Raw genomic sequence first — 69,112 nt, 5'->3', positions numbered from 1 at the left:
CAGCTACTTTGGCATTTATAGCATGTAGCTGGATGGATGGATCATCATTATCATCATCATCATCATCACCATCATCATCATCATCATCATCATCATCATCATCATCATCATCATCATCATCATCATCATCCTGCCTTATCATGATGATACAGCTACAATAAAGTCACAGACTCAGAGACACACAAACCGATCAGCCATAACATTAAGACCACTGACAGGTGAAGTGAATAACATTGATTATCCCGTTACCATGGCAGTGGGGGGGATATATTAGACAGCAAGTGAACATTTTGACCTTTGAACTTTGTGTTGGAAGCAGAAAAAATGGGCCAGCGTAAAGATGTGAGCGACTTTGACGAGGGACAAATAGTGCTGGCTAGTCGACTGGGTCAGAGCATCTCCAGAACTAGGGCTCTTGTGTTCCCGGTCTGCAGGGGTCAGGATCTACCAAAAGTGGTCCAAGGAAGGAAAACTGGTGAACCGGCGACAGGGTCAAACCCGAGGCTCATTGATGCACGTGGGGAGCGAAGGCTGGCCCGTGTTGTCTGATCCAATAGAAGAGCTACTGGAGCTCAAACTGCTGAAAAAGTTCATGCTGGTTCTGATAGAAAGGTGTCAGAACACACAGTGAGGAGCAGTTTGTTGCGTATGGAGCTGCGTAGCCGCAGACCGGTCAGGGTGCCCACGCTGACCCGTGTCAACCGCCAAAAGCGCCTACAATGGGCACGTGAGCATCAGAACTGGACCACGGAGCAATGGAAGAAAGTGGCCCGGTCTGATGAATCACGTTTTCTTTTACATCATGTGGACGGCAACGAGTTGGAGGTGTTGACTCGGCCTCCAAATTCTCCAGATCTCAATCTAATGGAGCATCTGTGGGATGTGCTGGACGAACAAGTCTGATCCACGGAGGCCCCACCTCGCAACTTATACAGGACTTAAAGGATCTGCTACTGACGGCTTGGTGCCAGATACCACAGCAGACCTTCAGAGGTCTAGTGGAGGCCATGCCTCGATGGGTCAGGGCTGTTTTGGCGGCAAAAGGGGGACCTACTCAATATATGTCATAATGTTATTGCTGATCGGTGTATGACCATCTCACCCGTCCGCTCAGCCTTGAAGCTCGACTATCACTGCGCCGCTGCCCTCTGCAGGCAGAACAGCAATAACACACTCAGTGATGTTCATCCTTCTGCATTCATTTCTCATCCATCCAGTGATGAGAGCAGGAGGGAGGCGGTGACGTCTAGGAACAACAACGCTACTCTACGCCTGGCTCCGATGGGAAAGCAGGAAAGAATCATTTTTGTTTACTCATGCCTCCTTTCCTTCATCTCCCTCCTTCACCTCCTTCACCCTTCCTCTCCTTCATCCTCCTCCTGTGACCTACCTATCCTCACTCTTTCATCTCCTTCCCTTACACATCTAACTGTCCTCTCTATCTTTTACCCATCCTTCCTCTCCTACCTCCTACTCCTGTTTCCTATCTATCCTTACTCTTTCATCTCCTTTCCTTACACATCTTACTTTCCTCTCTATCCTTTAACAGTCTACTCTTTTCATCTTTTATCTCCCTGAATCATCCGTCTACCCTCACCTTGCTTCCTCTACCATCCATCCTCCTCCTGTTACCTATCTATCCTAAAACTGTGATCTCCTTCCCTTACACATCTAACTGTCCTCTCTTTCTTTTACCATCCTTCCTCTCCTACGTCCTACTCCTGTTTCCTCTCCATCCTTACTTTCATCTATCCTTACTCTTTCATCTCCTTCCCTTACACATCTCCTTCCACTTAACTTTCCTCTCTATCCTTTAACCATCTACTCTTTTCCTATTTTATCTCCCTAAATCATCCATCTACCCTCACTTCGCTTACTCGACCATCCATCCTTCCTCTCCTGCATCCTCCTCCTGTTACCTATCTATCCTAAAACTGTCATCTCCTTCCCTTATATGTCTAACTTTCTTCTCTTACCATCTACTCTTTTAGTCTTTTATCTCCCTAAACCATCCATTTTATTTTTATTCTACTAAACCCGAGTTTTTATACAGACAAATTACCAAATGCAGAGACGTTCACAGTCATTTCACTAGAACAGCAGGTGATAGCCAAATCATGTTACCTCACCCAAAATCTACTGCCTTAAAAAAGACAGTCATTTATGGTGCCATCAATCACTAGAATAGCTGCCCTCTTTACATCCGTCAATCCTCTAACAAATCCTCATTCAAACACCATCTACGAATACATTACTTAAGCAGCTGATCGATAGTCCAGTGTTGGTCATGTATGCTTTTTCTTTTGTTCCTTTTCCCTGATGATGGGCCTTGAAGCTAAATGGTTGTGGAAGATTGTGTATGAAGATGACATTTATATATGTTTCGAAAATTTTAATGTTATCAGTGTAACACAAATATGATGTTGAATATAGTAAGTATGTGATATATGTAATGTACTTGATTTCGGACCCCAGGAAGACTAGCTGGTGCCATTGGTATCAGCTAATGGCGATCCTTTTTAAATAAATAAATAAATCCATTTATGTTGTTTCCTATCTATCCTTACTCTTTCATCTCCTTTCCTTACACATCTTACTGTCCTCTCTATCCTTTAACCTTCTACTCTTTTCCTATTTTATGTCCCTTAATCACCCATCTACACTCACCTGGCTTTTCACAGCCATCTATTAGTGTTGCACGGTATACCGATACTAGAAACTGGACTTGAGATACTCTGCACATCAGACAGATACACATCAGGGAAAGAATGATGAAAGTGGACTTGTTAGGTGACCACTGACTCTTCTGAACCCTCTAAAGGTTTATTATTAGTGCTAGCAGCTGTGGTATGGTGGATGCATTGTGACAAGACAGGGCAAGAATGATGAAAAGTACATGAGCCACAGAAGCGGATGAGAATAAATCTCTTCAGTGGACGTTAGAGCTACAAAAAAAAGAAGCACGAGCCGCTATAAGTGTTTTCATGATAAGTGGATCAAAAAGGTAAGTTTCAAGCACATAGCTGGGCCACGATAAATGAAAACACAATAAAGTGGACTTGTTAGTGTCACCACTGACTCTTCTGAACCCTCTAAAGGTAAAAAGCTGAATAATAATTGTGATTACTGAGTGATGGTGTGAAGTGTTTGTTTTCTGAAGCTTGCGTATAACTTATTACTTATTATAACTTATATTTTATTTATTTTATTTATTTTATTTATTTTATTTATTTTATTTATTTTATTTATTTTATTTATTTTATTTATTTTATTTATTTTATTTATTTCATTACTATATACTATATTATAATTGTATTATAACTTATACCCATTTGCACAGTTGTACGTCTGTTGTTGTATGTTCTGTAACAGTGCGGAGTGTTTTGCTGACTGTATGTTTTAATGTTTTATTGTCCTGGTGATATGCTGTCTCATGTTTGTATTTATCTTGTATGTACTAGAGAAGCCAAAAACAAATTTTCACTAAGGTGGACAATAAAGTCAAAGTCAAAGTAAAGTAAAGTAAAGTGTGTGTGTGTGTGGGGGGGGAGGGGGTGGACAATTGCATCAAAAAACATTGTTGAACGGGAGTAAGAAAGGGGTTATTACTGAGTTGTTTTGACATATTTTACATTACTTAGTGTTATAGTACCAGATAAGAAGAAGAAGAAGAAGAAGAAGAAGAAGAAGAAGAAAGTTGAAGTAAAATGAAAATAAATAACCGTTACTCTGGAATCAACTGTTGTCAGCGCTGTTTGAAAAGGGGTGGGGGGTGGGGGGATATTTTGTCTGTTCCTTATCTTTTTGGTACTGGTCCAGGGCAGCAAGAGGGGGGGAGGGGGAGGAGGGAAAGGCAGGTTACGGAAAAAAAATATATATCTTAAAAGGGCACAAAAATATATTTTTTTCAATAAATAGATAAATAATAATAAGTTTAAATAGTAAGGGGAGCAGGGTAGTTTAAAGCAAAAAGTACAATTCCTGAGCCTCCGGCTGCGTGACGACTTCACTCAGCAGCTGTCCCCCCCCCCCCCCCCCCCCCCCCTCCATGTTAGCCGATGGGACATGGGTCAAAATAAAAAGTCAAAGTACACCTCAAATACAATTTTATCATCTTTAAAACCCAAAGATGGTTTCCGTCATTTTAGGTAGTTTTTATCACGCTGATGTATGTTCAAGTGTTCATTTCTCTGATCAGTTTGGTTTTAATTAGTTATTTGATGCTATAAAAAGGGGCTGAGACGTCATGATTGACAGCTGTGATTGACAGCTGCTCTGAGTGAAGTAGTAGTCACACAGCCGGAGGCTCTGAATTGTACGAGAAAGGAGGTGTAACTTAAAGCTGAAGTAGGCGAGATTGGAGCAAATATGATTTAAAAAATGTTATTTTTATAAAACGGTTGGCATCTGCAAGATTTCACAGACCGGAGGAAAACAACCAGTTAGAGCTGATCTGAGGTCTGCTGTCCATCTGCTGTCTCTGAGAGCCGGCTGTCAATCACTCGCGAACTCCGACCAAACAGTCAAACTAGGCAGCGCTGATCAAATATGAATCAATATTATGTTACTGTAATGCCTATTTCTCTCCTCAAATGTTTTCAGAATCATCTTGTAGTACATGGTTTAGCTTTAAAATGACAAAGTTTGCCGTCATTGTGAAATCTGGTGAAGGAACGCCAAGTTCCGGTCACATGACCGGAGCACAGCCAATAGGAACGCTCTCTCTCTCTGAAAAGACCTGGCACTGGTCAAAGATTTTTTAAAGCCTGAAAACAGAGCCATGAGGAGGTGCAGAAGTCTAGTTTTCTCTCAGAACACTTGAATTACAATATGCTGAAAGGTTATTATGGGATCTTTGCCCAATGATGCCAAAAATATACTGCCTACTCAGTGGCGGCTGGTGGATTTTTTTTTGGGTAGGGCCAATCAATTTCAACAAACATCCTAGTACGATTCAATGCAAAAAAAGGTATCAAAAACGCATTACTACTTTGCAGTTACATTTTTATCATTTATTCCAACACTGACATAAGGACATCTTATTCATACAATTCAGTATGTTAATATAACATACGACAGATCATTTATAAAGGAACTTTGCTCTTCTGTCCTTCTGAGTGGCAAACCTCTCAATGACCGTTAAAATGGGCTGTGAGAGAAGAGAAGTGGAGAGAAGCGAGAGACGAGAAGACAAGATCACGCGAGAACTGACATGAGCCCTGACGAGAACAGAGAGAGACACACGTGAACGTGCGCGCGCACACCATGGGCCAAATCAGTTTGGCCCTCCCGGAAGTCTTTTTTACGGCGCTGATTGGATGAATTGTATGTCATTCATGCTTGTAATCATATATCTTTAATCAGTGATTGGCTGTACTGCTTATTAGACCCGCCTTCCTTGGGCCAAATCCATTTGGCCCCAGAAAGTGCACGTGCAGCAGAGCAGCTGAGAGGTGCACTAGCAGAGAGTTCAAGGAGGAAAGCAGATATTTGGCGCAGTTATCCTATTTTACAAATATTACGGATATATTCCATAGGTCAAAAACACACATATTGACAATTTTTATAATTTTTATAATTTTTATAATTAATAATTTTATAATTTTTTTTTTTTTTTTTTTTTTTTTTTGGTGGCTCAAGGTGGGTGGGGCCAGGCCCCGTGGCCCTCTATTGGCCGGCCGCCACTGTGCCTACTGCAGCTTTAATGTAAGCCACTTAAACCAGCTGGAGGAATTCCTCTTGACCAGCCATTCTCCTCATCTGCTCCAGATTCTCCTTCATCTTCACTTTACAGAATAAGTGCAGGGCTTCTTCTGTGCTGTATCCATGACTTGATGCCGGTTTTGAAAAGCAAAAATAAAATAAAAAAGTTGCATAATCAACAGCTGTTCCAGCGTCTCTCCGTGCGTCCCCTGCGCAGCAGCTGCTTTCCTCGTTTTTTCCTTCTCTCTCACTCTCAAATGCGCCAATGATAATTTACACATCATCGATTAGACTCAATGTAATAACTACTCGTCATTTCGGTTCCTACCAAAACAGCACGGACCTACCAGCTACTACAATGAGGTGAATGCCCTGTTATAACATTAAACGCACGTCCTGCCTGGTTTGGCAACAGCTCCGCAGCCGTGCAGCCAAAACAGAGAGACTGAGACAGAGTATTCTTTCCCAAGGCCATCAGGACTGTGAACTCTGACCTTACCAGGGCGGACCACCAAGCGCCACACGCTGCCCCTCTTACCCACACACGTTCATACACACACACACACACACACACACACACACGCACACACACACACACACACAAACACACACACATACACATACATAGGGCTACATACAGAGAATTCACATACACTTATTATTATTCTACTCACACTTATATTTATATTCCATATTGTATATAGCCTCCTCCTACTGTAAAATAATGCCATTGTCCCTTTAATTTTTGATTACATTTCAAATATACTTGTGTAGTTGTTGTTGTTTTGCACAATCTTGTGAGCACTGCAACTTTGAATTTCACTGCACATCCTGTATGAGTACGTGACAAAGAAAACTCTTGAATCTTGAATCTTGAAATCTTGAATCCTCTGAGCTCTCCACTCTTGGCACACATCCAGCACGGCCTCTGCTTCCAATGGAGAAAACATGGTAAAGGTCCCTCTAGGGTGCCCTTCCAGTGGAGAAAACATGATAAAGTGCCCGCAAGGATGCCCTTCCAGTGGAGAAAATGTAATAAAATCCCCTCTAGGATACTCTTCCAGTGGAGAAAACATGATAAAGGTCCGTCTAGGTTGCCCTCCCAGTGGAGAAAACATGATAAAGGTCCGTCTAGGTTGCCCTCCCAGTGGAGAAAACATGATAAAGTGCCCGCAAGGATGCCCTTCCAGTGGAGAAAATGTAATAAAATCCCCTCTAGGATACTCTTCCAGTGGAGAAAACATGATAAAGTGCCCTCTAGGTTGCCCTCCCAGTGGAGAAAACATATAAAGTTCCCTGAAAAATGTGATGCAGTGCCATACAGGCTGCCCTGCACGCTGATGCCCCACTGCTTGCCGCTGGTGTTTTTTTTTAACTGTAATTCTGACAATACAAACCGTATTTCAGTCCAAACCACCAAACAAGAGTCCATGCTGTATCCAAAAACTGAGTGAGGTAATGAGAGGATTCTTTAGCTGGAGACAAAATCTTCTTTTGTTGCATGTCCCAGATAGTATTCATTCAGTTTGAGTATTAAGTATTAGACAGGCCAGCTCTTCAAGAAGAGCTCGTTTAGAAAACACCGGGCACCAAAAGACCAAGGAGAAATGTTTTAGCAAAAGGTTGTTATTCAGAAAGGTTCCATAGGATGGCAGTAGCAGTCCAGCTGACGGACTATCCACACTAACTGCTCCATCTCCTCATCTGTTGTCAGTCAGCAGGGATCACAGTATGCTTTACGTACCTCATGATGAGGAACACTTGAGCTCTGAAATAAAGCTCCGTTCTCCATTACACAGAAGCTACCTACTACAGAGCCGCATTACTAATGGTTTTAATAGTCTCTCATTATCCGTGCATGGTGCCACTCACGAGCCAATTTACCAAATAAACTCTCTTCTGCAGTACCAGGTGGAGTTCTAACACTCCTTTCTTTAACACCGGAACCATCACATATACAAGTTTATCGGCTGCTCCACTTTTGAGCAAATGTCTGTCGGCGTCCAAAACAGTTTGCCATTTTCCTCTCTGGTGTAGCAACAAACCTCCGTATGAAGCATTTGATCTGGAGGACATTGACATTTATTTTTTAAGTTCTTTTTTGAACAGGTCAATTTGTGAAATGTCTGTATTGTCCCGCGATGTGATCTCATCCCTATACATGTCATATTTTGCCGCTTGGGAAAATAGTATTGTGATGAGATTAGCATCACGTATAAACAATAAAAACTGTTCATCCATGGAGAAAGAGGAGCCGAATGGATCAATCTGTCACTTCCAGATTTCACTGAAACAACGGCAGAGTGTTTCTATACTCTTTCTTTTAGTAGTGTGATGGCGTGCAGGATGTCTAAACACAATGGCTGTCAAAAGGATGTTGTGTAACGTTTCAATCATAGAGAGCCTGTGGAGCCTGCAGTGGTGTGTGTGTGTGTCTGATGGAACAGCTCAGTAACTGACTAAGAGCATCTTTCAGTTGAGTGTTGAAGTGCTCACGATTTGCACTGTAAACTCGTGTACCATGAAACTTACCAGAGCGCAGGCCTTTCACTGCTATTAACCATTACCATGCTGTTTGATAGGTCCTTGTGTTAAACCTACAAATACACACACACACCTTTATGAGTTAAAGTGGCAGAAGGCAGTATATTTTTGGTATCATTGGGCAAAAATGCCATAATAATCTTTTAGCATATTGTAATTCAAGTGTTGAAAGTGTGAAAACTAGACTTCTGCACCTCCTCATGGCTGTTTTCAGGCTCTAGAAAATCTAGTCTGTGACGGAGAGACTTTGACCCACTGCAGCTTTAATAAGAATGGGCCATTTGTTTTGATCGTTTGTGAGAAAAGGGGGCAGGAAGCTGCGAGGCAAATGTGGTGAACCTCTGCTAGAGCTTCATAGGCCATGTCCTTTTAAGGAAGAAACTCACAACATGAAGACGTGTAGTGCAGATTCACCTTCTAATCTCAACACTGTCCTAAAGGATAACTTTGGTATTTTTCAACCTGGACCCTATGTTCCCATGTTAATGTGTCTAAGTGACTAATGGGGACAACAGTTACTGAAGTTGGTTCAGTATTGAGGGAGAACGCTGTAACCGGCAGCCGCTAAACAAGCTGCGAGGGCAAGTGAGCAGCGTCAAAGTAACGTTACGTCCACTAAAAGTTCTTGTTTTTGCCACTGACAGTCTCAGATTGTTATTATAATCTGTTTGTTATTGTGTCCTAGTCCCGCTCAAGGAGAAGTCTTGTCGTGAAATGTGAATATCCGTATAATAAAGCTCATGAACCTAAAGATGGTAATACACATTTTTGCTTTGTTCAAAAATCACATTCACACTAACTCTGTTTTGACGCATGCTACTTATTCAGTCACTTCATGCTCATCTCCTGAGATTAAAACAAGCCTGTAAACTGCTGTTATGTGTTGCATGGCAGGGTTTGCCTAACCACTTAACGGTTTGTTCTGCAGAACAAACTGACTTTAACAGCCTTAAATATAGTCAGAACCTGATCTTAATTCTTTATCCAGAAACATCCAGGCTAACTGTCTCATTCTATCAGTATATGCTGTAATGTATCGTATACGATATGATTCAGTTCAGTCATTTTGAGTTAATTTAGCGGAAGATAGAACCAACCTAGTTTCACATCAAAATGTGTATATGGTCCACAGCACGATAGTGGGTTGGATAGAACCCAGGGTCTGTGTAATGCTATATAGTCTTAATAGTCGTATAATAATAGTCTTAACTTTAGTGAAAAAGCTTAGAAAAAGGTCCTATTTATGGGTCATTATTAGTATTAGCCTACTTGACTATAAAGGAAACTGACCATCAACAGTTATGTGTATGCATGTAGCCTATTTATTTATGTTTTAGCCTATTATTAGGAGAATATTAATGCATTAAAAAATGACCATCCCTTTGCCACCCAAGTTAAAAGTTCCTAGAACTGCCACTGTTCAAGCCCGCGGCTGGGGTTTGTGCCTTTTGTTGTGATCTCGCAGTATGGACTAGTGATGATCAAAGGACAACTGAAATTGAATGAGAATCATTTATCATTGAAAACATTCATTAAATGCACCACTAGGACTTCAAACTCATTTTTATAGAATTACTGTGTAAACGACATCATCAATGTTGACTGTGAAGAGGCAGACTGGAAACAGAGGAGAGAGAGAGAGAGAGGAGGGATGACGTACTGTGTAACCATTCAGCTACCAAGGCGCTCCGTAAACTCTTATAATTCATATCAGTTAATCAGTTAATTACATTTTGACCATACAAGACTTAGTAAGTATAATTAAGGTAATTCATTTCAGCCGAACACAGAAATAAAACATTTGAAATGTGAATTTATTGATCAGAGTTGAAACGGTTTCAGGTAGTTTCCACACTCAAACTGTGAGACAGCTCTGAAAACACAGTCCTGACATTCTTTTCTTTCTTTGGGACTCATTGAACTGTTTGCGTACAACAATTAAGGCAACAGGTGCATACTCTTTAATTACAATCCATTCGATATAGATATATCGGTAGTCAAGATGACTTTTACAGAAGTTGTGTTCAATATAAAAAACATCAACTACAAATGACATACATTCATATGATGGCAATCAGCTGCATATTACATATTAACAATAACACACTGTTCAATTAAAACAAAGTTAGATCTATGACAGATATGTACCCAGATATATGTATTATAATATTTATAATATCACCGTTACAGACTGAAGGTTGCGTGGTAGTAAATGTGCTTAATAAGTGTGACGATGGTTAATATGGAAATGAAGATATTTTGAGTGCAAAATAAAAGCGTATTACTTCAATGACTTCAAGTTAGGAATTTGCAAGCACAAGCACACGTGTCTGCCTGCTGAACATACCAGCAGCCGTGTTTCCATTCACATATTTCTATGCACATTTTGAAACATTGCGTTAGAAAAGCTGTATGGAAACGGCAAAATTCGATAAAACGTCAATTGTGAACTCGCGTGAGGAGCTTTTTTCCTAAACGGATTATGGAAACTCCTTTGCCGAATAAATTCTGACGTAGAGAAAATTTAACTCACATGACTGATCAGCTGTTTCTGCTGTCGCTGTATCTTCTCGGATATTCCCATAACGCGCAAATACTTGTCTTGACCAATACTAGCTGACATGAAAGAACAATTCAAACTAATTCCTGAAGCTCTCTCTCCATTTTTCTCTCGTAAATGGTTAGATGGTAAAGCCGACTTGTTTTGTTTCCGGTTCGCAACCAATACTTCTTCTTCTACTTTGTTTACTGGTAGATTACAGCCATGCGTAGCCTATAGCGCCAACTTCTGACCGACTATAGCTGAGCTCCAAAACAGTTGATGGAAACACAAAATTACTTCAAATTCGCTTGACAATTGGATGGAAACACGACTAGTGAGACCTATACTGTAATATACGAGCTCCCTATGGCTTCTCTAACTACACTGAGACCATACTGTAACATTAAAGCACAGCTGGGGGTGTTGCGAGTAAACCATAGAGTAAACTACTTTGAAGCTTTTCAAATTAGCATTAGCTAGATGACCTGAAGTAACAAGAGGAATAAAAGAGTTAGCGGATGGAGCTGAAGTTCGCCTTACTGTAGATGAAAGGTGTGTTCATGTATTTGTGCTTATCTGGAGGCTTTCTTACTCCACTTCATGAATGTATGTATGGACACAAGGAGAAAAGTAGAGGGGTCTCCACTAGCTGTAGCACGCTAGCTACGCGGCTAGCTAACGTCTTAACAGTCAGTACATTTGTCGTTTGCGAATAAAGACAGACTTCAAAAACATTTCAATCTCAACACGAGGTGAAAAAAAGAGCTTTAAGTGGTCCAACCTTTACAAGGCGAGGTATGGGATATCTAAACCCTTTGAGCAGGGTTCACTGTTCCTGAGTAGAAAGGCTTGGTTGTTAATGTGAAATGATTTAGACCGATAACACGCAGCAACAACAAAACTAAAAACCCCATCGAGATGATTATTATGGCTACATTCACAGAAGGGGAACGGTCATGTGCTCATTCAGTTCAATTCCTTTAAATCACCAGTTAAAATGTACAATGTACAGAAAGGACATTGACTTAGGGAGATTCGGAAAACATTACATTTGACTTTTGACCCACGCTTCCCAGTTTTTATGCAAGTTAATGTTTGACTTGGCTGTTTGTGGATGCTTAGGACTGATGATACATCATGACATCATCTGGATTGGTCCTCAACAAGTAGCAGTAGGCAAAAACACTGGCTAGCTTATTATTATTATATTCAATTACAAAATATAAGATTACATTTTAAACTTATTTCCATTTAAAAAACGAGTACATTAAGGATAATAATGCTTAAAACATGGATTATACAGTGTGAGATATAGAGAGACTAACGGGCGTTCAATGTTTGTATTCAAGCACGAACCATTGAAATGAGTTAAAAGTTCTGCCCTAATCTGTATTATTAAGATTAAATTACGTGTTGATGGGTTAAATATCACCATGTCTTCTCACGTGTCAGTCATCCTTCACTTCTTATTCTCATCGCTCTTCACTCACTCCTGTTTTTTGGAGCGTCCCTTGAATGTGTCCATGAGGTTGAAGGCTCCCAGGTACTGGCCAAACATAATTCCCTGCTTCATGGGGAGGATGCTGTGGAGAGAAACACAACAAGGAAATCAGATGGCCATTGAGACACTTTTGCCTGGTACTTATGTCTGCAAAATATCACATTAGTTTAGGTGAGGAGTTGGGTTTAGATTCAAAAACAGCTTTAGATGTATGTGAGAGAAGAAAAGAGAAGAAGCCTAGTCTGGTGTTGGGTTCAATTTATCTATAATATATTAATGCAGTACGGTCAGATCTGGCCTGTACTGTATCTCTCTTTTATCTTAAGGAGTCATTTTTAAAAATATATATTTAAAGTGGTTCCATTGTGCCTAATTATTCAAAACAATAAAATCACTTATAACTATTATGCAGATGACACCCACGTCTACATGTTCATTGAAAAGATCGGATGTGCCCAAACTTTCTGTGTGAAAGTGTGTTGAGACTGGATGCTAAAGAGCCGGTGGGATTGTAAAGTGTTAGCATGTTAGCGCTTACTTTTATACTTACTGTTATTAATTTCAAACTACCTCTTGAAGATGGGAGAAACTAAATATTTCACCTGTAAAAATCGGTTTTGAATTAAAAATTCCCAGTTCGGTAAGGCAGTTTGCTGACTTTGGAAAATGAAAGTGTCCTAACTGCCAGTTACGTTAGCTGGTCACTCAAGTGAGGCAGTGTACAGTACGTAAAAACGTAAACGCAACACTTTTGTTTTCGCTCCCATTTATCACAATAGAAACATCTGTCAGTACAACACAATACAGTTCAACAGCAGCACGAACTGCAGGTACAGCCTCCAAAACTATCAGACGGTTGAATCAGCACGTCTCTAAAACTTTTTCAACACAAACTGAACAACAGAGGATCCATTACAGGCATGTCGTATTCGACTGTACTAATTTTAGCGAGGTGTACCTAATAAACTGGACACCGAGTGTATGTTCTCCATAGGTTTTAACTGTACCTTAGGCGCTTAGTACTTAGACGTTATCCTCACCATCATTTCGATTCTTTCATCACATATCTTTTTATCACTTCATCCTATGCTGCATTTCTTATTGATTTTATTTGATGTATTAAACTATAAAAAAAGAAATAACATAGCCTTTATGTAGTGGATATATTTCATTAGTAGTTCAATGATGCTCTTAGTCTAGACCAGGGGTCTCAAACTCGCGGCCCGCGGGCCAATTGCAGCCCGCAAGACGATATTTTGTGGCCCCCACCTTGATATGAAAGTTTAATGTTAGTGCGGCCCGCAAATTTTTTTTTTTTTTTATAAAGTTTTTTTTTTGCGGGCATTTTTTTCATTTTTATTGACAGGACAGTGGATAGAGTCTTGGAAAGGGGGGAGAGAGAGTGGATGCGGAAAGGGCCACAGGCCGGATTCGAACCCGGGCCGCCGCGGTCAGGACCAAGTCTTGTTACACGGGCGCCCGCTCTACCAACTGAGCTAACCAGGCGCCCTCGGCCCGCGAGTTTTATGTGAATGGCAGTTTGCCGCGTTGTGTGTGGAAGGTCCCTTTGTTGCGCGAGCCCGAGCTGAACGAACCTACCCATCACAGTGGGGTATATGGCTCCCGGAGGCGGGCAATCGGCCGGGCTTGATGCAAGCAGAGAAACATTTCACAACAACTATGGCGGCGCCCGTGTAACATCGCATAAGCTCGATTAAAGCTTGATTTATACTTCTGCGTTGAATCGACGCCGTAGCCTGACGTGCACCTCTCCAGAAATGTAACTACACGTCGCGGCGACGCAGACCGCAACAGCTGTGATTGGTCCAGTCTCTCAGCGATGCTGAGCGGCCAGGACCCCGGACAACCACAGAAAGTTCTACTTCTCTCTGCCTCCATCTTTTCAATGTTTGTTCACACAAATCCACTCAGATATATTTTCTCTTTTCGGCGTTGCAGTAATGTCAGTAAAAGTTCTGTGGTTCAACAGTTATGAGCTCCAACTCCCTCAGTTTCTGTTTGTAGTACAAGAAGAAGAAGAAGAAGAAGAAGGAAACTCATAGAGACGCCGCCGCCAACTAGCGGTTTGGTGGTGTAATTGCAGAGCAACACAAACACAGCAGGCACAACTTTATTGCGGAGTGACACCAAGTGGAATGAATATATATCTTGTCTTTTTCAAAGCCTGCAGTGAAGAGAAAGGTTGGTGACGAGCACAGACAATTTCAGGAAAAGTGGGAGACACAATAGGCCATGTTCAGAAGAACCGTTCATGTTCTTCAATGTTCCATTCATGTTCAGGACAGTTCATGTTCAGAAGAACCCATTCAAGTTAAAGAACTGTTAATAATGACGTTTGAGAAGATTGTTTTTTTTTTAACAAAGCTTTTTTTGTGGAATACCTGATGCGGCCCAGCCTCACCCAGACTCTGCCTCCAGCGGCCCCCAGGTAAATTGAGTTTGAGACCACTGGTCTAGACCATTAGCATCATTTGTTAGAAAGGTACAATTAGCTTCACCACAATAAACAGATATTGCTTTCATTATGCTAAGTTATGTTCCTGCAGAGTGACACATAATGACTGTTTACAGAGCGTATATCAGCGGTGATAATGTGTCTACCTTTAACATTGTCATCAACGCTCTGACATAGTTTGACATCATTACACATTTGATTTAGTTCATCATACAAACACAGTATGATAATTTTGGTGTTGTCTGCAGGTCTGTGGATATAATGAATAAACCAACAAGTGAAAGTGAGAGAGTGAGAGAGAGAGAGAGAGAGAGAGAGAGAGAGAGAGAGAGAGAGAGAGAGAGAGAGAGAGAGAGAGAGAGAGAGGTAGATGGAAGGCAGAGGGTCCACATACCTGTCCCTTCCCTCCCTTCACAATTTGCCACAGCAACATTAATTCTAGGGCTGTACCGACTAGTTAGAAGCTTCGAAGCTTCATTCATAACGTTGACATTCAAATTCTAAATGGACATTTGAATGGTCTAATCATTCTGTTTAAAGCCAGTATTTCTGCACAGTTGCAGATAAAGATCAGGCTACACTAATATTATTAGTATTTTACTATTTGTAATATTAGATTCTAGGGGTGTGAGGAAATATGGTGCCACGAAATATCGCAATATAAAAACGTGACGACATGCATCGTCGAGACGAAAAACTGGATCGCGATATCAGGGCATCATAGTTCCATCTAGTCATACAAGCACTGATCTGCATTCTCTCGTCTTTATCAGTGCTTTGTTTGAACAGACGAGGGCGCTCTGAGGTCAGACGCCCCCACCGTTGTCTTGCTTTTTTTTTTACAGAAATAAAAAACCCATTTAGTTAATTTTTGCGGCATGTTATCAATAGATAGTCGGAGGACGGACGTCTCAATCTGAAAGTGAACGCATCTTAAGGAGTCAGCTCAGAGCGGCAGGTGTCATATTTCACACACACACACACACACACACGTTGACGAGAGAGAGTTAACAGACCCGAGAGATGGCAGAGGATTTGGTGTCGAAAGCAAACGTGCCTACAATATTACAATACAATACAGTATTTCAGATTTAAACCCAATGATATAAGGGAACCATAACGTTAATGAGGTAGCGTTAATCGCACGAAGAGGACGGAAAGGTAAACATCAAAGTAAGAAAGCTACACATGTTGACCGTCATCTTTTCTTGTAAAATATCTGGTTAAACACTGGTGTTGTCACAAGTTTATTAACCGGTGGGAATATTTCCTCATCGTCAAATTCCTAGTGCTGGCGTGGTTAGTGCATTTGCAGCTGATTTGCAGCCAGGCAATAAAGGAGGAGTCAGGTGAAATTACCATAGTAGTTATGTAATGTTTTGCATTTTGTGACTTTTAAATAAAAGGCTACTTTTTTCAGTCATATATTTTCATTATTCAAGTTGTGTTAAAATGATTGTTATAATATCGCATCGTATCATGAACCCAATATTGTGTACCGTATCGCATTGTGAGCTGAGTGAATCTTCACACCCCTGTTAGATTCCAGTGGTGGCTGCGTAGGATTCTTTCAGACCAATGTAATCCAAACATTTCCAATAACTCCAGAGTCCAAAAGTGAAGATGAATTGAAAAAAGATAGATGTAATCATTTAAAAAAAACTCTCAACATGTTTTTATCTAACGAAATATTCCGCTTCAATCTGTATTTGTTGTTCCCCATTTAAACAGCAATGCACAAGTGCAGGCGCACATGGCTTTTAAATGGAATGGGAGATGACACTCTCGCGCCGAAAACACACCTATGATTAATTAAGTGACTAAATACAACCCCTTTGCCCCCTTGCGCCTTACTTTGCGTCCAGATTATGCGCCGTTTAACTAGCAAAAAAGGAGTTGGACACATCCTAAATGCACTTGCTCCATGAACTTTAGACCATGCGCTATAGATTGTTTAAACATGGCCCCTTTATGTCAACCTGACAGCATTCATTTCAGACTGCTAGGACTCTGCTGATGACAAAGATCTTATTTGGGCGTCTGACCGGCCTCTACCTGACGGCAGCCAAGGCAAAGACTTACGAGGACTGTAGTGTTACTACCACCATCACAGAGAACACACGGAAATAATTCAAACTAATGCACCTAACATAAACCTAAAGTATTTAGGAGACTCCTGTATTTAGGAGACTCATGTATTTCTATGTTGAGGATGTCATTAAATATATAGGATATCATTATTTCTATGGGAAATGTGTGATTCAGGGCTTTTGTAGCTCGACGAAGACAGCAAAATTCAGGATGGCTTCTGCGTCATGTGACTCTGGCGAGTCCCCTAACTTTAAGGAAGAATGCTCAATTTCTGGAGTACCCCTTTAACAGCAGACAAACAGTCCAGGGGCCGATGGCTTTGTTAGTGTCTACAATCAGAATGAAGCTCCTCGTGGAGCAACAAATTTGTGCTAATGTTAAATCATTTGTTGGAGCTAGAATGATGCTTCCTGCATCTCTTCCTATATGAGCCCGTGCTAGCAGCTCTCGGATGACTAACAATGACTCTTTTGTCTTCGGAGAGGGAGCAGAGACAAGGCTGGATAACGCAACAACACATTATTAAAAGCTTCAACACAATGGCTTTTATGTAAAATGAACAGAGGTGACAGGCAAGGCACTATCTCCATTTGTGTGAGCTGTGTTCCACAGACGAAAAGCTTTCTAATAGAGAATAATGGCTCCGTCCTCAGACAAATGGACCAGAGAAAGAAAAAGATCAAGGACGGAAGACGTCTCCAGAATGCTCTCTGTTATCAAACGGAATGAAAGGGCAAAACAACTCGGCTGAAGCACCGAGGAGATGAAAGATATTACACGTTTTTAATCATTTGGGTCAAGTGATGGGAGCGGTTCACACTGCCCTCCTACTGGAGCCAACGCAGAGTCCGATGTGTTGCTTTATGGGAAATGTAGGCACCACGACTAAGCCTACCTGACTCATAAAAAGGCTGTGTTTATACTGACCTTCAGTCAATGGCGCATTTCTTATAAAATAAGGATGCTAATTTTGAAAAATGTTCTTAACTGATAACCGGTTTATCGCAAACCGATTATTGACCGTTAACCAACAAGATTTTTGTGTACCAGCTGCAGTGTATGAGTACAACAGACAACTGAGTCCCCAGTTCACCCGTCCGGGAGTGTTAACTTAGCAGCCACGGTGCTTCATGTAGTGTCGCGGACATGCAGCCACTTTCCCAGTAAAAGTCTCCACCGCACTTTTAGTTTAGTTTAGCAGGTTGTCAGCCGTGTGTCTGCCCGGCGTAACGACACTCTGTCTGCCCGGATTAACGATAGAGATTGTCCTACAAAACAGTGTGTGTGTTTATGCTACGTTAGCATCTGTAGCTCTGCTGGTAGCTTTGTGCTCACCATTGTCACACACATACGGTCTGTCAGCGCGGCGTAACTTCAGCAAGTTTCCGACAGACCATGTGTGTGTGTGTGGCGTTCTAGCTGTGAACGTAGGTGTAGCAGACGGTGTGTGTACAGTTTATTTGTCGGTGAATAAATGCTACGAGGCTACGACTCCTCCGCTCAAGCGAGCTATAGATGGGAGCCAACTTCCTATATCTGTAATGCCGGCTAAGACTCTCTTAAAGTGGACCAGCTTTTCCCCTTCAAGTGACGGTTAAGATGCTTAATGTCGGTTAACGGTTAAATGGTTAATTATTACCATCCCTATTATAAAACCTACAATATGTTTACACAATCCCCAAACTGTGACTGATTGATCCGTGATCTGGCTTGCCGGACACAAACGCATTATTTGAAGCCTGAGAAGATGGATTGATCCAGCGATTCTCGCGTGATATTGCGACAGTGAAAGAATCCAGCCGCTATCTTATAATCTTCACGCGTGGCGTTGGCTTATAGTTTACGTTGTAAACTGTCTCAGTGACAAACAAAAATGAAAAGGCTCTGTCAATCAAAGCTTTGGGACAGAAAAAAGACGAGAGGAAGAGCAGGTACTGCCCACTGTGCCGGCAAGTCTGTAATCTTGGCATTGTACAATATCTGTGCTGCACCAAACAGAAAGTTATTTTTAGGCAATTATTTCACAACTTTTATTATATACACCTCGGAAAAAAATGCGAAGGACCTCAGTGACTTCAGCGGTGGGTCCGGCCATGAGCACCGAGAGTAACTGACAATCGCTGATCAATCACTGGCATTGAGGTGCTCACGAAGTGGAACGGATGGGACCATTTGTCAGGCAATCAGAAGGCCTTTGTTCACGGTGGGTGTCAGAGGACTAGTAGGACCTGACGCACACATCTGCCGTGGAATTGTACAGGTCTAAAAGCTAAATGCATTCATGTCAGTCTAATGCCAGCACTTTGATGCAGGATGGAGGATGGCTGGACTTGATTGTGTAGTAAGAGTGGTGGGCTTCTTTACAACAAGGAGCCCTGATGTTGTAATAATAATACGCTTTTTTCTTGGAGCCAAATGACTGCAGAGGGGAACAGAAAGAATGAATCCGACCATGCAAATTAAAAACACTAAATCACATCAAACTAACTTGGACCTGGAACCTGGAAGCCACGCCAGCAACACCACGACACAGTAATTGTAGCATGGACATCTAATACCGGCACATCCCTCTAATACAGACAGAATATTCAAGTTCAAGTTTCAAGTTTAGTTTATGTGTAGAACACATATAAGACCTTATCCACCATACATCTATTACTTAGCAACTGACCAATACTACAGGTATACAACCAAGTTAGTATATAACCAATACAATCCATTTCCTAAAGATATCAGTGATAGCTTCACATAGTTTCACACTGCACATGTGTTACTCTTCCCCCTCCCAGCTATCTGGCAAAGCTCCAACATCCAGGGAACACAACACCAACATACATGGGAAGATTAGTCCGTGCATTGCTTTCCATCTACAACCCTATTACTGTACATCCTTGCAAGAAGCTCTCTGACTAATCAATAATGCTCCAAAGCTGTCAGGTTCCTTCCACTTGAACTCCATTACTCTACTCTGTAAAACACAAGATAACCTCCTCTGGTCCTAAGTGGAAGAATTGAACCAGTTAAAATGCCTCCTCTTCCTCAGATAATTTTAGTCAAACCAAACCCCACTTGGTTTAAGTCTCTGGACTCAACTATTTCCAAATCTCACTGGAAAAACTACAAACTGAGAATTAAATCAACCACTCTATCAACCTTAAGGAGGACTCCAGGATCCACATTTCTATAACCTACTTTCTTGCACACAAATCTAGTATGTCTTCATATGCATGAACCTGACCCCTCTCTGAACTCCTAATCTAATGTTAATAGTTTTGTCACAATTTCAATTCAAAATAGAAAAATTCGGGACATGGAAAATGTCAGGGCATAAACCAATGATATGTTGATCTTAACAAGTCAAGACTGAATAGTCTAACAATGGCGTAGCAGTTAGTGCTAAAAATGAGGAGCTGGGGATCAAACCGCCAACCTTCCGATTGGTGGACGACCCGCTCTACCTCTGAGCCACAGCAGCCCAACATAGTGAGGAGAAGACCGCAAGAGCTGGTACACCCATTGACGGGCTGATGAACACCACCATTCGTAAGATTTGTATTATTAAGCTGACGTATACCTGCATAGTATCTTAATTACTCCAAAAATAAAGTGACTAAAAATGGCAACCACATTTTCAGTTTCTGGAACCAAAAGCTGACGCCTGGTTCCAGCCTGGCAACCACATTTAAGAGGTGGTGTTGAGCCTTGTTGTGTATCAGACAGATTGACAAACAGACCTGAGACCTGCAGCAATACAACAGGTGCCTACCACACCCGATTAGAGCGAGATCCAGTTTTGGTTGCCGTGAACTGAGTTGACCCGTGAAGACCTCCAGTCCCCAGTACAGGTAAAGCTCCAAAAACACTGGATCCTTGCATTCCAACACACAGGCTATTCAGGATCCACCAGTGTCATGGCTATGCTGTTGGTACATTTAAAACAAGGGAACCTAAAGCTGTTCTATTGACAGCCTACGTTCAAAAGGGCCATTTTACAGGGATGAACGGGGATAAACACCCCATTTATGCATACGCCTGCACATAAAACAGCAAGGTAGGTGGTGTGTACTTGTAAATGTTGTGTTCAACATCAGCTAGAAACCAGCTCCTGACAGGAACATTATCATGCTTCATAAGTTGTATCTAGCCGGATGCTTGTGCCCACTGCCATAAAGACACCCAGTGTCTCCATAAAACTGACATTCTGTGATGGCTGTATAAACGGCAGCTTGAGGCCTGTGTTTTGTTCGACTGAAGGTCATAAACACTCAGTAGATGTAGAGCAGTCGGCTGATTTACTTCTTATATTATGTTTCTGTTGTTTCTGCTCCCCGTTTGTCCAGTCTGAACCCAGTCGAGCTCTGCATTTGGAGACATTTGAAAATGTATCACCTTAGATGTGCTCTGGGTGTGCAGCAATTTTGCTCCCACATCTCTGAATCCATCCCTTGTTTTATTGAGCCATTTGTCAACTATTCTGGGGGAAACATGCAGGTAGAAAATGTAATGAAATGTAGGTGAAACGCTTCAGAGAACTGGCTGTCAGACAACATTGCGATAAGCTGCTGTCAGAACTGCTGGCGTCTGACTGATACTGGCACGGTACCAGCCTGCCTGGACTGTGAAGCTCTTCACAGTTAAGTGTTTCACAGGAATGCCACAACTAGGGCAACTAGGGGTGCTACTAACGTTATGACCCAAGCATTGGAGAATCCACACCGTTATTTACAACTCTGTACGGACACAGTTATTACCTCCGCCAAGTCCAAAGGCCTAGGAAGGAGGTTATGTTTTCACCGGCGTTGGTTTGTTGGTTTGTTGGTTTGTTTGTCCGTTTGTCCGTTTGGACGATAACTCGATAAGTCTGTGATGGATTTGAATAACTTTTTTTAGAGGGGTGGGGTGTGGCACAATGAACAATCCATTCGATTTTGGTGGCGATCCGGATCATGATCCGGCTTTGGGAATTTTTTTTAATAACTCCGCTCAGCCTGTGCATTAACACCACAGGCCACCACAGGGGGGCCGGCGACGTACAGGAAACCTGCCTTGGCGGAGGTCTGTGCTCTCCGAGTGCACTTCTAGTTTGAAATGGAATAAGCTCCAAGATATTTTCTTCACCTAATCAGAGTTGGCTGCAAGTTTTGTTAAGTGCTACAGTGTGCGCTGGTTGGCCGGCTCTTTTGCTAGTGTTGAAGTTCAGTGCTCCACTTCAATGTAAACCCTCATATGTTATAGTATTCCTAAAATACTTCACCTTAATCTTACAGCACTGGCCTATTGTATGAGTCCACATAAAGAAAAGAAGCCTTAATGTTATTAAAGGGGATGTGCACCAATTTTACACATCAATCGTAAGGTCAGCGGTTCGATGGATGGAATTACCGCCTCGTGGTTGTCTGCCTCCGCCGCAGTTTACATCCATGTCTGTTCAAATTGTCATCACTTTATCCTGTTATAAATGTGTGAGAAATTGTCATAATTAGCATATGAATTCTTGAGTTATGGGCAAAAACGTGTTTGGTGAGGTCACAGTGACCTTTGACCACCAAAATGGAATCACTTCATCCTTGAGTCGAAGTGGACGTTTATCACGTTAATGAGAACGGATGTATTAAAGGACAATCCTGAAAACTTAATTATAATAAAATGTAGTATAAAGCCTTTTGTGTCTCCAAAGGGAGCTGCATGAAATCTGATAAATTGCTTTCAGTGATGTCACCTGAATCAGCGTCAGTTGGGTCTGAAGACTAAAGTTTAGAAGATTAAAGAAATGTGGAGTTAGAAAGCAGTGATCTTCCAGACCTGTCGCCCGCTGCTCATGTCTGCTGCAGGCTAGAGGCTCCAGGATACATTAGCCACTAAGAGCATAGCACACCCACATCTTCAACCCAACTCTCAGCAGTGTCGAGTTGCATTGTGGGTAATGTAGGCAGCAGGTTTTGACATGGAAGAAAAAAATGCACCAAATGAAAAAGATGCTATCTACGGTACTGTCCATCATGAGTCAGGCAATCTTATAGGAGAGCAATGCTAAAACTGTGGAAAACTTTTTTAATGACGTCAAAGAACCAATTTTGTTAATCTGTGAATCAGTTCATAGCAGTAGAAGATAAGCCACGGAAAGATCCTGTTTGATGGAGAATGAAGGTGAGATCTTGGGGAGAACATTGGGGTCCCATAACAAAATCATATAATGTAGAGATTTTTGTGGACTAGTGTTTTTTTTAACTCTCAAAGCTGGTCTACCAGGGGGGCCAAAAGCCCCAAGTTCACTGTTCCGTCAACATAGCGGGGGCAAACCATAATGTAATTAATAACGCACAAAATCTGTGAATTCACACAAATGCAGAGCCTCTTATTCACAGCGGTTATGGATGCTGCCGTTACCTTTACAGCCACTGGCACCAGCCCAAAGTTCCACATCCATTCGAGATAAAGTTTCCAGTCTCATATGCTTTCCTTGATTGATCCATTTAAACATATATCAACTGTATTGTTCTGCCCAGCACTCAATGCTTTCCCCTCATGTCTCCCCTCATATAGGGAGTTTTTCCACACATGCCAAGATTGTTCTGTTATTTATATTTTATCCTTAGTTCGGATCTAGGTAGGTTGCTTTTAATTTGTCTCCTTTCTCTGTTTTATGTCCCCTCTATAAAGCCCCTGCTTGTGATGAAATATCTTCAAAATAAATTACACCTAAATGTGTGAAAGGATAATGAGGTAAACAAATGGAGGACATTTAATGAAAAATAGACTAAAGGGAAATGCTTTTAAAGTGAAAATTGAAAAAAAGGGTCCTCCACACTGACCCAACACGCCCAGTGAATCACTACACACCAACGAAGTCAAATTAAAGGTCCCGATATGGCCTCAGGTTACATTTCCTCATTTACCCACACTGCCTACGCGCAGTCGTGCCATAACTGAGCTCGTGGTCGTTTTGAAAGCAGGATGTGGGATTTATCAGTTTTGTAGTGATGCTTGAGAATGTGAGTCAACGTCAGCAGGCAGACACAGTGTCGACAGGCGGATTCACCGCACTGTGAGGAGTGCAAAGCAAAGACTATAGAAACGGAATGGCGCTGGAGAAAGACTTTACTCAGATGATGACCTCAAAAGCCTGTTTTTCTGAACACAACATCCCCTTAATATGTAACTGCAGAGGAATGACTTTGATAACTGTAACCTGTCTATAATATGTTGACATGCTACAAGGCTATATGTGAAATGTGCTATTGATCACTAATGGAGGCAAGTATCTTTGCTCTACTCCTGATGTTTTGTTCACTTTAAAAACTTTAAAGGGAAGGCTGTGAGACCTTTAATGTGGAAATTCTGGAGAATTCTGCTCTATACTGATGGGAGTGGCGCCGTGGAAACGGACGTTATACTGAATTTATTGAGACAACACGTAAACATGGAGGAATATCCATTACCAAGACAGCGAGACAATGGCTCTTGTTCCTCTGCAGGCTGAGGAGGTTCAACATGGACTCCAGGATACTCTTCAACTTCTACAGGTGCGCCATCGAGAGTATCCGGACCGGCTGCAGGTACGGCAGTTGCACCGCCCTCAAAACTGCACAGCACATCACCAGGACGGAGCTGCCATCCATGGAGGACCTCTACACCCAGAGGTGTAGGAAGAAGGCCAACAGGATTATTAAAGACCCCAACCACCCCAGCCAATCTGTCTGGCTGGTGTTACTGTAGCATCTGGTCCCTCACCACCAGGCTCAGGGACAGCTTCATCCCACTGGCCGTAAGACCATTGTTGGAGCGAGACTGAGACCCAAGATTTGCATTGACAACTGCTTCTGTAATAGTTGTGCATACGATAACAAATAACTTGAGAGTGAGATCTCAGTTTGCTTTAACTGGGTCACTAGTATAAGTCTCTCCCAAATAAAGGCTTGCTGTAGTTCTCTCGGCCACTGAGGGAGCACCACTTGATCAACATTTAATTGCACCTTTATGGATATCAAATGATATTGATTTTACATACAGTCTATACATAATGGATAAACGCATGAAGTTTAATAGTTTAAGTGGGCTCCAACAGTCTGTGAAGCTCAAGGAGGAGAATATAAAGACAGCTTCACTACTTTCCTCATCAGATCCTCTACTTTCAGGAGAGGAGATCTACAGATCAGGTTCCCAGCTGCTTGCACTTTATATGGACCTTATTTCCAACTCATGTTGGGCCCAAATGTTATGACATCTGACTGCAGCCCCATCTGTATGATTCAGGGACGCTGTCATTAGAGGAAGCTGCAAACATCCAAAAAGATTTCAATGTTTTGCTCCCAATGAGGCCAGTGCTCTTACATACAGGATCATGGGATGATCATCATGGTGGTGGTGGAAGAGGCCAACTTAATGCAATCTTTGTTTAATGTAAGTAATGTAGTGTCTGATATATGTGACGATGGATATGTTTATAATAGGGCTGTCAATCAACTAAAATATGGAATTGCAATTATTCGCATAATTGTCCATAATTAATCACACATTTTTTTATCTGTTCAAAATGTACCTTAAAGGGAGATTTGTCAAGTATTTAATACTCTTATCAACATGGGAGTGAGCAAATATGCTTGGTTTATGCAAATGTATGTATATATTTATGACTGGAAATCAATGAAGAACACAAAACAATGACAAATATTGTCCAGAAACCCTCACAGGTACAGCATTTAGAATAAAAAAAATGCTCAAATCATAACATGGCAAACTGCAGCCCAACAGGCAACAACAGCTGTCAGTGTGTCAGTGTGCTGACTTGACTATGACTTGCCCCAAACTGCATGTGATTATCATAAAGTGGGCATGTCTGTAAAGGGGAGACTCGTGGGTACCCATAGAACCCATTCACATATCTGGAGGTCAGAGGTCAAGGGACCTCTTTGAAAACGGCCATGCCAGTTTTTCCTCGACAAAATTTAGCGCAAGTTTGGAGCGTTATTTAACCTCCATCCTGAAAAGCTAGTATGACATGGTTGGTACCGATGGATTCATTATGTTTTTTCTACTTTCATATGATGCCAGTATCTACACTCTAGCTTTCAAACAGAGCCCGCTACAACCACCGAAAAATCAATTGCAGTAAAGAAATTTGTGGCGTTAAAACGAATTTGCGTTAACGCGTTATTGAGTTAACTTTGACAGCTGTAATTTATAAATAATATATGTTTGATATTTAGAAATATGTTTTATGTCCTTTTTTCTATGTACTTTATTGAATTGTTAATTGTTTGTGGATGTTTTATCACGCTGAGGTATTGTTTTTTTTTTGGATGAACCACACCTGCCATCAGCTTGTTTGCCTATTGGTGTGCATGATGTATAAATATGGGTGTTGTTTCCACTTTTCAAACATTCTGACCTGACAAAGATCCAAGTAGGATTGAAACATAGTCATTATTAAACCTTTGTGGCATGGAGCGAGTGTGCAGGCGTTACATTTCACCTTACTGATGCCGTTTCTCCCCTGCACCTATGTGACGTGCGTATAATTAATCTTCAAATAGTGTACGTTATAGAATAATAGAATCATTACAAGGTGAAGTGCACACAATAGTCACTTCAAATTATTCAAATGCTGAACGCACCAACAGAAAGCCTAAGTAACAGAAGTGCTACACCCACTTTATTACAAACACCATTCAGATTCATGACAAAATAAACCATCTTTATTAAACACTTTCAATATTTGCATTTGCAGGGGGACAATTGACCAAGTTACTCGATTGATACTGGATATGAAAAATAACATCCCATTATTCAATTGACACTCATAATCAATAAAAAAACAAAACTGTACATAACTGTGTCAAGAACTCGTCTGCCGAGTCCTGATGACACATGACCTGGAGCTACTCTACAGATACTCACAATATGTGTGCTTTTAAAGCCCTGAACAACATCATCAGAAACCTGCTGAGCACAAGCAAACAATACAACACCCTCTACATTACAAACTGGTTCACTTTAGTCTCCGGGTAACGGTGAGAGTTGTTTATGTCTCAACGAACACTCAACTGTCTGAGGTCAAAGAAAAAAGCTTGCCGTCAGCTCTGTTCTATAGGGCATTGTCCCCGTAAATCGATAATCCTTCGGAAACACTGTCCTCGGGCTGTGAGAGTGCAGTGTGCTAAAGCCACAACAACCATAATAACAGCAGTGTTCTCCACAGTCAAAGCAAAGTACAGTAGTGCTAGAGGAAGTGCCCATACAGTATTTGTGCTTTACCTCTACCTGGTGTATTATGCTTATTTCTTGTTATTTAAAGTCTCTCCATCTGGCAAGGACTGTATTAAATAAAGAAAGGGGAACTGAAAGGTACACACACACACACACACAATATGACAAGCCATTTTAACATTTACTCAGTAGTGGTAATAGTAATTGTAGACATCAACAATTGCTTTTTGACTAGTTAGAATTCCAAGCCGACATATCCGTAATGTAATTTTGACTAGTAGCGATTCTAATTAAAGATATCTACCAGTCAAAATGTTAATTAGTCAACTTTTACCATTGACATCTATTCAAATTCAATTACAGATTTCTATAATTAAACTTTGACTAGTTGCAATTCTGATTAAAGATATCTACAACTCAGTTCTCACTGGTCAAAATGTTAATTCTTGTTATTAAAAATGAATTTCTTAATAGAGGAAATGTTCATTGTAAATATCTGTAACTTAACAGCTAATCAACTTTTACCATTTTCTACCACCTTCTATTCAAATTCAATTACAGATATCTATAATTCAAGTTTGACGTGTTATAATTCCAAGCCAACGTATCCACAATGTAATTTTGACTAGCTGCAATTCTGATTAATGATATCTACAACTCAGTTCTCACTAGAACTGTTCTATTATCTAAAATTGCATTTCTGTAACTAGTGGAAATTATATTCATACTAGTAACAATTATGTATATTTGAGGTATCTATTCATTTTATAGCTAGTCAGAACTTAAGTTTAGACATCAAAAAACTAATTTCCACTTGTCAAAATGATGTAAGTACATATCTGAAATGAACATGGTAATTGGAGCTACATAACCAAAATGGGAAATTAAATTTCCAGTCACAATCCTTTTTTCAGCAATGTGCTAATTCAATTGTAGATATCTGGAATTATTATACTGCATGTGAAAATATATTTGTAGCATGTCAAAAATGTTTTACAGATATGCTATATTAACATTTGAACTCGTCACAATGACATTTTGACATGTGGAAATGGCATTACCACTAGTGAAAACTAAATCGCTACGAGTCGGCCCTACTGATTAAATGTTAAAAGGGCTTGCCATACACACAATCAACCTTTTCCCAATACCTCATTGTAGCCAATGAGGTGGCTGTAATAACCACTCTCAGAGAGGACTTGTGACTGTGCGCTAGTGCAATTTGTAGTGCCGACTGTTGTTAGCGTGGCAGTCTACTTGGACTGGCATTCCCAGGTAAGAGCTGAGGCGGTAGGTCAGCTTCCACTGCAGAGCACTGAAGAGGATGATGGAGGGACAGGATGAGAAGATATTCAGCTCGGACTTTGCATTTTGTTCCACAGCTGCAGGCAGTGCATTTGAATTCATCAATACACAGGACCTCTGTCAGACCGACTGATAGCAGCAGACACACCTGGTACCTTCTATGTCCTGCTACTGATATAGCTGTTGATAGTTTTTCCTCAACATTAATTAAAAAAAAAAAAAATCATATTTCTCATAGACCTCTAGAGGATTTCGGTTCCTGTTTGGCCTCTCTGTTTCATATCTTTTCACTTCATGATTAACGACCTGCTGATCTTTCCTTCTGGTATTGTTGGAAATTCAGAATATTTTATTTTATTTTGCTCTAAAACCAGAGCTCAGATCATTAATGGCATGCAAGGTGTGCAAACCAGCAGAGGCTGAAAGTGTTTCCAGAGACTACACTTGTAAAATCGGAGAATTAGGAGTGTGCAGGGAACTAGAAAAATGCATCATCGACGACATTTATAATGTGTTTTAATTGTCTTATTCTTTAGTCTTGATGGAAACATTGAAACAACCACAGAGTGGATTGCCATGTAAGATACTACAGATATCCATGGTTCCCAGGGTAAGAAGCCTAATAACTAACTTTCCATCAATACCATATGTTTCTCTGAAGGCCCAGACACACTAACCCTGACATCAGAGAACTAGCGGCGATGAAGGCCGACCGTTGCGTCGCCTCACGTCACCTTTGTCTTGGCCGACAAGTTGCGCTTGAACAAAGACTACAGCCAACAGCCAGTTAGGACGTACTTTCTTTGCCTGTGTGAGAGGAAGTAACTCTCCACAACCAGCAGGCGTTGGTAGTCTGTATTCATCATTCAGACCGAGGACGGCGGATATACAAGCCGTCGTTATGATACGTACATGAAACAAAGCGGCGTTTGTCAACCATTTTAACACCACTCTCGCTCACCACTTAGCTTCATTCCAGATGTTCATGTCGCTGTCAAAATAGCCGTGTGTTGGAATGATCAGACGCGATGAAGATGAAAAATGAGAAGAGCCTTCTGTGTGTGTCCTCTTTACCCGTTGGCTTGCGTTCCTCACTTCAGTTTCTCGTGCACTGATTCGTTTAAGCTGAACAGCCAATCGGACCGATTGCTCTCACCGAAGAGCTCCGCCGCCGATTCAACATGCTGAATCTGCCGAAATAACTCTGACAAGGGCAGACTAGAGCCGAGGATGCGGGACACACCGCAAAAACTAGACCGACAGACGCTCACCGACGGCCCCAAACTGTCCGGCGGCCGACCGTCAGCTTGGTGTGTCAGGGCCCTTAACAGTTTAGGTTTCTTTACAGTGAACATTACAGTCTCACTGAGCTGCTAGTGCAGCTTTAGACTAAACAAAGAAATTAATAAATCTACTTTTCTTTATGTACCCAGGACTCCTTTAAAAGCAACAGTGATACCGAGTAGATTATCCTGGTGTACTAAAGTTGTTGTTCGTGTCTCGGCTGCTCCCGTTAGGGGTCGCCACAGCGGACTCATTGATCCGCACATTGATTTGGCGTAGGTTTTACGCCAGATGCCCTTCCTGACGCAACACCCCCTCGAGGGCATACATGTTTTGGTGGTGGTTGGAAACCGGAGGAAACTGGTGAACTAAAGTAACCCCATTTAAAAGTTGGTCAGAAATTACTGGTAACAAGTAACCAAACCACAATTAGAAATTTAGCTACAAATGTTGTCATACAACGGTGTTTACCAATTAGCAGTATAGTAAGCATCAGTTAGAAAAGAGGTCCAAATATCCACAAATACAATTATTTAATTTGCCAAGAGGACCAATCCCAAACATCATGACAGGATATACCAGATATGGTGGCGGTGTGGCGTATGGTGCATCTACAATAACAAACAGAAGCTTGTTGTTGTAGATAATTAATGCCACAGAGGTAACGGCTGAAATCAGCCCCTCTGTGACCCCTCTCAATAAAATCTGTACGCCGTGCACAGCGAAATGGAGTTCATGGGTAGGGCTGCCATTACAAGGCCAATTGTAACCAATGCCAATGCACAAAAACACATAACCTGGTGTAACCGACCCCTGGTCAATGGAAAAGGTCTGGATGAGTCATCCTCCAACAGGGAACATAGGTTATTGTGTGATTTCACAATTTTCCCCTAAAAGAATTTCTCTATTAGCACCAGACAAGTGTTAATTTCATTATAACGAAAACTATGACAAAATATGTTCATCAACGACCTTTTTCCCCCCATGACTAAGACGAGACGATGACGTGGGATGCCACCAAGGTCATTGAACACCAACGGTGACGATATCAAACATGCAATATCCCTGATGAAAAAGACGAGACTAAAATGTAGTTTAAAAATAAAAACTTGACCAAAATCTCTCTTTATTTTCATCACCTTCCACCTTCTCCTCTCCTCTCTCTGTCACTCTTTCTCTCTCAAACACACACAGCGCTCTGTCCGTCTCTATGTCCTCAGTCCTGATAACAGCGCTACTATAATGCCTAAAGTTGCGGTTTGCGGGTTGGGTGGTTGATTAACGCATTATTCTACATGTTGGGCCGTGCGGATCTGGCTCTCCTAACGGGCTGGTGGGTGCGACTGAACCGTGCATCACTAATGAGCGCAGTCAGGAGGACTCAGAGTAGCTGCAGGGCTGCATTCTTCATCATTCAACCCGTGTTTTTCATCCGAAAATGAGAAGATGAAGACTAAAATGACAATCATTGTTTTGGCTAGACTAGATTGACTGAAATGTTCAATATAATCTGATGACTCAGAAAGGACTTTTGACACAGGACTAAGACTAAATTAGAATATAGCTGACAAAATTAAGACGGAAAATATTTTGACTAAAAGTTGACCTAAATGTAGTGACGTTTGGGCGACTAAAACTGGACTAAAACATTTTGAGTTGTCAGCAATTAAAACTATGAGGGATAAAAATGACTAAAATGTGACTAAAAACTAATAAGCATTTTCATCAAGACTTAATCTAAAAGAGCTGCCAAAATCAACACTGCACCAGACAACATATCAATACACAAGCATGAAAGTCTCCTCCAGCAGACGCTGTATTTACCAGCTAACACAGTGACCATTACAAATCCAGCTGAACCCATTTTGAACATGCTGTCGGAATAGTAGCTGGGAATCATAGTTGGGAAGTGAACAGCCTGCCTGATTGAGACTCATCCCAACAGTTACTAGTGAGAATGCTAGCGCACCATTTTGGCAGCACCATTTTTTCACCAAGTTTGTCACTAGAGAGGCGTTTTCACATTCTTCTACTGATGTCTGTGCCCTTCCCTAAAATCTGACATTCAAACGTACCCCTGGCGAGCTAGATTTGGTACGCCACAAGTTCGAAAGCCAATCACTGTCTAATACGCAATTGCGACACACAGACAGGGAAACAGTCTTGAACACAACACCAGCAAAGAGACCTGAAACCTCCAGCCACAGACCGTATATAAGAAGTGGACGTAGTCACTATGAAGTCACCCATTGGTTTGTGGAGTGCCTCGAGTTCGTCATTTTGTAACCAGAAGTGACACGAGAGGGTGGAGCTAAGTCCAACTGATCACTGAATAAGATATTTTTAGGTGACCAAAAAAGTTAAAATTAACTTCCATGAAGTGAAAACACACGGTGAAAGGGTTAAAGTTCTAACACGAAAACACGGACAACTCCCAGACCGGATAACGCCGTGGTAGCGACCCGTCAATCACAAGGTAGCCCCGCCCTAAAGCATCCCCTGTTTTATGGTCTATCTGACTCTAAATGGGACCATCATTTACTAAATGAACATCATGCTGTATTGAAGAAGACTACAAACTAGAGATTGAGATCATAAACTCATGTTTACAATGTTTACTGAGGTAATAAATCAAGTGAGAAGTAGGCTCATTTTCTCATCGACCTCTATTCAACCAGAGGAGTCGCCCTGCTGGCTATTAGAAAGAATGCACGTTTAAGACACTTCCATATTGGCTTCACTTTTCAGACCCGCCTGCATTCTACACTGAAGTTGGTTACCTTCACCATCACACCATGTGGTTAGATAGTGGCACTGAATGAGCCACAAGCACAACAGCAGCATTCTGAACACCCATGCAACCAGAGATTACGGTCAAGCCAGCCGTCTTTCCTATCTCCATGGTCTAACTAGCTCACTTCATTTAAATCATTTTCCAGATGTTGCTTCGCGAGCGACGTTACTACGTCTGCTCTGCCTGTGTCTGTCTCCGACGTTAGCAGCGGCTGGTTTAACCACGGAGATGCGAGTGACAGCTAGCTTGAGCGCAGTAACCAACGATAATTTCTTGTCCTTCACCTCTCAAACAAAAGCATTAGTGACCCATCCAGATCAGATAACTGTAACTTTATACTTTCATATTGGCAACAGTATAAGGGATGGAGTCTCCTAAAGATATAACATCACATAGCTATCGTCGCCAAAGTACAGCTCCGGGGACGTAGCTGAGACAACTTTTCTATATAGATATATATATGTTTTTCCTCATTTGAGAGGTCATCTAAACACTTGTGGGTTGTAAAAAAAATAAAGATTTGACAGGCTTGTGTGGCAGCTTTGTGGAGTTCCCAGTGTTAGCCGCCATGATGGAACGTGTTTTCCCCTCCAGGCTCTGCGCCAGTCACATGACTGATAATTATGAATAGAGAGGTGTGTGTAACTTCAGTGCAGTTATGTGGAAGAGAACAGAAAAGGTAGACACTAACTTCTTGAGAGCAGTGATGAGGTACATGCTCCTTGGCATCAGCAGGAAGACCTGGTCTGTGAGCACAGCATTGATAATCTTCCTGGCTACATAGTCTGGCTCCAGGATTGGCAGCAGCCTTGGCCACCTGATGAACACAAGAACAAGAATTAAGAGAAAAAAAAAAAACAGCACTGAACAACTTACCAACAATTATTACGTCCCCCGTTTGCCCTCTCTTTGCAATGTCATTTCTGTAAAAGTTCAAAATGACTGAGGATTGTACACTCCGTTGAAGATCCATTGTTATGTGTTTGGTAAGGTATCTAACTATGGACACCTGTCATTACATGCTGAACACAGGTCAAAGAGTTTTAGGGTGTTTTGTGTTGTTCAAAAGGGTACATGTGTGAGAAGTAGAAAGTGACAGGTCAGGTGTTTGGTGCTGGCGTAAAGCATGTGTCCCGATGGCTTCAGGGGGCTGCTGGACGGGTGAAGGCAGGGAGACAGAAATAAAGATTGACACAAGTCTTCAAACACCTTTAAAACATGACCCCAGGACATCCGGGAGTGTGTGTGTGTGTGTGTGTGTGTGTTTGTGTGTATGGGCAGGTAAAAAAAGGAAGAAACTGTCAGTCCAATATCTACCAGCCTGGGTGTCACCACAGAGACCTCAGGCAAGTAGCTCCTCTCTTGATAGAGCTAGGTAAAGTTTGTGTTTTGTATTACTGAAAAGTAGGAAGAAATTAGACGTTAGAAGACGCCTCACAAATATGTCACTTCATTTTTAAAAAGGCTCAATTATTTAATAAAACAGTTGGTCGCTGTAGTTTTTAACACATGTCGGTTGGTTTGGGTTATTTATTGGATTTCTTTACAATAATAATATAAAAGAAAAATCCCCAGACTTATCCTTTAATGTTTAAGACCTACATGTTAGAGGAGATCATTCTCTGAGGGCTCATCATACAAGTGACACATTATGCATAGTCATGTGATCCATGTTGTTTATATAAAACATTGATTAATGCAGCTATAAATAGTATTACCAAAATATCCAAAAAACATAAAGACACAAGTCTTCAAAGTCAGTAGCTGTATATTTGCTGTGTATGACACATGCTCTCACGTTGTGCCACCAGTTAATCTTTAGAAACATATGAATGCAGAATCTGGAGGCAACAGGATACGATTTTTGGTACCTTAAGCGTTCTGGTTTACGTTTGTAGTCCGAGCAGTATTGACCAATCACGTTGAAGCAGGCTTTGGTTGAATGCAGGTAAACAAGCGGAAAGCATTGGCCGAAAAGCAATCTCTGAAGAGCATCGGCTATCATCTGACGATGACTTACGCTTGGGCCAGACTGCCCGTGTGAGCAGTGTGTGACTTAGTGCCTCGCTGAACTGCTAAGAATCCCTTGCTAGGGTTGTCCATAATGGCAGCGTTTCTGCTGACGGCCCTTTCTTTCTTTGTCTTTCATAATGGCCATTTCATTTCATTATAAATGTCATATTTATTTTATGACAGAAAAAGGTTAAGAAGCGTGTGGTAATTTGTAAATAATAGTAATAATCCACCATTACAACCCCGTACTATATTCATTCATGGAGCCTTGCAAGTCACTGCATGTTCTACAACACTGTCCTGTAACTATTTCAGAATAAAAGCCTCGTGTTAACAAATGATGGAATTCTGTCCACAGAATAAAAAAGCTTTTTCATGTCCGTGACATATTTCACAGATACAGCCATTAAAACTGTAGTAATGTTGCTGTTATGATGTCTTTAGTTGCTGTGAACCGCGCAGGCAGTGTGGCTGCTCTAACCTGTTAACATGGACCCCGAAATAAAAAACAACAGGTTCCGGAGCCGCTAGGCGCTACTGAGGTTCCCTGTGTGGCCCGAGCGTTAGCTTTTTATCAGCTAAAAAATAAAACAGAGCAGCAAATAATGGTAATTTTGACCACAGCTGATGAAACGTTGTTGGTATCTACATGGAGGTAAGCCCCTCCTCCTCTACGGCGCATCTAGCACAAGTGACATGAATAAACACAAATGATCCCGCAGTCATATAATAGTCATAATTTGCTTCTGCCCTCTGGGGAAAGAAATTACAGCGTCAGGATAAACTATTAACAAAGTAAGAGAGGCCTGGTGGAGAATTGCAGAGAGGGAGGTCCCGTCACCTCAGATTCAGTGCTTGGTCCTGTGGATTTGTAACTGTGACCAGTGGAGGTCTCTGAACCCTGGTGAGATGTGGTCTTTGCAGTGGTGCAGTTGAGCAAGCCGCCAGCAGAACCAATGGATGCATTTTAATGTGAACTAGTGGAAGAACTGTTGCATTAATAGCAAACAGGCGGGGGTTCTTACCAATATGAATCACTTAAACAGGGAAAGGTGGAAATGGAGGCTTGTCTTTACTAATGAAGCAAATATTAAATAAAGGCATGGCACTCTCATCTGTCTGTGTATTGTAATCTTACAGCTCCACTTCATGCTCCATAAAAATCCTTCTCTCTGTCCCAATCCATTTATATTCTCCGTTTCATTTCATTTTGGTTCCACTTTCTTCCCTTGGAGGTCCCTAGCTTTCATGGCTGTCATGTTCCGAATTGAAATAAAGGACGTCTTACACCTCCTCTTTATTCCTCTCCTCTACCACGACAAGTCAGTCGATCTCACCGGCTCTCCTTCTGAGTACTGGCCATCACAGCCTGGCTATAAAGGCCCACAGCTAGCACTGCTGAGTGGCTTTCTGTATGGGCTGTTACACCCACACAGAAACACCCACACACATCTCAATAAACTCAGGACAAGGAAATCTATAGGAAGCTATTAACACAGATCGTGTTAGACCAATCATTTGAAGCTATCAGAGCGATCCAAAGAGCACCATCACTACAGTTTATAGTGTGTGATTAGTGCTGGTGGCTGCAGCTCTCTCCACAAATAACACAAGATGTCATTTCCACTGGTGACTACATATTAACTTGCCATTTTGAGGGTGCCAAAACTAACAAAAAACTAAAGCAATAACACTTTAACAATACTCTACCCAAATTACAGTCCTATATTTGCTCCCTTCCTCCACTGGTATCTCTCCAGGCAGATAGTGCATGGTTTTATTTGTCCAGTTTTGGAGATATGCATACTACAAAATGCAAAAAGACTAAAACATGATACCATAGTTTTTTCAGGACTTCATGTGCATGTGTGCCTCTGATCAAGGTCTTTTGTCAGGGAGCCATGTAGGCCTCCGGGCCTAACAACCTTTTTGGGGGAAACTGTAGACGTTAAAAAAAAAACAAATGACAGTCAAATCAGTGAAAATCATGTAAAGAGACCCACTTAGTTTGAGCTCCATCAAACATCCCAGTGTTGATGAAGTACGGGCACACAATGGTGGTCTTGACGCCATCTTTCCCAGTTGCCAGCAGCTCCAGACCCACCGACTCTGCGAAACCTACTGCTGCAAACTTACTGGCACAGTAGTCTGCAGGGAGGAGAGAAAAAAACACATGAGCATTTTAAAAGGCATTCAGTCAGTAAGAAAAGGGCTATGTCCACACTCGGCCACTAAATGTGAAAAGCAGTGGCGGCTGGTGACTCATAATATTTGGGGAAACAGGAAGAAAACCAACCACTGGCTACTTATCCCTACTTTTTTTCTTCTTCTTCTTTTCATTGAACAAAAGAAATAGGAAAATAGCTGATCAAATCCCTATTTGTAACTCTGACAAAATAAACGTATGCAGGTTAATGACATCAGTGGTATTCTAGAGAGTGAATGCAGATAAAGGTAAAGGTGACTTTAGAACTTTACTCCCTGACTGAGTCTCAGCAGCCTCCGTCATCGTTTTACAAAAGCTCTGTTTTTCACATCCACACTGACACACACAACATGAGGCCAGTCTGTTTGGATTATGGAGAATTATTCTCTCTGTTGTGAATAGCCCCGAGGGTCGGCATGACATCAAGTTCCTCATCTGTCCATCTCCGCGAGGGTCTGCACACTCACATGCAGCGCAACATTACTATACACACCAGTGACGGCTGGTGACTCAAAGAATTGGGGAGGACAGAAGGAAAACCAACCCACGGTGTCATGTTATCTTATTTAGTTATTTCTTGTATTTAGCACTTGCACCGAACGAAGCCATGAAGTCAGCCAACCTAAAGCAACATCTGATTACAAAGCATCCGGAATATCAGGACCAAAAAAATGGTATTAACATGATTCAAACTGAAATGTGTTTCTGTTTATCACTATCAACGGGTCTGAAGTATCAATTGGAAAGTTTTAGAACACAAAATGATTCCAACGGCATCTAAGAGTACAAATGGTAGTCAGCATCATGCTTAATCTGTGCTACGATAATGAGGGGGTCCTTGGGAAATTTTCTCCCCGTTAAGGGGTCCCTGGCCCCAAAAAGTTTGAGAGCCCCTGACCTAAATTATGTGCTGGTGCACCTAAATGAAAAAAGTTAAGTGCACCAGTGCAACCAATTGAAAAATGTCTGGAGCCCTGTCGGTCAGAAGCTGCCTCAATCAGTCACAAGGAAGGAATCATAGTTTGCACTCTGCTCTACTTTTGTCCTCATTGCTCATCATAAAATATCTTTCCAAATCGCTGACATTATTTCCCCTGTGATCAACTGATTGAGAGGTTAACGCCACGTTGCCGTACAGTCATACCGGAGTAGTTTTAAGGTTACGAGTATGAGTATATGAGCACAGTATCAGACCAATACCTGATACTACTATCGGTAGACTTTGGAATGCTCTAAGGTATCCTATAGAAGACCTGTGGAGAAGAGAGGCAGCCTCTCTTCAAAGTTTTAACACAGTTTGGAACAGTAACAGCAGGACTTTAGAGACGTAGTTCATGTCACCAATTCAGAGACAAAAACAGGTTTGTTATTTTGGTGTTTTGCTTGAATCCGTCTCTGACATTCTTGTCAGTGGGAATATTTCATTGAGGATGCTGCCTGCTGTTTGTTTACTGCTGCCCAGAGGTTGAGTCACTCACAACACTGAGTCAGACAACACTTCTACTGATTTACAAGATCTCAATGAGGACTTTTCTACGAATTGTGTACCCGCAGCAAAATGAGTTACAATAAACATTCACTGACCAGGGGACAGTATTAGCTACTCTGACAGACCCTTGAAACAGTCACTGGACCCTGAATTCCTCCAGGGATGTTGAACTGGCCGTAATGCATTCTAAATATTCTGAAGAGATATGAATGATTTATATGTACAGTCATGATAACTGCAGAGGAAATGTCAATTCACATACATGATCAAAGAATGCTGCACATGGCCTTCACCCTTAATGATCCCAGGGCTGACACATAGAGGCAGACAGCCATTCACACTCAGATTAAGAAGTCAACAATTAACCCAACAACACCTGTGGGAGGAAGCTGCAGGACCTGGAGAAAACCCACGCTGTCATAAAGAGAACATGCAGACTCCACACAGAGGGGCCCATGGGTTCGAACTCAGAACCCGTGAGGCGACCACCGTGCCGCCAATAATGGGGACATAGCTAGCCTAAGTCTAAAGCTTGATACCGGCCTTACGCCAAACGATTTCACTGTCGCAGACATATTTCCAATGTCGGAATAAAATCAGGAGAGTTTTGCTGGAGTTGTGGCGGGCTCCCGTGATCTCGATCATTTAGTGTAAGGTGGTCATAAAACTCAGTTTGAGCTGTCTTAAGTCAGTCTTTTTCTGGTCTTGACGTTCCGATAAAATCAAACCACTTTAATATTATCGTAAGTTCAATGACGCGATCATTGTCAACGACCAATAGGTGCGCTCTCTCCAGCACCAAACAGGAAGCAGCAAGCGGGGTAGAAAGTAAACATGGAGGAACTGGTGGAGTTGTTGAGTGAACAAGAGTGCCTCTTTGACATGTCCTCCCATGTGGAGAAGGAAAAAAACTGCAGTGAGTATGCTATATGCTATAGCTAGCTAGCTAACCACTGTCCCAAACGGGGCTACTTGCAAGCTAACGTTAGCTACTGGAATGTTTGCTATTAGCCTACGAGCTAATCGGACGTCTCAGCTGAAGATTGCTGGTTTCAATCATGTAAATCTGGCTACAGTACTCACTCTCTCTCTTCCTCTCACATATACACGTGTGTGTGTGTTTGTGTGTGTGTGTGTGTGTGTGTGTGGATCTATATAATTGGACAGATATATAACTTTTTACGGATGGGTCAGGACAAAACTAAACTAAATGACACCCAAACACAAACTGGCTAACATGAACATGATGTCACAGTGAATGAAGGAGGTGACATTAAAAACGGTAGTTCGACCATTAGACTACAAATTTTCACCTGGATTTTTCTACGTACAAAAACTTGATGCTGCGACATAACTTACATGCATGACATGATTAGGAGGAGAAAACACACACCTGCCAATCCATTGACTCCTATGAGTCCAGCAGTGCTAGCGATGCTGACAAGATGGCCGTGATTGTTGGCAATCATGGCAGGAAGGAAGGCCTTGTAGGTCTGAGCGGAGAGAGACACAGAAAACAACAAACTAAATATAGAAACCTAAACAAGGGTTTCATTGTACAGTTCAGAGGACAACCACTATCAAAGTACACCATTTTAAACACACTGCAAGATGTTTGCATTCATTATCTGCATTATTTTGTACCAAAAACAAACAAAAAAAAGGTCAAAGGAAAATGAAGTTAAATGTTTCGAGAGCTTTGACTGACTGACCCAGAAGTGAGCCATGGTGTTGACCTCCACCGTCTTCTCAATCAGGGAATCAGGAGCGTCCATGAACTTCTTTCCCGTCACGATCCCGGCATTGTTCACCAGAATGCTGACGTCACCCACCTCTCGCTTCACCTGCATGGAGCAAAGGAAAATGTCTGTCATGTATGATAAAACCCCATTTTGTGAAAAGTAGGGCTGTCAAAGTCAAATCCATAATAATACGTTAAAGCACTTTTAACGCCACTAAACTTTTTTAGGTTGTGGCGGGCTCAGCTTTAAAGCCAAAGATACTGGTATCATATGAAACTAGAAAACCTAATGAATCCATTGGTACTAACCATGTCATACTAGCTTGTCAGGAAGGAGGTTAAATAACGCTCCAAACTTGCGCTCAATTTTGGCGAGGAGAAACTGGCATGGCCATTATCAAAGGGGACCCTTGACCTCTGACCTCTAGATATGTGAATGAAAATGGGTTCTATGGGTACCCACGAGTCTCCCCTTTACAGACATGCCCACTTTATGATAATCACATGCAGTTTGGGGCAAGTCATAGTCAAGTCAGCACACTGACACACTGACAGCTGTTGTTGCCTGTTGGGCTGCAGTTTGCCATGTTATGATTTGAGCATATTGTTTTATGCTAAATGCAGTACCTGTGAGGGTTTCTGGATAATATTTGTAATTTTTTTGTGTTGTTAATTGATTTCCAATAATACATATATACACACATTTGCAAAAAGCAGCATATTTCTCCACTCCCATGTTGATAAGAGTATTAAAAACTTGACAAATGTCCCTTGAAGGTACATTTTGAACAGATAAAAAATGCCTGATTAATTTGTGATTAACTATGGACAATCATGCGATTAATTGCAATTAAATATTTAATCGATTGACAGCCCTAGTAAAAAAGACAGAGCTCCTAAGTATGCACATTTTTACTTGAAACGTTACCAAGCAGAAGAATGTTGAGACCCTGCATCGAGTCACCATTCCAGGAATTAGGCTGTTTACATTGTACATGAAATGTCTCATCACCAGATATGAATTCCTTCCGATATTGAGCAGACTACGATTGATCTGCTCAATCTTGTTTGTACCAATCAATAACATGTCTGCTGCTCTTTCACCAAGTGCAATCCCCTTTACAAGTTGAAAGGCAATATATATATATATATATATATATATATATATTGATATATATCAATATATATATATATATATATATATATATATTGATATATATCAATATATATATATATATATATATATAGATATATATCAATATATATCTATATATATATATATATATATATCTATATATATATATATATATATATATATCTATATTGATATATATCAATATAGATATATATATATATATATATATCTATATTGATATATATCAATATAGATATATATATATATATATCTATATTGATATATATCAATATATATATATATATATATATATCTATATTGATATATATCAATATAGATATATATATATATATATCTATCTATATTGATATATATCAATATAGATATATATATATATATATCGATATATATATCTATATTGATATATAATCTATATATATATATATATCTATATATATATAGATATATATAGATATATATCTATATATATATAGATATATATATATATATATAGATATATCTATATCTATATCTATAGATATAGATATATCTATATAGATATATATATATATATCTATATATATATATAGATATATATATATCTATATATATATATATCCTGAAAACCCTTTTGGTCTTCACCAACACAAAGAGAGATCAAAGTCCGTGACCTCTGCAGGCAGATAGATCAAAGCACAGGAAACCCTAGGCATGCGGAAATCACTGTGACCTGAGTCAAAGGTGAACCATCTGTTTTGGTTCCCCATGCACGACAGTCCTCATTATGTCAGGCACAAGAGAGTGTAGATACGTAGGATTTGCTGGAGGGTGACCTGGCTGATGTTTTTTTTGTGCTGTTTTATGTTTTTGTTATTCTGTTGATTGTTTGGAGCATGTGATGCAAAACTAATTTCTGTGTGAATGGACAATAAAGTTTTATCTTATACAAATAAAATGTCAAAAGGTCATGCTATCCCCCCCAAGATGAAATACACTTCCTAAACACATGCGTCTTCGCTAAAACCTTACTATTTAGAACACTTCCGCATAAACAGTCTCATGCTTACGCAGGCACGCTACTCGTCTTTTAAATAGTCAGGTATTAGAGAAGGTGCATGTGTTTGTGAAGTAGTGAGCATACGGCTGGATAAATGAGACTTGGATTATACTGCATGAGTTGTGTGAGAGTTTGTAAACGGATGTTTTGACATAGTTTTGCTGTTGTTAAACGCGGCCCCCCATTTACTTCAATTCATCCAGGATTTACTGAGAGAAAAAGTTTTTTTCAAGGTAACACGGGGTGAGTAGTTGATATACAAATGGTCATTTTGTGGGTGAAGTATTCCTTTAACCCCTTGACACTCCAACAGCCTGCCAGCAGGCTGGCCGCTATTCTATCTTTCGGAGGTTGTTCGGGCTGAGTTTTCAAGCTAGAGTGAAGATGTCAGGAAGATCACTAAATAACGCTACGAAGTTATGCAAAATTTTGGCGAGGGAAAACTGGCATGGCAATATTCAAAGGGGTCCCTTGACCTCTGACCTCAAGATATGTGAATGAAAATGGGTTCTATGGGTACCCACGAGTCTCCCCTTTACAGACATGCCCACTTTATGATAATCACATGCAGGTTTTTGAATGCAGTATAAAAGTGTTATTTTCTCCTATTCTAAAATGTTGTATTTGAATATTTCTGCATCCTGGGGTCCCTAAACAGTCTTGAATTACATAAATTGTGTATCAATGTAAAGCCGAGAATCTTGTGGATCCAATGAGTCCAACTGTATTCCTGTGTGATGATGTTAGTCCCCATAGGAACCATTTCATTGCAGTGAGACCATTTTTTGAAACTTGACCTCACTGTAAAAAATGACCTGTGGTGACCTCTAGGATCATCACAGCCTCATGAAACTTTACAGCCACAAACTAAAGACCTAGAGCATTCAGAGGATGGATGGTTTTCCTAGCTAGATTGACAATAAGAAGATTTCTGAGCAGTTGACACAACAGAAGTGCTCGCCATCCAATCGCCAAAAAATGCAATTCTAGCAGAAATCTCCAAATGTAAAGACGTTTTTGATCCCAAATCACAGCATGGCCTTTTCTATGGTGTTCCTCAAGGTCTTGGTGTCTTAATGTGGTATTTTGGAGTGATTGTTCATCATTTTTATCAATTCGAGTGGTAATTTTTTTTTTAAATTTAGCACCAAATCCGTGTAACAAATGATATCAACCCAAAAATTGCTGCAACAACTTATGGGCATAATAGAGGAGGGGAATTGCCATCAAAAACTCACATCATCATGTTCTATGCTCTTATACACTTTCACAATTTATTTTAATTGCTTAATCCATATTTATTTCTTATTAATGACTAGAACAAGTTGAAACACAGTGCTGAGCTGCATCTCAAATTAATCTTCAGGTTCCCAGCTTTCAGATGATGTACACCACTTCTATGTGACATCTACTGCTGACTATTGATCTACCCCTCTAAAAAGAAAGAGGGGTGAATGGGAAGGATTTAACCAGAAAACAGAAGAGGTACAGTTTGGTCGGTCATCAAGTGATTCAATGAATGAACATGAATTAGTGGCAGCTGACATGAGCTGATGGGAGAAGCTGCTACCTGAATGATTTGTACACTGCTCTTCTAAAGACAAGAGAGATCTAGTGTTTGTGTATTCTGTTATGTAAAGTTTGCACTACAGGTTTTTACTGAGGACTCCTGATGGCTCTGTCGCACACTTCCAGTCTGATCTAAAATTAGCATTTCTCTTGACCCTAGGGCAAAAAAACTGCCAGTTGTCAGTTACTAATAAACATAGGTGGGAGACGAGGTGCCTTATTTGACACTGATGAGGTATTTTACACTGATCTCTAGTAGAGATAATGTTGGCTGGAAGGCATCTGTCTGCTGAGCACAGGATCCTATGTTGCCACGTAACAACCACAGTGGTGGTGGCAGTTCAGATCCTGCTCTCTGTATTCACCTGGCCCCACCCACATTTAGTCAATAAAGTGTCTATTTACACAACAGTTATCCCTCCCCTGCCTCAAGGACACACACACATGCACACACATGCACACACATGCTGCTAGACTCCAATCCAGAAATGTATTTATGCATGTGTGGACTTTCAGCATGCAGCATAAAGTTGCAACATTTGTCGGACTTTAGCACTAAATGTTATCACATCCATGATCCTGAAAGCAGATCCATGGCACACCTATTAATCTCCCATGGCTAGGTAGGGCTGATAATGCACGGCCTTTTCCTGGAAACTCCCTGATTTACATACTATTAAACATAAACTGGGTTATTTTTAGTCCCGGAACTTTTCATGGAACTAAAAGATTTCTTCAGCCCACTGTTTTCTTTGTTTCCACTGCGGTTAAAGACCTGTGAAGATTAGGCAAATTAGTCCGCTGACGTATGAACAAAGCAACATGACACGAGACGAGGGCTGCTGGTGGTTGCAGCAGTAAACACACTCTGCAGCCTGCAGTCCAGTGTGTCCGCATGTTTCATCTAAAAAACACGCTGGAAAAATATAAACTTTTAAACGTTATATCTCACTGCGACAACATTTACTGCTGCACATTGGCTGTAATGAATGAAATGGAGCAGAGGAAAATGAAACTAAGAGCGTCTGTCTCCACAGTAAATCATCTGTTGAGTGTTTGAGCGTTATTTATTTGAGCTTTAAAACGTCAAAGCCGTGAAACAATCAGACAATAACTTATCTTTCTCTCATCCACAGCACCACCGCAACATCTCCCTCTTCTAACACTACCACTCGCCTTTGTGATCTCCCTCTGTTTTCTCTCTCTTTTTTTTCTCAATGAGTCGGGAGGCCGACAGCAAGCCTAACTTTACTTCCAATGTTATCAAACCAAACAAAGAAAAAGTCCCCCCTTCCCTCGTCCTAAAATGAACTCAAATCGATACTAGAGTACTTCCTTGTTTATGAATGATGCTGTACACAAGTTAAAGCAGCGGTGCTGTGTGTTTCACCAATTGCTACAGTCATCCCTGCAAACTCTACCCTGAAAGTTCCAGTGCTTTCAGAAAGTATTACCCCCACCAACCAGGGCCGCTTCGGGGGGTAAAAAGGCCTATAAAATGTCCCCAAAACGTAATTTAGACCCTGGTCCCTACGGTCAAGTTCCTCAAAAGGTTCTTAGTTCCGGGGGGAAATTCTTGCGGTGCAAACGGGGCTATAAACACACAGTTTGCTGTTCATTAGGTCTGACTAGACCCGTTTAAAGAGAGAGTTGCGACACTTCCATAGACTTCTGTTGTAATCAGAAAAAGGTGGAAGCAACGCGTGTTGAGGGGCAACCAATAGTTCCAAACACTGCATTTTAACGCATTAGCTGACTTCTCGTGATTCCTTTATGTAGCCAGCTTTAGTTCATGTTTATCGTTTATATTCATTTTAAACAGTTTCTTCTGCATCTCAGTTGTTACCCTGCACTATATTCATTTTTAACAGTTTCTTCATCTCCTGTTATTTTTATATTTATATTTTTATCCTGTTAGACATTTGTGTAAAACTGTCATAATAAGCGTATGACTTCTTGACTTGTGGCCAAAAATATGTTTTGTGAGGTCACAGTGACCTTGACCTTAGAGCACCAAAGGCTGTCGCCGGCGCGGAGGTATAATATAAACTGTTGGTTTACAACCCATCTGATTGTCTGACCTCTCCAGCTAGGTAGCCCTGTACAGAAGCTAAGTAGTAGTACTTGGTCAGAAGATAGAGTTGTAAATAGTGTAGTGGGAACTTTACCTGGTCAGCCACTCTGTAAACCTCGTTCTTGTCGCTGCAGTCACACACATAGTAGTGGACTCTGCTGGCTCCGCTCTGTTTAACCAATCTAGCCGTCTCCTTCATCCCGTCCTGGTTGATATCCCACAACACCAGCACGGTGTCAAGAGCTGCAAACTCCTGAGCCATGAGGCGACCGATCCCGCTACCTGCCCCCGAGATCAGCACCACCTCACCAGATATGTTCTTCTTCTTCCTGGGCACAAAGAGGTGGACGAAAGATTCCACATTGTACCAGATGGACAACAGGAGGACTTGCATGGTTTCCATGAAGAAGTTCATGGTGGATCTAGGAAGGAAGGATGGAAGGAAGGGAAAGACAGAGAACACATTAGAGTGAAACATGATGGGACATCAGGGTGAACTCGAGCAATATAATAAAGTTGATTCAAACAAGATGGCTGTGTCCTCAACAATGTGAACAGTAGCGTTACTTTTTGCAATTCTACTATGAACAGGAAGTAAGGACTTTATAACAGATCTTTTGACAGCAGCCCTGTGGGAAATCAGCTGTGGATTGATCTCAACATGGCTGCCGGGTCTCAAACTTTCTCATTTTACAGCTAAACAGTACACTACAAGATGTGTCTGAAAAAATTTGAGCAGAGAAATAGGCATTACATTAACAGAATATTGAATCATATTCTGATCAGCGCTGCCTAGTTTGACCGTTTGATCGGAGTTCACGAGTGATTGAAAGCTGCTCAGAGACGGCAGACCTCAGATCAGCTCTGACTGGTTGTTCTCCTCCGGTCTGTGAAATCTTGCAGATGCCGTTAGGAGTACCAGAGGACACAGAGGCACATGTTTTTTTTCAGATTACCTGTCTCTTGCACTACTGTCAGGATATAGTGACTTACTTTTATACAAATAACTTTTTAAAATCATGTTTGCGCCATTTCTACCTACTGCTGCTTTAATTGACTAATCTAATAATGAGCTTATCATTTCAGAACCAGATTTAACCATCTAGGTCAGTGTATCTTTTGGTCATTCGATTTTCCTTTCACAAACGGATTATTAAAAAACAGAAAATGAGTGTGTGAGAGTGTGTCTCTCCCTGAGACACACTCTCTTAATGTTTAAAAAAAAAAACTATGTACTGATCCAGGTCCACCACCTTCAGTTACACAGCAGCACCGTGCTTCTTTTCTCTTTTATATAGCACCGTCCTCATACGCGCTCTTACTTTGTAAATGGCAAATTCAGGTTGCAGAAGATTTTTTTGTTTTTAGAAATAGAAAATGAAAATCAACCTGTTTTTTTAAGTTTAGTTCATCCCTTTTTGACCCTGATGAATAAAAAACGCCTTGTATTTTGATATTATGTTTTTGTATTTTAAAACGAAAAATCAAATAACCACTCATTTTATTGTTTTTTAATATCCTTTTGTGAAAAGATAATCGAATGACCAAAAGATACACTGCCCCCCATCTGCATAGTTTTCTGAAAATATCTTGCATGTAATTTAAGACTAAGTGATATAATACATTCACTTTTAAGGAAAACTAACTGAAACACAGCAAGGTTCTTTTCTCTCTCATAAATGGCACTGTCCTCATACGCGCTCTTACTTTGTAAATGGCAACTTCCGGTCGCAGAAGATGAAATAAAACGGGGCTTTTTTTTTAATCTCTGTCTTCTAGTGATTTTATTTTTTGGTTTTTAGAAAATGAAAATCAACCCGTTTTTTACGTTTAGTTTAACCCCTTTTGATCCTGATGAATAAAAAAAGCTTTTTATTTTGATATATTTTTTTGTATTTTTAAAACTAAAATCAAATAACCACATTAATTTTTGTTTTTTAATATCCGTTTGTGAACCAAAAGATATACTGACTCCCATCTGCATGGTTTTCTACAAATGTATTGCATGCAATTTAAGACTAAGTCATATAATACATTCACTTTTAAGGATAACTGAAAACTAACTGAAAACTAACTAACTGGGTCCTCATCTCAGCCACTAACTACATATAGATAACACAGTCATTTAAGTAAACAAACATGTAACGACTGTGTGTTTGTTCTCAGGATCAGCCTGGTTAATACCTTTATCAGTTATCACTGAGCGATAAACAAGACAAACAAAGACTTCTTACAAGATAGCGGTAAATAAGCGACAGATAGGCGGGACTGTTTGTCTGTTTAATCGAGTTAATAGAGTTTGTAACTTACCCAGACAGCAGTGCTCCACTGAGCTACAGTAGGAGGATGTTTAGATGTAGAGGAGCCTTAGCCTGCTGGCAGCGAGTCTGACTAACGTTTATCAGCTGGCTTTAACCGAGACCTTTGCTCGCCACACATCCGCTAACGTTACGACACACTGGCTCTGCTCTAAGCAATACCTGCGTTATCGCGTCGAAGTTGATAAAAGAAGCGAGATAAAGGCGGTGACTGTATCGTGGTGTTAGTGATATAGACCGGAGTTCAGTGCGGTTTCCCGGGAGAGGCTCGGCCGTTTGTTGTAGCCGCGGGACAAACAAAGTCTCATCAAACACCAGCTGAAGGATGATGCTCAGCGAGAAGGCCCGGATGTTAACACGTGACTGCAATCAACCACTCACAGACCCGCGCGTCTCCTGGGACACACAAGGCATTGTGGGACTTGGAGTTTCACTTTTGGTAACACTTTTATAACGGGTACATTGATTGTTGGTTAAACTTAGTTGATAGTTATTTTATTGTCAACAAAGAATTAAATTAATTAATAATTATTAGTAATGCTGTAATTTATGTTATTGTAACAGTTTATTGTTGCACACATACAATTTTATATACTATATTATATGTATTTGTTAATGATTACGAAATTATTTGTAAACATTTAAGAAATTGTTTGTAAAATATCTATAAACATTACATAGATAGATATTTGTAACACTTTGTTAATGGTTAATAATTGGTTTGTGAACCGTCTATAAACATTATTTGGATGGTTATTATAAAGTTACAACTGATGATTATAATACATTGTTAAATGGTTAATAAATACCTTGTAAAGCATCTATCTATGTTTGTATATGTTTTACAAATGAGGTCTTAAAGGTTTACAAATCATTTGGTAATCACTAACAAATACTTAATATAGTATATAAAATGTTAGAATGTCTGCAACAATAAACTGTTAATAAACACTTACAATATAAAAACTAATTATTTCATACTGTCGTATCTTTTCTGCGACAGTGCTGTTGAAGTGATGATGAAGGATGCTCCGAGGACACTGTTCTTGCTGGTAAATAGAGTTTATTACAAACAAGCCACACATGTCATACGAACGTCTATAGCAGTCCGGAGGCCTCAGGTCGAATATGAAAGTCCTGCAGCTTGGGGGCCCGCGCCCACCTTATATCGGGTTCAGGCCCTCCAATCACCGAGCTAAGATATGAACTCATGTCTTAGGTATCTCCTACATGTTTATCTTTCAGCCCCTGGCCTTTGCCCTACTTCTTTCACATATGTTTACCATTAGGGGCCTCTCAGTCCGGCATCAGACCTGAAAATATACCACATATTCCCCCCTTCGAGACTTAACAAAGTCTCGAAAAAATAAGAGAAGAAACATACAGGTGTATTAACATGACAAATTTAACAACCTGTCCTTATTACCATTGAAACAACTTTATGGAGTATAAAAGTGAGAGTGAAAAACCTGTCAGGCAGCTAATCTTTCTTGAACAATGTATTAAACAATGTATACAGGAAAATTCTCTCACGGTCCCTCTGCCAAGGCGACCATACATAATACTCCATAATACTGAAATACAGAATTTTAGCAATTTGTATATGGAACTGATTTAAGCAATGCATATGGAACTCTCAGCAAATTAAAACAAAACAAATGTCCAAAGTCAGGCTGGTCGACCCATCGCACCCTTCTATGAACCTTTTCCTGCCTACCCCACTGTCCCTAAACATCGAGAAAAAGAAAAAGAAAACATCTGAGGTCCCATTATATTTAGAAACCATCATTTCTCAAGCATGTAATACACAAAAAAGAAAATTCCTTTTCAATAACACTAAGGTAACATCTCAGAGAAGACATAAGACTGTATAACGCTGTAGTTTCTCAGCCGCCTTGACGCCGGTGTAGTATCGATGACGTCTTGACTCTGGATGTTGTATCGACAGTCCACGTTCAGAGTTCTTCAGGCCATTCGTATTTTCATGTTTGAAATGTCTGAATCCATTCAGCCCCTCGGAGTCCCTGACAATCCACCACCCTCACAGTGTTCTTCCCCAATATGTTCTAGAATGAAAGAAAAGAAAACCAGTATCTTTTGCATACAGAACAGATACAAATTAAAACATCAAACACAGAATAAGATAAGTAAAAATGTAAATATTGTCCATTAATCATATTGTTCATTTGTTGCCATATCCCCCCTTCGAGACTAAACAAAGTCTCGAAAGAGCAACACAACATCAACACTACAAACTACACAAGCCAAAAACAGAGGTAAACAATATGATTATAATCATATGAGATATTTAAAATGGATATTCCTCCACCAATTCGATCTTTATGGAGTCATCCTCATCCACGTCCGTGTCAGCTTCGTGTAATAATGGCATCAGCGTTTGATCGCCGGGCAGCACAACTCCAACCCATTTAATTATCATGGCCTTTGCAAAGGTCAACAACAGCGTGCAAAAACAAAACATCACGCACAACGACATAACGAGCGCTACCAAAACCTGAACTAACACTGCTCCCAGTGGCCCCAATTTATCCTGCAACCAAGCGTTTGCAGACCATCCCGCGTCTTCTGATGGGCCAAACGCATCTCTTATGTGCTTCAATGCCTCTATGACACTAGTCATATTGTCAGAACTATCAGGAATCAACGTATAGCAAGCATCTCCTGATAAATTTAAAGCAACACATAAGCCCCCTTGTTTGGCCAAAATATAATCAAGAGCCATGTCATGTTTCAGCAACGTCAGTCTGTGACTTCTCTGGGTGTTTGACAACAATTCGAAACCTCTTATAGTTTCGTTTGCAAAGCCCTGTAAGGTGTATGTAATGTTGTCGATGTGATCTGCCAAGAACGCTACCCCATACCACGGAAATAAACCTATTCCCCACTTTTCTCCTAAACTTATTCTCCAATGGTAAGACTCCAGATTATGAAATTGCGCTAATTCTCTTTTATTCCGACTTCCAGAAGCAACATTAGATTGAGCCTCATCAGATGCTTCTCCCTTCTGGACAGAAAAAACTTCATATGGGAGTTTCAGTGTTGCCATATAGCAACATCCTGTCCACCCGTATGGTAGAAATAGATAAGCATTTTCACCACAAATCCACCAAATATCCCTGAAATTGCCTATAGTCACATTACCAGGCAACACTTGATGTTCTACCATCAAAGTTCTACTCGGACGCTTTGACACTTGAAAAATCACTTCATACAACTTATTCACATCCTCATCCTCACGCTTTCCTAAATCCATCATATAGCCATCACACTCTGATAACCCCATAAACGTTCCCGGCCCTTCATGAGTTGTATTTGAACAAAAACAGCTGGTAGCGCCCACTGCTGTCACCTCCATTATATCAGGGACCGCTGTTCTGATATCTTCATGCTGATCACGTACATTTACATATGGTAAACCTGCCAACCAAGAACAAGTCAATCTAGGCTTAAAAAGGTTCATTGCTAACGCCATCACTTTATCCACTGATGATTGCTGTTGATACAAGAGCCATGATAATGCATAATTTTGACACATAGTGGTTAGTGGTTCTGGTATAGTCTCTAAAATCGAAGGCCATGAGCTTGGCGATCGGATTTTCACCAGACACGGACCATCCGTTTTCACAACCGATCTTACGGAGTGGGTTACTTGCTGAAACCATAAGTTCCTACCTGCCCACGGGTCTGCGATTTGTAACACTGAAGGATCAAACCCAAATGCCTTCCATTTAGTGTCTCTCTTCTGCAATACATGGTTCTGTTCAAACATCTCCTGTGATATCTGATCCGAGTCAACAAACTCCTTTCCCACATCTACAATATTCCTCTGAACAGTCTCAAATGAATTTCCAACCTTCACTTCCTCAATCTCCTTCCTACTACTCACACTAATCCCCATCTCTAACATAGACTTCCGGCTCTCATTCACCATCTCTTTCACTTTCAAGGATACTTTGTCAAGTGTCTGTGTCACATTCTCCAATTTCTTAGGCGTCAATATTGTCGCCAAGGTAGTACTCTGATCGAAAGCATTATCATTATTTATTGATTTCAAATTTAAAGTAGCAGCCTCTGAGCTGGACGTAGATGACTCTACATCCTTCTCTTCTATCCTCTGTTCTCTAACTTCAACAATGTCATTACTTCTGTTCACGCTAGGCTCTATTTTTGACACTTGCTTCTCAACTAAATTAACCACATCCTTAAAGGTCCAAGATGTCATATTAGATGTCTGCGTGGTATTTACAAATGTCGTAGATGCCACGGATGTCGTCACTGTTGTAACATTCATCCCCTTTGAAGTCATAACTAGAGTAGTAGCCTGAGTAGGTGTATGAACATTCTTAGTTGTTTTTGGAATTAATGTAACAAGCTTTATCTGTGTACTAATCACCTTTGGTTACTGTAGTAAATTGTACGCTGTTTAATTCCTAGTTTTTTTTTTTTTTTGCAAAATCAATTTCACCGTCTTATCCACAAACTCTTTCCCATTGTCTGAGGATATTCGATCTGGAAGTCCCCACCTGCTTATGACCTCTCTGCATAAGAACTTGGCAACCGATTGAGCATCCTTTCGTTTTGTTGGACAGGCCTCAGGCCATCGTGAAAATCTGTCCACCACGACTAGCATGTACCTTTTCCCTTCAATCGGTTTTATCATGTCAACATAGTCTATAACTAGTTCCACCTGCCTATGACATAATCAATCTGTTCAAGCAAACATGGTGCCCAAAAACCATACTCTTTGGTAATCTTTCTCTTAACTTCCCCCCTTGCAACGTGAGCTAAGCCATGCGCCTCCTGAATCATCAGACTAGTTGATTTAGTGGAGCCTGATTCTGCATAACCAGAGCCTGCTTCTTCTCCATCCTCTTATTATCCATCAGTTGCATGTGATTAAGTTTCCTGAGGGTCTCTTGGTCCAGGTCTTTTTGATCATGTTCTTTTTTCCTATACAGCTCAACTTGGTGGGCTATATGATCCGTATAACCACTCTTTGCCATGCTTCCAAGACCAACCACCTCTGCCAATTTGTTTCTCACTGGCAGGGGCAACCCCTTCTGTATTCTGGTTCGCAAAATCGACTGCTCCATTTGATTCAAATCCGGGTCATTTCCTGTGATATTTCTCCACACTTGATGAACTCTCGACACATAGGCCCTCGGGTTTTCCTCTTGTCCCAGTGGATCAATAAAAATATTGTCAGGATGTACGTTTGTCGGAAATGTGTCTTTCAGCGCCCTGCACACTTGGCCTCTACTTGCAGCAAACAGCTCTGAATCATTCACAGCAGTTCCCACATATCGATTAAGTCCAGCTTTCTGTAGAATCTCTTCCATAGCGTGAATTCCAACGAGGCAGGCCAAGAGTCTCTTTATATCTCCCATGGCCAGTTGCTCTCCCACTGTGATTTCTTCCAACTTCGAAATCCAAGGATGTGCTCCATCTTCAAGAGTAGGTAACTTTTCACGTATGTTTGACATATCTGTATTCTGCCAAGGCTTGTACTCCAAATTCCGTCCTCGGATAATGACTGGACAGATTTTTCCAGTCTCCTTCTTGTTTCTTGAGCGCAATGCATATCTCATAACTGGTTTTGGGGAGCTCTTCTTCTGTAACTCTTTTTTCTGTCTATACAGTTCCTCCAATTGTTCTTCCAACGTTCCTTGGCGATCAGGGCTGGGACTTCTATCCAAGCATGAAAAGCATTCCTCTATGCTTCTTTCGATTTCTCTCATAGTTTTCCGTGCATCCTCTTCATGGCCCTCTTCCTGGCCCTCTTCATCCTCACTGTCATCAGAGTTATCATTTCCTCTTATTTCCGCTCTTGCCAACATCCGCCTGACTTCAGGGTCATATCCTCCTCTGCACCCTTCCTGATCGCTTTGGTCACTCTCGATTCCATGGTCCCGCTTTTGCCTCCTAGACCCAAACTTTGTTTTACTCTTACTTTTGGATCTTGGATACATCGTTATAGTTGTCTCCGCTCGTCCTGTTTCTATTATTCTGTCCTCCTTGTTTCTGATACGGTAGTCACCTTCCTGACTGATCACCGGGATCTGAGGATAGATTTTCTTAGCCTTCGTCTTTGCCTCATAGGGTGGTGGTCCCTTCACTGGGTTCATGTGTGAGAACGATGAATTGGTGTCTTTCCTTAGTTTTTCTGTTTGTTCTGTGTTTTGTTTTATTTCTTCTGCAACTTTATCCCTCTTATCGTTTGCAGCTTTGATCAGTTTCTGTCCCTCATCTCCAAATAACTGGAGAATGCCAAGCTCCACTTGCCTCTTCTCTTTGCGTTTTATCCCCTTTTTTCCCTTCTTTTGCTCAGCTTTGTATGTCGATACAAGTACTAGCATTATTCTAATTACATCTGGGTTAAGCGTCCCCTCCATTGGCCATGGTTGGTCAATTTCAGGCCAGCGTTTGTGCCATTTTTCCGATATTTTTGCAATGTTTGCGATGCCCCTAATTAAAGGATTATTCTTCTGTACTATCTCAACAGGAGTGATTACTTTCGGATTTTTAGTGTTCTTCTTCCCCATTATAACGGCTTCCTTATGTTCCGTTATTGTACTTTAAGAAGTAATTGCTGAAATTAAAACTACTCAAGGCTTATTTAGATTACTTCCCCCCTTTTTTTTTTTTTTTTTTAAATCCAATTACCCAATTAATCAATTAACCAATTAACCAATTAACCAATTATCCAATCAATCAAATCAACCAATTAACCAATTAATCAACTAACCAATCAGTCAATCCACAATTTATCCAATTATCCAACTACTCAATTAATCAATTATTAACCAGTCATTTAATCAATCAATCAATAAACAACCAGTTATCTAATCAATCAATATTCAGCTCAAATCTTCAAACAGTCACCACCTTGAATGTCCACCACATCACAGATCAGACAAACCACGCACCATAACATACATGAACTTCTGTAATTGTCAGCAGAGGTTAGACTCAACAATCATATGCCATTAATTAATCAAATGCATTAACTGATCAATCCGTTGCCAAGTTTTTTATTAATTCATTTATTTATTTCTCCTAACTGAGCAGGTCAGTTTCCTCTTAGGCTTAATAAATGAAAGCAGGTCTATATGTGTACCATCAATATTGCTTATGACTGAGAACACATACACATATGGAAATGCAGGTTTTGTTTTTGTTAAAGAGTTTGTGTATAAATTGTACCGGCCTTTTTAGTAGATTGACCTGGAAAGCCTTCCAAGTTGACGTCAGCAATCCACCCTCCGTGATGTGCCGGCCCTCTGCCTTGCCTCCCGTCTCAATTTTCACTCACCATAAATGACATAACAGACAAGGAACAGGCAATGATTTAGTCTCTTGTGAACCCATAGGTCCCTTTAACAGCATCATACATTATATTCCTAACTTAAACCCCTTATCTAAACATTAAAGAACCCCACTGGACCAAACAGTTCAAATGGCAAAGGAATTTTCTGTATCTCCCAAGAAAGGGTCATCGAAAGGAATTTTGGGAAGAGAGAGAGAGAGAGAGAGAGAGAGAGAGAGGGGGTTTCAATCACTACCCTTCTTAGAGAAGTTCATTTTGTGCTTTAACAGCTTTAATTATTACATAACGTCCCTTTTAGGAAGAGCTCATGTTTTAGTCTTTTATAAGAAGCTCATGGTTTTACACACTACATTATTCAATTCAACAGTTTTCTTAGAAAAAGGCAAGAAGCTCATTGGTTTACACCAATTCATTTAGTCTTTTAACCATTTTATGGCCCACATTTGGACTCCATCAGCCGCCAAATGTCACACACATTTACGCACCCACATTTTTCCCTTCTGCTCCCCTCAAAGTAAACACACCCCCACCTTTTCTTCACTCCAAAATTCCAACGCACACACATTTTTCCCTTTTACGCACACACATTTTTCTCAACTGCACCCTTCCATCCCAAAGTAAACACGCACCCACATTTTCTTCACTTGAACTTTTAGATATATTCCTATGCATGCTTTCTGCCGCTATTTCCTTACTTTTTCTCGTAAAATTTCTGCTACCCATGAGATGTAAAATTTTCGACGAGAAGCTACTTCTTGAACACCGTTCGTCAACAGCATCAGAGTGGTAACTGTCAATCGAATTGTGATTCTACACTCTCCAGTTATTAACTGACCATCAGATGTTGTTTCAGGTTTTAATTTGGCCCATACTACAATGCTCCTCACCTGAGGGCCCTATCCTATCCGATTTGCGGCTTGTCATATGATCATTTCCTTTATTTCCTTTATTTCCTTTAACACTCTTTACATTTATTTATTCAAATTACCTGGATCCAGGTTTCCCAATTTTGTCTTTCTAAGTTAATTCCGGACTATGTCAGAGCCATCGTTACGCAGTGGCTAATATGCATGCGTCTTACCGTTAAGAAGTTTAGGGCCCCTCTTCATTAATCCTGCACGATACTTTTTAACCACCTTATCGTTACCATAAAGCTATTCTAAACTATTCCTTGTATTTCTCATACTTCTTTTCTTCCCTTTATATCTTTTCCCCCTTTTTTCATTAAATTTATCACGGAGCCTCACTTTAAACATCAAATCAACAGTACATGTCCGTAACAGAAGGTTCTTAATTTACGGTGTGTCCACACAACTCCACATAACAGCCCCAATTAATGACCAGCATTCAATGAGTGAGCTCACCGTCTGTGAAGTTGTGCTGATGGTCACCTCCGATCCTGTTCGTGACGCCAATTTATGTCGTATCTTTTCTGCGACAGTGCTGTTGAAGTGATGATGAAGGATGCTCCGAGGACACTGTTCTTGCTGGTAAATAGAGTTTATTACAAACAAGCCACACATGTCATACGAACGTCTATAGCAGTCCGGAGGCCTCAGGTCGAATATGAAAGTCCTGCAGCTTGGGGGCCCGCGCCCACCTTATATCGGGTTCAGGCCCTCCAATCACCGAGCTAAGATATGAACTCATGTCTTAGGTATCTCCTACATGTTTATCTTTCAGCCCCTGGCCTTTGCCCTACTTCTTTCACATATGTTTACCATTAGGGGCCTCTCAGTCCGGCATCAGACCTGAAAATATACCACAATACTACACAAACTAATGATAAAATAACAGAAATTATAGCATTGCTAATCATTAGTAAACATTATTAATGATCCATTCATTGTTTTCATTGTAACAGTGAAATAATTAATCTAATAACTAAAATATCAGATTGAATAACCTTTTAACATTTCATTGCTTTTTAGTAAAATGATCAATGAAATAAAGTAAGAAATATAAATTTATTAACTGACTAATTATAGCCAACAAGACAACCAATAGGCGAAAAGTTCTCCCATGACACACTTTGAATGACAGCCCCCTCAAGTATATATCTATATATATATATATATATATATATATATATATATATATATTTAATAATATATATTTATTAATTAAAAAAAAAAAAGTAAATAAGTATGGGGAAATAAATAATGCAAAGGGAAATTAATACATACATAAATTAATACATACATTTAAATCCTTTAAATCCATTTAACCATCCATTTTTGTACATTTAAAAAATAAATAAATAAATAGATGGATAGATAAATAAATGTTAAAATAAATAAATGCATTTAAGAATTAATAAAAAAAAATTAAAGGGGAAATGAATGCCTAAATTTAATTTTAATATTATTTTTGGTGCATTTAATGGCATATAAAAGTATTATCGAGTCATTTATTTCTTTATTTCGTCCTATATACAATCAAACGATGAAATCGGAATGTTTTAATACATCCCAAAGTCAAATCTTTAATAGGGAGACGTCTTCTGTTGATGAAGGGTACAAAAATAAACACATCACTGTTTTAATTTACACATCTTTTTTAATTTCTTGTTGCGTTTCATGTCAAATGTACTCAGCGATAATGTAAAGTTTGACACTCATGGTATGGACAAGTGGTAAACAAAAGGAGAAAAGGGAATACTGAATATGTTTATAAATAAATACATAAATACTATGATTCTGGATATACTTATATATTGTTATATAAATGCATAAATCTGCTAATTAGGGGAAACGTTTGTTGAGACATGTGTATAGCAGGGCTGCTGTGTAGTACCATTGAGACCATGTTTGCTAGCGTGGGGCATTTTGTGACTTTGCTCATGATCAGGGGCAGGACAGGTCTACTGACAGAAGGGGGGGCGAAGGTCTGTGTATCAGCCCCTTTTGTAATTAGCTTTATTGTATTATCAGTAATCTGAAAATAATAATGGGCATTACAAAAAATAAGTCTGCATGTGTCATGTTACACATGGGAAAGTTTTGCCATTCAAGCTACTAAAAAAAAACTTACTTTTTTTATTACACGGCTGTGTTGAATACTCGATGCTGATTGGTCAATCGCGACGTCTGTACTTCCTTTCTAGCAGACCGTTGCTATGTATAGCAGACTGTTGCTATGGGCGCAGTTCTGATGTCGGACTCTGGCGGACCATTTTTGTGTCAAAATATTGATTTCTTCAGTAAGTAGCCGTGTAATAAGTAAGCCGGTCATTGTTGTGAAAGAATCCCCTACAGGGCGATGCTGCCTTTCATTGCCCTGTTGGGGTTTCTTTCACAACATGACCGGCTTGCTTAAAATTTCTATTTTTTTTTTTTCTTTTCTTGAGCTTCTCTGTTCTCACGCATGCATGTCGTGCATGTGAGTGGGTGAGTGGACTGCACTGGGTATTCAGCCATGTTAAGTACAATCCAGAGGATTGTGGTTTTTGAGTCCGTCATCAAGTTCATTGTTAGGAAATGGGACACAGTAGGATTTGAAAGACACTACTTTGCATGCTGTGTCTCTCCTAGTACTGTCGATGTTGTCAATGTTGACTCCATCGATGGCTACAATCCTCTCCATGCTGTAATCTCACCCAAGGAAGGAGACAAGAATCACTATGTGTCCATGCGCCACCAGTTGTTTCAAATGTCCCCTTTTCAACTTGAATCTCCAGGATCCAGTTTATTTTTCTCAACCTATTAACACACCTGTACATAATGCAGGAGATGTGAGCTCTTCTCTTGAAATAGACTGATAGGAGTAGATGGTTTCATCAGAACTTTGATTGCCAAACTGAAGTAGTGTGAACAAAGGGCACTTTATGCAACACTTTTTGCTTTTGCACGCTCTTTGTAAGTGTATGTAGCAGATGTTATAATAATACACTATTCACAAATTAAGGTCACGTTTAGGCACTATCATACTTGCAGAATATTGAGAGAACTCATCACTGACAGCCGCCACATGATGCTGTGTCTACACTACTCACAGGCCTTGTTAGTTTTAAGAGAAAGTTTGGATCACAAGAAGAATGACTTTTTGCACCGTTACGTATCATTATTAAATCAATGTACCTTATCCTTAACTATGTTTTGATTGAACAGTTATTATAAAGTTATATTGGGGGTGGAGGTTGATATCATCTATCCTCATCCAGGCTTGATGGCAATATAGGAATTAATATTCATTTTTGATGATGATAATTAATCTCTAGCACAACCTCCAGATGTTATGAAGAGAGAGTTGGCTGATTGATTTATAAGATACATTCAGATCTTATCAACAGATGTCAGATGACAAGATGTGTGTGTGTGTGTGTGTGTGTGTGTGTGTGTGTGTGTGTGTGTGCGTGTGTGTGTGTGTGTGTGTGTGTATAGAACATAGAGAGGAAGAGTGTGAGTTATCTAGGTTTTTCACTTTATTATACGATATGAAGATATACTGTACACACCTTTGGTATTATTTCAATGTAGGATTTTCAGCCAGGATAAAATCACAAGGCCTTTAAAGCATAAAGACAAACACAATTTTTGTGTGTGTGTCCAATGGAAATCCAATTATGTGGCACTCAGCACCAAGACCACTAGACATAAATCATTAATAACGGCTCATTAATATATAGATTTATTTTCAAACAAGAATTACAGCTTCCTGGTTGTATACCTCCGCCAACACAGTTAAGTTACAGTTTACATCCATGTCTGTCCAAAATGTCATCATTTCATAATTTTATCCTAGTAGGCATGTCTGAAATTGTCATAATTAGAATATTAATTCTGAATCACATCTTGACTGGATGTCCCAAAGCACTGGGTGAAGGTCGTTACAGGTCGAGGCACAATAAGGTCCTTACAGAAATCGCCAAATGGACGGACCTACAGAGGGTTAAAGCCAACACACACCAGGCACCACCACCGGGAGTCACCTGTTTCCACAGGGAAGGAGATAAGTTACAAGGGGGCGAAACGCTTGTGACCCTGAGATACCTGATGAAGATGCAGAAGGGTTCCCAACAATGTGAAAGCTTTGACCACCCTGCCACCAATAAATACTATCATGAGGAGGAACTTGCATCACCATGTCCTAAGTTGCTCCTGCAGTTTCTGCTTGTAGAAAAACATCTCTGATGTTTATTTCACCTTGAATTATGGCCAAAAAAATTCTTTTGTGAGGTCACAGTGACCATTTGACTACCAAATTCTTATCAGTTCATCCCAGTCCAAGTGGACGTTTGTGCCAAATTTGAAGATATTCCCTCATTTCACTAAGTAATCTCAGTGTACAGAGAGGGAGACAGGAGGAGTGAATGAAGCTGGAGGAAGGGCAGGCACAGGAGACTTGGAGGAGGTGAGTGAATAGAATAATAAAATAAAATTGCAGCTCCCATATCTGGAATATTTTGGCTTCAGTTTTATACAGTGGGAGGAAGTGGAGACGCGTCGTCCATCTATACAGTCTAAAGGACGGACCCACAGACAGACTCTGTGGAGGCTTCATCCACAGGCCGCTTACTGACACAGTTACACTGTGGGAGGAGTAAAGATGACATTTTTACACCTTTTCAACACATGGAATCCATATGTCCATATTATGGATAGAATGTGTCACAAACATTCTCCGTAGGTGGTTTGAGCAATTGGATATTAATCTGGCTTGGCTGCATTTACACTTTCCGATCTGCCCAAGACGCACAAAGAGACTAAATGTGAATGCTCTGTCTTAGCATTTTCTCTTGTGAAACAGGCCCCAGGCTAACTCAGAGACCAGAGCCCAGGTCAATCTAGATTAGGGAAAGTCAAAGCTGAAAGAGGGAAACCAAATTAACCAAATACTGCCATGACACACACACAGTGTGATCAGGGGCCTGTAGTGGTCTATCTGGAGAATTGATTGTGTTGTTGTACAATCTAATAGAAGGAAAATGCTTTTATGTTCCATCCCAACAGGACTGAATGGTCCACCATTTCACAGCTGAAAGCTAAATGAACAGCTGGAGAGATGAAATGGAGGAGAGAGAGAGAGAGAGAGAGAGAGAGAGAGAGCTGGAGAGAGGAGCGAGATGAGGAGAGTGAGACAGAGGAATAATTATGATCTATAATTGGCAGACCTCTGTCTCAACAGTATCAGATGTTCAGAGTGATAACAAAACAGAATCACAGCTTTGTTCTGTTTTTGCCAGCAAACCTTGTCATCGGAGCAGCTACATGTACACATTACACCAACCACACCTTTCAAATCACATTGGTTTTGTTGCCAAGAACACCCTGTTGGCAAGATTTTCCATGACTGAATTCCCTGCAGGAAGTATAGACTATGAAGTACTTTGGTGAGGAGGATTTGTTATAGCAGTCAATCACAGCTAGTTTAACCCAGTCCAGTGCGATCTACCCTTTAAATCTTCTGGCAAATGATAATTAGTGTTTGACACCTAAAGTTTGTTTGGATTCATTGGTATTCTTAAGGAGAAGCGTTCAACCAAGTTAAGCTGGTTTACAAAATGGATCTCCGCTCTAATGAACAATTATATTACAGACATGACAAATGAACGCATTTAAATAAAAAAAGAAGATCCGTTTCATCTTTCGTGACAAGAGCGCCGCCATGTGTCAGTACTCTGTAGCCTGTGACGTCACAAGGTTGGTCGGCTCGGCTGAGTTACACAGATACAACGGTGGAGAACGTGAAAGACGGAGACTGAGGAGACATTGGACAGAAGAAAACATGCACTGGGGGCCCACACATGTTGGAGGAGTCCAGTCCACATGTTCTGAGGGAAAAAAATAGGTTACAAATGTATTGTGAGTAATGAGGTCAGCAAGAAGTGAAACCAGGTTTGCACAAAAACTATTCAACCAGAAGTGTCAGACCTAGATCGATAAATTACTATAATACTTGTGGAGGAATTTTTAGAGCAATTAATTGGAGACTGAAAAGTTGACCGGAGACCAGGAATGACTTACACTGGAGGTTTATTTATGTCTTGAATTCAAGCAGAATCGAGTCAGCAAATACAAGTCAACAAATGTGCAGCCAACCCAATGCTGAGGAGCCTCTCCTCAGAGAAGACTTTTTGCTGCAGGCAAACAGGCAAGATAACCCAAACATGGTAATTATCTATAAAATAACACCTGATATCAGTGAGTCAGGAATGTGTGCATGTCTGATGTCTGAGATCCCCCCCCCCCCCCCTTTGCACCAACCTTGGAAGGTAGACAAGAAAACAAGCTGGCTGATTATCAGAGGCCTTCAACATGTACTGGGGGGGTAGTTAGACACAGCTAGAGACTGACCAGTGATCTGGGGTACCCAGCAAATGGTTTCAATATAGTGTGGCAGCCACCCATTCTCTGGTGCTTGCTGTCATTTCCCTTTTGACGGGTGTTTTTTTTGGTTGAATTTCTGAGTGATTGGAGAGTTATTCAGTTCACCTGTTGGCTCTTGAATGATAGTTGAGAGCAGCTTGGGGCATTCCCCTTCTTGGCCAATCAGGGTGTGACGACGCACTTTCTTTGGGGCTTAAGAGAGGTGGGAAATTGCACACCCAGGGCCTTTCCCATTTCCAATTTTATACGGCTCGATTCCTCTCCTCGACTCCTCTCCACGTGTCTTAGTCCCGCCCACGGGAGATGCGAGCGGAGGAGGCGAGGAAAAGACACGAGGAGAGAGGAAGAGAGGAAATATGTTTTTAGAGGCATGAGACATCCTTTCCTCTGAAGCGTCACGTGAAGCGATGTCCGTTTCTGATGACAGCAGCAGCTGATCACAGCTGGATCAGCTGCCAGTCAGCTTTAACAGCTGTTTATGTCTGAACTGATCTTATAATACTAATAAAGACACTCAGTTATTATCAGTGGCAGAGCAGCAGTGTTCTCTCTCTGTAGCCTGTTTAACAAACAGCTGCACATGAATAACAGCTGCAGTCTGTATTTCTGCTGTGGACTGAGTCCTGCTTAGAGGACCAGGAACTATCTCTACTGGCACAATAACTTTATATTATTTATTCATTATTAGCGTCCGTATTTATTGATATTCTGACAGTAGAAGTTATGTATTAGGCTAAATGTTTCACGGAAAATTTAAATGATGTAACTCATCTCAAACCCTACGCTCAGGAATTATCAGCCTCACTGAATGGAAATGACAATAAATGATGTAAAAGGTGTAAAAGACAAACTCTCCTTCTCTCTCTGACTTTAACTGGATCCTTAATAAAAGTTAATGGGGGAAATAACAGATCATGAAAAGGAAAATCTTTTCTAATAAATGAAGAAAGTTGATTGAGGTCCATTTGTTGTCAGGTCTTATAAAGCTCCTTCAGTGTCAGACTCCTTCAGTGACGGTGTGTGAAGCAGAGATCCTGCAGGTCCTTCTGCTGCTTGAACACTTTACCATCAACATGGTCCGTCTGTTGTTCACACCTACAGTTAACACAGATTATAACTAGATGGTGAATCAGAAGACAACTAAACAATAAAACGTTTAATCTGTGATCCGTCTTCACTACGGTATAAAACTGCAGTGATGTTGACGTGTCAGATCAGTCCGATCGGTGCAGCGTCCAATCAATAAAAGATATCCAATGGTGGTCGGTAAAAAACTTCCGTGAAGGATACACTGGAGGATACACCGGTGTATCCTCGATCCTCGCTCCTCGAGATGCATTTTAGAAATTGGGATGTCCTTCAAGATGGAGTGCTGAGATCGATTTCCGGGTCACAGCTGGAGGATCGAGGAGACGAGGAGGCAAGAAATCGGGAAATGAGATGCAGCTCCATTGTAATTCTGATCCCTCGTTGATGTTACGTGTTTTGATCTTAGATGACCTTTTTTTCCCAGCATTTAGTTTGTGACTTTGTTTTTGGGCTTGAGATCTTTTCGTGCTTTTGGTTTTCACTTTTGAGTTTAGAGGGATGAGCTGGGTGCAACGGCCCACTGCGTGGCTGGCCCAGCGACTTCCCCTTCTTTTGTTCATTTAACCGGGATCTCCAAACTTTGGTTTACTCAGTTACATTTTTGATGGCTGCTTTTGTCCTGATTTAAAATAAATTGATTGTATTATTTTCTCAGAACTGTCTCTTGGCGTTCTTTCATATGCTTTGGTCTCTCCAGAGCCTTTGTTTGTTTGAGAAGAATTTAAAAACTGTTTACCAGAGAAGATTGCTATATACATCAATGAGCAGAAGGTATCCAATGTGTACCACTACACAACCAAAAGTCATTCTGTCCTAGCTGATGAGTACGTCCTCACACACAGGGATACATTTGATAAGTAGTATACATCCTCAGAGCGGAGTGTTCCTGTAGCCAAGTCCTTTGTTTTTCCGGGGAAGCCAAGTTCTGATGAGGTGGAGCCGAGTGTTAAGGACGGTGCAGGGACAATAGACAAGCCAGTCTGTTTCTACTGCAAAAAGCAGGGTCACACCATTAACAACTGTTTTGCCTTGAATAAAAAGAACAAGCACCCCCAAAGCAATTAATCTGTTGAAGTCTGAAAGTATGCCCTGTCAATCCAGTACAGATAATCCTGATTTTGGTATATACTCTCCTTTTATCATGAACGGTTGTGTTTCACTGACAGATGGGGGCCCTAAAGTTCCTGTAGTCATTCTGAGGGAGAGTGCCGCCTCACAGTTGGTCATCTTGGAGGGGGTGTTGCCTTTATCTGAAAAAATTCGGTAAGCTCTGATGCTTTGGTCCGAGGGTTGGTATGCAGTTTGTGGGGGTACCTTTACATGTCATCCACCTTGACTCAGACCTAGTTAAGGACCGTGAGGTGGTAGGAAGAAGGTGTGTCTTTCATTTTGGGAAACGAGTTGGCCGGTGGTAAAGTTTTAATTAATCCTGAGGTGACGGCTGTTCCTTTTTCTGAGTGCCCGGATGAGTTGGAGCGAAAATATCCGGAGGTTTGTTCAATTTGTGCTGGCAAAAACAGGGTTTTCTGATGAAAAGGAGAGAGAGGTAGAATTGGCTGACCAGTTGCTTCTCCTCCACCGGTTGTTTTGCATCTGGGACTGGCCACTCCGGGCCGTAAGCGGCGAAGTGGGCTTTGGCACATTACCATGCTGAAACCGTACCTGGACAGAGAATCGGTCCCGTTGTCTCCTGTCAGAGACGGGGGCCAAACTGTCTTGGCGCTGTCCAGTGCTGAACTTATTGATGAGGCTCAGGCAGCTGTGGTGCTGTCCAGTGCTGATCCCTCTGAGACACCGGCTGCTTCAGCATTGACTGATGTTGAGCTGGTTGAAGATGTTGTTGGTCCGTCCAGAGCTGTCGTCCTGGGCCGACAAAAAAAAGTACGAGTTTGGACAGGCTACGGTGACGTACTTCGGCAAAGTTGTAGGTCGGGGGCAAGTCCCAATTCCTTAACAATACTTACAAAGACGTCTTTGTAATTATCTGCAGTCTTGCAGCAATACCAAAAGTGGCTACATTGCCGCTGTTCTCCAGGATGTTGCCAGAATGGGGGTCAACCAATGCCACAAGGGAAGCCCTCTGTGTGAGAGAGAGCTTCACCTCACAATTTTGCCAAGAGGGTGCTGTTCCATGGCAAGAAAACGTGTAGAGCACTACACAACCAAAAGGCTCTTTTAAGAGCCACGTATATAATGCATAAAGAGCAATGTTTCATAAGGACAACTAACTGTCGGCACAAGCACAATTTATAGGCCGAATCCCAAACCTATTTACTCCCCCTCCGTTTGTGCATTCATGTGGAGGGCTGTCTGCTAGCAGAAAGCAACATCTGCATCTGGAGAATGGAGCGAACACCATTAAGTGTTAATTTACATCTACAGCACCAGTAGCATTATGAAATGTTTTCAGCATCATGAAAACATAACCGAGACACTACATTACCCTCAAATATTAAAAACAATGAATTGGCTTCTGTTACAACAGAGCATTTCCTTTTGCCAATATCACAGCATTGCATAGTGTCCTGTAAGACATCTCAACCTCAAACTGTGGGTGCTGTAGTAAATACTCACAAACTTTCTTTATAAACACTCTGATACTGAAACACTGTAATGAAAGACCCGATGGGTCAGAAATGCTCGTAATGTGTTCATTAAAAAACTTGTGGTGTTGTAACAACAGTGTGCAGAGTTGTCTTTACCAAGTTTGAGAATGTATCTCAACCAGGAAACCAGGCACAGTTGTGGACTGTACTGTTTTACCTGGGGAGCACAAATCATTTCACACACATGTATAGTATACCCCATCTCATTTGCACCTCAAGCACTTCCTACGACAACTTAATTTAATTTTTTACTATAGTGGAGCTTTTATAATGAAAAACTGTAGCATTTCCGATCTACCTTTGCACCTATCAGGTAGGTATTAGGAGTATATTTAGACACCAGTGCAGAAGTGTTTCTGTGCAGTATGTAGTTTCTTAGGGGGGGACTTAGTTGTGTTATAAGTGGCGGATTATATAATAACCAATATACAGTTCTAATATTTTGTAAAAGAGATTTATTAATGATCAAGAACTTGGGGTTGGGGGGGAGGGGACTGACTGTGCTGCAGGGAAGGGGGACGGATGGAGGATACAGGTTGTAGCACTGCTGGCTGTTCTGCAGGGAGGGCAGAGTGGCTAGAGGCCGCTGCTGGAGTGGCCGGGACCCTCCTGGCTACGTTGGAGGCAGTTGACCGGTTTTCGACAAATGGCGTGAGGAACTCCATCACAGCCATGAACCGCCATGGCCGTTGTGAGGAGGCCCCAGCCCCACTCCTGTGTCTCTCCTGTTCTTTATTTCTCTCTTTTTTAAATCGATCCCTGAGGCTCTTCCACCTTGTGCGGAAGAAGAAAGCACATCAATTTACTGTTTCTTACATCAGTGTTTATGGATAAAATTGTATCATCTAACTTTGTCCTTTTGTTTGATAGTCAGTATTGGGGAGTAACTATAGTTTTTCAATAAATTTGATCAGTCACCTGCCCCTCCCCCAGCCCAGTCCCCACTGCTGCAAACCCCCTCGTCTTCAACCCCAGTACACTGCCCCCCCTCCACCTCCACTTCAACAACACTCACCTCACAGCCACCCCCCATTGCTCTTCTGACCAGCCCAACCCCCCCTTCCACACCACCACCCTCCAATACACAGCCCCCTTGCTCCAGCCTGTCCCTCACAACACTCCAGGTGAGGAATCAGCTCAGGAAGATGAAGGCGAGGAAGGCTGTTGGTCCTGACAGCATCAGCTCCAGGCTCTTGAAGTCCTGCGCAGACCATTTGGAAACTTTCTTCTCTTATTTCATGAAAATAGTTCATCGACAAACTTTAGTAATGTTGCTGGTATGATGTCAATATACAGTCAATAGATCACTTTCACTGTTGTTGCTGTGAACCGCGCGCGGCTTGTGTTAAAATGTATTATCACTTATGAGGTTACCCTGCTCGCTCTTTTGTGAAAGTTTTAAAGCTGTGTTTAGCAGGGTGGTGATGTCATATAATAACCAACAGAAATGATGTCAGAAAAATAAATGAAAATTTCAAGTTGCAAGAAAAAAACAAACTCCTTCTTTATCATGAAGTTAGTGTTATCAGATAAATGGAAAGAGATGGAGTCGGATCTGTGTTTCCCAAACATGGCGATTACACTGACATTTCATCTAATTTAGATTAGAGACTGATTCAGATAATCCTATAAGAGAGATAGAGTGGCTGTGTGGGATGATATGCATAGGGAAACTGAGACGGAAAGAGAATCTCTCATTTGATTAAAAAGTAAACTGACTGAAGGAATGAATATTTCTGATTTGGTATAATTTGTTATCAGGCAAGGATACGCGGGAAATAGACGAGTGCTGGAGACATTATCATCCTTTTCAGGCACCACAGAGGAGGAATTGTTATTTGCAATAGTGCTGCAACAAGGTAGAATAATCTGATTAAACTTAGTTAAGTCCTGTTGAAGATGAAGTATGAGAACAGCTTATAGATATACATACAGTCGGCGTCGTGTCATAGTTGGGGCCGTGGTTTACGGCGGAGTCGCCGTGGGGGGAAACAATCCTTAACCCCAGCCCGGTTATGCTAGGAAAGCAAGTTTTTTAATATCATACATTTACATAAAAAAGTGCCATGTCTTATATAGAGTCCTTCATTAAAGAACGTTACGTACAAAAATTAGACAGAATCGGAGTAAATTATTGTCCATATCTTATAAAAGACTGGACAAATGACCCAACTAAATGACCCAAAGTGTCATTCCCAGATATTTTCTGCTATCTGGTGGAATCACCTGGTAAGTGACACTATTACATTTACTCAGTATATGATGAATTAAAAGTACCTTTATAATATCAATACCCTACAGCCATATCATGTTATGATGTAATAGACTTGAATATCTGACAGTAGCAGTGTATTAGTAGTGTAGTATTTGCATATAGAGCGAGGAAGTGAGATCGGATCACAAATGGTCACTGAAGACGCATTTTAATGCCAGGTGTGAACAGACGTACTTAAAGCTGTCCACTTGTGATCCGATCACTGAGGACGCATGTTAATAACAGGTCTGAACAGGGCCAGAGACAGGCAAGGTCGGCAACGGGAGATCAATCCAAGAATGAGTGCTGGAGAGTCTTGCTTGAGGGCGAAGAACAATCTGGCAATGAGTGAGTGAAATGGGGACGCTTAAATACTGGCTTGATCACTGATGATTTGCTGCTGTGAGCTCAGGTGAGCTGATGAGGTGGGAGTGGCTGA

The 69,112-nt window shown here is 40.9% G+C and overlaps 1 protein-coding gene across 2 annotated transcripts; it reads right to left on the bottom strand.

Moving 5' to 3' along the window:
• Positions 1–10,040: 10,040 nt before the first annotated feature.
• Positions 10,041–48,390, bottom strand: LOC141777722 (epidermal retinol dehydrogenase 2-like). 2 transcript variants are annotated; one of them, XM_074652239.1, is made up of 7 exons: positions 48,041–48,388; positions 45,825–46,152; positions 39,867–39,998; positions 39,548–39,647; positions 36,463–36,607; positions 33,138–33,263; positions 10,041–12,372 (listed from the first exon to the last, which is right to left on the bottom strand). In XM_074652239.1, the coding sequence occupies exons 2-7, from the start codon at positions 46,143–46,145 to the stop codon at positions 12,276–12,278; spliced, it is 921 nt and encodes a 306-aa protein (XP_074508340.1). In that variant the 5' UTR covers positions 46,146–46,152; positions 48,041–48,388; the 3' UTR covers positions 10,041–12,275. The 2 variants fall into 2 exon arrangements, with proteins under 2 accessions (XP_074508340.1, XP_074508339.1); XM_074652238.1 differs by lacking the exon at positions 10,041–12,372 and adding an exon at positions 26,531–28,378 and having other exon boundaries at positions 48,041–48,390.
• Between the last annotated feature and the right edge of the window lie 20,722 nt (positions 48,391–69,112).

This window comes from Sebastes fasciatus, chromosome 11 (genome assembly GCF_043250625.1).
Source record: "Sebastes fasciatus isolate fSebFas1 chromosome 11, fSebFas1.pri, whole genome shotgun sequence".
Lineage (NCBI taxonomy): Eukaryota > Metazoa > Chordata > Actinopteri > Perciformes > Sebastidae > Sebastes > Sebastes fasciatus.
Note: the sequence above shows the minus strand (reverse complement) of the source record. Positions and strands in the feature narration are given on the sequence as shown.

What these genes read in the sequence shown, in the direction of transcription:
- LOC141777722 (XM_074652238.1), bottom strand. Translation starts at nt 46,145, where the DNA reads ATGAACTTCTTCATGGAAACCATGCAAGTCCTCCTGTTGTCCATCTGG. An exon ending in TTTACAGAGTGGCTGACCAG is followed by an intron (nt 39,999 to 45,824) that starts GTAAAGTTCCCA and finishes TGCTCCATGCAG; the next exon opens with GTGAAGCGAGAGGTGGGTGA. An exon ending in ACACCATGGCTCACTTCTGG is followed by an intron (nt 39,648 to 39,866) that starts GTCAGTCAGTCA and finishes CTCTCCGCTCAG; the next exon opens with ACCTACAAGGCCTTCCTTCC.